We start from the raw sequence: 53,387 nt of genomic DNA on the forward strand, positions 1-53,387 counted from the left end.
CAACTGCTGTTAAGGTACGGTTAACCAGCTTCTCTAATACCATAGTAGTAGAAGTTATAAACACATTAAAATAGTATAAATAAAAAATTATATATAAAACAGCTGTTTTTTTGTTATTTACAATTGTAAATTTTAGATCTTGTTAGAACTTTTAAGTTACAGTAGAAATTTTTATTTTATTTTTGTGTAATTAATCCTGGCTTCATTTGTATTTTACAGAAATTATGTGATATAGTATGTGATTTGGTTCTAGAAGAACCAAACATTATGCCCGTATCAACACCTGTAACTGTATGTGGTGATATTCATGGACAAGTTTGTTTATTTATTTTTTTAATAAATTGCATTACTTCATTTTAAAAACCACTTTGTTTTAGTAGAAACTAAAAAATTTATTTGTTTACTTATGTCTTGTCAGTTGCAGATGTCTTCCAAATATCTATCTTGTGGCTTTTTTTAATAAAAAAAAGGGTTCTTTTCCATTATTTTCTCCTCAACCTTCTAAACTCATTTCCATGAAAAATATACACTAGCATATAAGCAAAACAATCATATAAGACATTTAAGAAACCATAATAATAATTATTAATTAACAGTTTATGTGGTATCATATAAAATAATATGCAGCGACTGATAAAATTTATATTGAGAAAACGTAACAGATCATTTAGAGCAAGATTTGCAGAACATTTTAGTTATTATAAAAACAATAAAGTTGAATTCTCTAATGTTGCTGACCATCTAATAATAAATAAACATTCCATTACTGACTTAAAAACTAATTTGAAAATGATTACAATAATAAAAAACTGAACATTTCAGAAAAATATTTACAAATACAAACGGAAATTCAGCTTGATCAATCTGCAGACAGAGTTTGATAATGATTCTCTTATCAAAGCTGCTAAAAAATAGCAGCACTTTTGTCGATGTCAGATAAAATTTATATTATATTTATGCAGTGCTGTATTTAGTGGCTGGCCATAAACATGTGTAATAAATTAAAGAAATTTTTAAAAAATTTAATTTTTGACTGTGTACAACAATATTTTAATGTGTGATTTTGATATTTTTACAAAATTTTAAAAGTAAAGAATTTTTAATTTTAACCAGCTGATGAGGAATTCCTCAAAAGTACTATTGGTGTATAAATGAAAAAATAAAAATAAATGAGGTAATAAATTTTATTTGATTCTGTACTGTTGTGGATTGTGCTGAATTTTGTTTTTCCTTTTAATCATTTGGTACAGAGGAAGATATGGACAATAAAAGAATTGATTTTACGAAAATATTACAGTACATAAACTAAATAAATAGAAGCCTGTTATTTATTTAAAAAAATTAAATTTGATCAGAATATAAAACAAGAATATTTAGTATTGTATAGCATATATAATTTAATGTTCAAATTAAGTTGGTACTGCCATGCAAGATGTCAAATTATGCAGGTTTCAACATGTCTGTATTATCAGTGTCTCTGGTCATTCACTAGTTAAAGTATGCAGTTGCCCATTAAATTGCAGAATGAAAGTTGGCTTGCCTTTTAAAATTTTTTGAGCAGCTAGTTGGAGTTTTTTGAAATCTAACCGATTCATTTTCAGAAAATTACAAAATGAACTTCCATCTTAGAGCAATCTCATTTCATTCTCATAAAATTTTATATTATATAAAATTCTTTGATTAAATTAATCCCGTAGATTTCACAGTTGCTTAAACACGTTTTTCTTTCAAATTTTTCTTAAGTCTGAACTTATAACAATATTAAATAGCAGAGACTGTACTAGCTGTGAGTGGTTCTATAGTAAGTACAGGACTGTTAGAAATATTACTGTCAGTGTAAACATGAAATATTAGTATTATGTGCAAGCAAGCAAGTTGCTTTAAATGATGTCCAAACTGTGGGATTTACATTGGTGGTGATTGTAGTGCAGTCTGTTCATAGCTTTATAAATTTACATTGTTTGCTTTTATTACCTACTTTTCAAACCTTTTTCTTTTTGATGTCATATATATATTAAGATTGAGACCTGTTATTTATAATTTTGATTTATTTTATTTTATTATTACTATAATACTTATTTTTGTTCCAGTTTTATGATTTAGAAGAATTGTTCAGGAGTGGAGGCCAAGTATCTGATACAAATTACATACTTATGGGAGATTTTGTTGATCGTGGTTATTATAGTCTCAAAACTTTTACAAGGTTATTAACTTTAAAAGCCCGATGGCCTGATAGAATTACACTACTTAGAGGAAATCATGAATCTAGACAAATTACTCAAGTTTATGGTTTTTATGGTGAGTCGATAGTATTTCCTATTTTATTTACCTGAAGGTAAATTATTTACAAATAAAAGTCATTTTCTAAATATTTGGAAATATCACCTTTTCTGAACTATGTGGTTCCTTTTTCAGTAGTGTTGCAGATGATTGTTTATAGTTTAATACAAAGTGAGCAACTTGAAACACCTGCTATAGTCTAAACAATGTCATGTCATATAACATTAAAATTATGTAACAATAAAACGTAAATTAAATTAAATTTTGTATTTACATTAGCAAAAGTTAACATATTTACCATATTTTTAGAAGAAATGTACAAAGTGAGCACCCTGTGCAGCATTGCATCTTTGTGCTCGAGTGATCATACCTAGCACTTTTTGCAAAATGCTTTCTTGTTGAATGTATGCCTTCAGTTCATTGATAATGTAGTGATTTTATTTGTAAACTTTATCCTTTAAGTAACTCCAAAAAAAAGAGAAACCTGGGGAAATGGGAAACCACCACTTTTTGCTGACAGTTCATTCTTCTGTCGGTCAGAATTGTACAGTACACTACTGTAATGACAGTCCGATCAAAAAATATTAGTCCCCCCATTATACAATTACCAAAAACAGCACATCATACACCAATTTTCTTGTCATGAGGTGGACATTCAAACAACTGTGAGAATTTTCAGTCATCCAATACCTGATGCTGTGCAAAGCTGTACATATCCAGATAAATGAAACATGCCTTGTCTGAGATAAAATACAGCTTTGGCTCTATCTGTCTCTCAACATTGTTTTTGAGAAGCCTGTCACAATAATTAAAATGTTTCAACTCCTCTGTTCTCTCATGTTGTTGCACAATACGGTTTCAAATTTAAATCATGAAAAATTTTGAAACTGGTATTCTATACCACTCTGTTGGTATAAAATTTAGCATTCAGAGATTTTTCTGCCGAATATTTGAAGTGTTTCTCGAAAGGATCCACAACGTGTATAAGCTCGTAAGCTTATACACATTGCGCTTAAGTTTATATATTGTTAAGCTTATATATCAATCTACTGCTCGATTGAATAAGGCATTTTAGAAAATGCAACTACAAAGAATGAAACTATACAGCACTGAAGGATGAACAGTTTACAATTGACAACAGCAGATGAGAGTAGTAGCATACACAACCAGTAATGACGCTAGTAGTAGCATCATTTAAGGTAAGACTCAAATAGCTGCAATTTAATCTGAATTCTTCGGTTTTAAGTTGACAAGTGCTGTACTCCTTCTGTCTTGATGATCCTACATTTGATGAAATCTGCAAAGATATAAATGGGCTTTAAAATACTTCAGTTAAAAAAAAAAACTGATAAAATAAATAAACCTAATGGATCCATCATTTCCCTGAGAAATGGATCAGTCGTGGAGGTCCACCTTTCTGGCCACCAAGAATACCTTTAGATTTTTCCAACTGGGACGCGTGAAAAATATTGTATATAAGACAAAAATACATTCTCATGAGAAATTAATTGTTTGCATTACGGATGCTGCTGAGAAACTTAAGGATAGCCCTGAAATACTATAAAGAGCTACAAAAGCAGTACAGAAGGGAAGTTATGAAACTAGTGGGCTTGGTTTTGAATATTTATTATAAACTGGTAGGTACAATTTACTGTATTGTTTCTAAACTGAATTCTAATTTTTCTAAACTTTCTTTGGTTTATTCGACTTATCTTGCACAATTATGTTCAGAATTATATTCTCTAAAAGTCTTATTTAAAGGTTTTACATGTTTATTACCCATTTAACAAAGTTATTGTAGATCAAACATAATAACGGGTTTTTTAATCTAAATTATTGATTTTCATCCCAGATTTCTTAAAAACTACTGCAGATACTGTTTTGGTAACTATTTTATTCAATTTTAAAGGTAAAAAGCCCACAGAAATCACTAATTTTGCCCCTTAATTATTATCCTATAAATTTTCAGTACCACCTCTTTCACCGGGGTTGCTGAACCCGAGCGAAATCTTTAATTAACCGTTAGTTACAAACGAAGCATTTTAGCCTTTTTTAATAAAATGTTTTTTTTTTTTCATTTCAGAAGCAGAATAGGTTATGCAAATCACGGAAAAAACTTTGATATATACAATCTATATAACGTGATCTCAATTTCTAATTTTTTTTTTCTGTAGTCTCCGTGAATCACAGAGGGTATTACTTCTGAAATAATATCAATACAAACTAATACAAATCATACTAATAGGCTCTGACAGTTGTAACTCGCGACTACGAAATCAGCTGATTTGCAGACACGTCCACCACTACCAACCCGGTTGGTATAATCTCAATTTAAAAAAAAAAATAACATAAATAGTTGTATTTAAAGTTCTGTTACTTTTTAAGTTAACTTTTTAAAAACATATAAATTTTATACACAATAGCGATTCTACTAAAATAATGAAATAAATATCATAGATAGACAAGATGGGTATAGTTTAAAACACGAAAACTGCCGTCTAAAATATATTGTTATGACCAACCGTTCTGTTTCTATTAGAGCTAAACAACATAATAATAGTATAAAGAAAGGCTGTTTCGATAAATCTAATTATGCTAAACACATTTTATAAAATAAACATAATTACAGCCCGGATAATTTCATTTAAATATTAGATTTTCCAACAATTTTTATAAAACCAGGAATCTCAAAAAAAAAAAATTTATATATATCGTGATTTTCTATTTAAATTAATCATTTTCAAGTTGTCTAACTCAATTAAATTCTGTACTGCCAAGAAGACCTGTTGTGTTAATATATAATTTCTTATTTACGTTTTAAGTTTTAGATTACAAAACAATCTCTCTACTGTGGATAGTCAAATGATCCAAAGCGTTTGGGATTTAATATAAACTGTTGGTAAGGTAGATTTTTGTAACAGATTATTTAACCTAACTTCCTACTTTATAAATAAATGGTTTTTCTGATCGGAACAGAGTATAAAATTTGTAAAACGAAATAGATGTATTTAAAGTTCATTTAATTATTTAATCAAACACATGAAATCACGTTAAGGTAAATAAATTAATTATGAATTTAGTGAAAAATTTTTAAAGCTGCAATTGTGAAAGTTTCTATCCATTTTTGTAATTATCTTTAGAAATGATTACAGCGGTATCATCTGTGAAAAGAGTTGTAATGAAGATCAAGATTTTGTGCAGATCATTAATAAACAATAAAGAAAGCAAAAAATTTTCCCCGAGGCGCACCAGCATACTCTACATCTTGAAGCGAGGACCTAAATTTACACGTGTATTCTTGGCAAATGATAAAATTTCTACTACTTGTATACAATTTGTGAAGTACGGCTTGAAAAGCAAGTTTCTTTTCAGATACTGATTGATACCACAGCTACTAAGTTGTTTTATCGGTATAACTAAATGTTTTAGAAATATTCTAGAAAATAGAAAATGAAATTTTTTATCTTAAAGAATTTAAAACATTTTCCAGAAACTGGGAAATGGCGACGTCTTGTTAGACGTGTTTGCTAATATAAAAATTAAATTACCTTATAAATATAATAGTACACTTGCTGTTAAGCTGTCCTGTCAGTACACTGCACAGTAATATCTATCCAGAATAAACTTAGTAATATAAGTATACATTTTCTTTTAATTATCATGGATTTGAGTATGATATTTTAAGTACGTTATAATACACATCTTACTCTGTTCAAGTAGCATTTGGATAGGTAATGCAGAACACTGTAAGAACAGATTCTGTGTATGAAAAACAGAGTAAAAGTCCATTTATTACCATCAACTGCTCTATCTATCAATCAATTTTTTCTCTTCTTTTTTTTGTTTTTTAAAAATTTATTTCTCATTAGTAAGTTCTGAGGTATCTTGATAATATGTGATGTACTTGTTACATTTGATGAACTAGTAGATCTATGACAAATACAGCTTCATTTTGTAGTAAATTTAAAAATAAATAAGCTCTAAAAAGAGATAGAATAAGTACAGTGAAAATTATAAAGTGTAAAATGGGATTATAGTTTGCGATAGTATTATAATTTACATATAAATTTATAGTAACAATATTTTAAAAATAACAACCACTATATCCCCATTTTTTTGGTTTTGTTCACAAAAGATATTTATAGGTATGAAAAATAATAAATTTATAAGATTAGGGATTTAATGTAGTACTAAGAACAAAGTAATGCTGTATTATAACAGAATGATCTCAAAGACAAATGTTACATTTGAAGGTGTAACAAATCATGAAAGTGTATTTTCTAAATATTGCTGAGAATAGATTGGCAGTGACATGTCGATGGTAGGCTACATCAACAGCTGCTGTAAGGAGTTTATTTTTTTTAGAAATTATGGTATAATAACAGAAACTTTCCCACCACTGTACCTCTCCTGAACAACATTACAAAATGCCAAATGTTTGGTTTAAAATTGAATTTTTCTTTACTAGTTAATAAGTAAACTGTGATGATTACGTTAATTTTCAAATCATTATTACCTCTTCATCTCATATGTTCTATTAAAATTATATTTTTGGGCTTAACTGTTAAAAATTCTCTAATGACAGAATGACATCATTTATTAAAATATAATTTTAAATTAAGGCAGGTACAGAAATTTTTAGTGGATAACAATGTAAATTATTTACTACCATAATTTACAGGTTACAAATAAAATTCATGCCTGAAAGTGAATTAATGATTTAAAGGTGTTTTCATTTGACGAGCTTTATTCTCTTAACACTTATTCAAAAAAAAAATAAGTGATTTTTTAGTTTTAGTTTGAAAATTATAATATTCCAGCAAATTTTGTAAATTCTGTTAAAGAATATCGGTGGTTATAAATATAATTTCCCAACAGTGAAAGTGTAAATGTCGCTCTTATCCCAAAAAAATTAAAAATTTTCCCTTTAAAATTAAGCAAATCGTTTGTTTCTCTCTTTGGTAGATACATTGAAACCCGCCAGGATATGCTTCATCTCTTATATGAACTAATCTAAAAGACTTGGAACTTTCGATGTTATCCAAATTAATCGCTTCATTACTAATATTGTATTGATCTTCAAGACAAATTATTTTTCATATATTGTAATTTAATTACATTCATAAGCTTCAATATAGAGCAAAACCTTTAAATATTATAATAAAATAAACAAAGATTTATAGAATCAAGAAGCGATGAGTTAATCTCAAGTTTTCGTAATCCTTTTAAATGTTTCCTCTGAACTTAAAAAACCTGTGGAATATTTGTTTTTCTTAAGAGCCCAAATCTTTTGTTACAACTGTCTTTCCAGACACTTAATGTACGTTGATGTTACCACTTTTCTACATAAACTTTTTAAAGGTTTTTACTTTTTGCATTGCACATTTTATATATTATAATAATTAAATTAAAAACTCACCGATTTGCTGTTTCTTCACCAATCTAATTTAGTGAAAATGAAGATTCTATTTCTGATTAAATTCTGGGATAAAAGTCCTCCATATCAGTACTCCTTCTGACATTGCTGAAAAAGAAAACTTACCTGTTTAGTTATTATTGAATTATTGCAAATAATTAACAAACAAATCTACAAGTTGTACTAGTATAATTATTTGTTTAATGTCATACAGTTCACGCGTAAGTCAATCCACAAATAAATTATATAAAATTTATCTTTATGCTTTCTGTTATGAAGAAATTCGGTGAATTAAATTATAAGAAATGTAAATTAATTCATCAAGATATCAAGTCTAGTATGTTGTGCTTTCAGTATAATCATTTTCCTGGGAAATAAGTTTCATAAGCAGACAGATATCACTCTGTTAAGGGGAAATTAAGAAAGTAGCTATTGCCTCAGTCTAAGAGATAAATCCAGAATTATATCAAGGACAAAGCTCAAAAATGTAATTGATATTCACGGAATCTATTTGAGGTAAAGGGATTCCAATCGACTCAAGAAGTCTAATTCACAATAATAATAATAATTAATATTTGTATGTCTCTGAAGGTATCACAACTTAACAGATAACCTGACATGACACATATCTATTCCCAAAAAAACGCTGAGCCAGTCTTAATAAAAACTCAACATCACGAGTTAGGCTTGCTGAGGAAAATGGATATTTCAATTGTTTTTCTGATGCTGTTGCCTCAAAATTATTGCATACCAGAACAATGTTGACTAAACTGTAGCTGATATTCAGCCCTGAAATTGGTCCTTTTACTCTGTTCATCACATTGAATGGTTATATTGTGTCATAATAAATGTAAAGAAATCAACTTTATATGGTATCACTTGTATCTTGTGTGACTTGTATAACACAGAAGTCACAGATCAGGAATTTATAATGTAATCACTTGTTCAACCACTTCTTCATTCTGTTTAGTGCTGGTAAAGCAGCAATTGATGAAAGACATGATGATATAGCTGTTTCCAACTTGTAATTCTGTGTTTTGTAATTCATTTTTTGTGAGCAAGCGTACAGTGAAACTAAAATCTGTAGATGATAATCTCATGTTTATACTAATATTACGAGCGACATAGTCATGATGCCAGAAAATCAGAGAGAAGTGAGCCATACAGATTCAGATGATATTATTGAACTGAAAAATGATTGTCACAACATTTTGGGAACAAAAGAATCTACTAGCAGAATTGATGGAGCTTGGGACTGCAGTCTTATTATGAACTGAAGTATGTTAGACAACTCAAACTGTGCAGGCTGCTCTCAATGGCTGTTATTCTTCTGAATGAAAATGCATAACCTTACACTTTAAGCCACTCAAAGGCTTTAGTTGTTGGTTCACGATGGAGATTTTTATTGTTACTCCTATTGTTTGGATACTGCTTGAATACCTTCTCTTTATTAAGATAGATTTGTCTGTTAATCGGTATAATGAAACTAATAAGGGGCTCAGAAATGGATGGGTGGTGGATTTTAAAAATCATTTCTACAAAAGTTGGTATTTTGGTGCAAGTGCCCGAGAGTGGAAATCGACTAGAGGAAACTCTAGTGCAGATATGTTTTTAAGATACAGCGATACAAATAACAAAATATTTAGACACTGTTTTTTTTTTCTTACCAGAATTCATGTAAAAGCCATATTTGTCTATACATTGTGGAGAATGCACTTTTCACAATAGCTTTAGATTTTTACTAATGTAAAACTTGCCAGTTTTTGTCCATTTGTCCTAACATTGCATAAGGAGATCTGAACAATTTTTTGTAATTAAGAAATTAAATCTGATTGAAGTTTAAATATTTATTTTAGAACATGATAGAGGCACCACAGCTATTACGGTAATTTTTTTTTATTTCTACTTACCTAGGAAGAAATTGTAGTTTGAAAAAAGTCAATAAAATAATTATGACATTTATATATGTCATTTGCGATAAACAAAGTATTGAATGCGACAAGATATGAGACACAAGTCCCACAAAACAGCACTGCCGTTCTCAAGAAAAAAGCATTTCATGCCGGGCTTAATAAGGAAAACGAGGGCTGAAGCAATTACCCATTGTCTTCTACCCAGAGTAGGCCAAGCCCACTAAAACACAGGAAATCTTTCACCTGTTCAAGCGACATCTTCACTCTGTTCAACACTGGGACTGGTCGCGTATGTAAATCAATATTCTTAATGAAAGCGAAAGCAATTGTTATCTCTTGCATCTGTTGTGCTTATTTGCATCTACGCATTATGATTGCGACAGATTATGTAATTAAACCACTTAAGATACAACTTCTGCTAGGTCACAGAGAATGAATCGCTAAACATTCCTCACAGATGGGAACAGTAGCATCGATTACTCTTTTACCAGCATTAAATCGAATGAAGTGAATGAACATGTAATTAGATTATGCGTAGCCGATTGGTGTTAGCACATTATATACTTTGCTTCTACTTACTAACAATGTAATTAATTCTTATGATCTACTATCACTGCAGATGTAAAATAGTTAATTAAAATTATTTGTTTTAAATAATTAAATGCTTTATAAAATTTAAATAAAACATTGTTTAAATTTAAACATATTGTCAAATGTTGAAATAACACTGTCGATGCAAAATTTGTATCTAACATGTTACACAACTTTCCTCACTGTAATCTGGTCCCACCGATGGCTGTTGTTGATTTTTATTTAGAGAAACTGATAAAACATCATACAAGCGAGAAAACATTTGTCAGCTTATTTTAAAAATTTAATTCCAATGATTTAATAGTTTAAAAACTGTATTGAATGTATTTCAATTCATCTGTATTTGAATAACGAAAACTTAGCTGATTTAAACAAATTATAAATGAATACACATAAATAATATTTTTTTTGAAATATTGGTATGACACTGATTATGCATTTATTGGTAAATAAATCGTATGTATCTAAAAATGCAATGTATTACACAAAATTTTGTAAGTTTTTAATTCAGCACCCAATATTTGTTAAAATCATCATGCCCAATTCTAGATGTGTTTTTTTATATTTTGCTGCGTTTTAAAAATTCTATTAGACATTTACAATACTTACTTTTTATTCAATCCAGATTTGAAACTACAGTTTATAGTCACTTTAACTAAAATTTTCTTTATCTTCCATAATCATTTTCCGCTTTCAATATTACATTTGAGAATCAGTAACCATTTTTTTTTTTGTCACAGCTTCCATGAATTTAAACGCACTCCCGGTACAGCACCTACAACTCAAAATCACTTGGCAAAAAGATTAGTAATGCACTTAATATGAACTGTTAATTTTTTTTTTTTTTTTTTTTTTTTTTTTTTTGTTTTGCGTAGGAGGAGGAAAAGCTCTACCAGCCACCGTCTGCGCCCGCAACAGACGGTAGTGTCGGGCTCTCACCGACTAAAAACCTCCCCCTTAGGGAGGAGAACCCTATTAGGGATTGGGATCGCGGACGCGACTTAACTAACTAATAATAAAATAATATCTACGTTGTACCTGAAAAAAAAAATACACAGCATATACAAAATTTAAATCTATTTTCATAAAACTTAATTTACACTGCTTATCTAAGTAATTTTAATGTAAAATTTACATTTAACCTGAAACAGAAACATACACTAGACATAAAAATTCCCTACAGGAAAGTTCCTATCAGGGGACCTAGTGGGACTAGGCATTGGGATCGCAGATGCGACTTAACTAATAATAATATCTACGTTGTACCTGAAAAAACATACACAGCATATACAAAATTTAAATCTATTTTCATAAAACTTAATTTACACTGCTTATCTAAGTAATTTTAATATAAAATTTATGTTGAACCTGAAACAGAAACATACACAAAAGTAGACATAAAAAATTTCCTACAGGAAAGTTCCTATCAGGGGACCCTACTGGGACTAGGGACCTACCGCGATTTTATCAGAATATTATATTATCAACTTAAAAACTACACAACTTATTTTTAACATGCAAATTTATAATATTAAACAATAATAACAAAAGTAAGTACCTTTAGTAGAAAATTATCCTACAATAAAAGGGAGTACCACAATGTAAGGAGGGCCACTTACATGGCAGCTCTCCCTTAGAATATTAAATGAACCGTTGAGTTACCTGAAACAAAAGAAAACAAGACAGATTCAATTAACGGTTGTGAAATTAATATAGTTTTGTTTTAGTTATTAAATTCATTTCATTTATGATAGCATTGAACTTTTTCTAACAAAAATATTTATTAGGAATCATTAGGTGGTCTGTAAATATTTAACCTGACGTACAACTATTTATATAGACATTTTTTACAGAAATAGAGTCCCTGGCTAGGTAGGTACATAAGAAAAGCTATACCCTCCTCCAGACTAGATAGATACCAAGAACACTGCATTTTTTACGTCCCCCACATCATTAGATATCCAGCAAGATATCATTGAAAAACACCCTTTTAGCAGATCAAGGTGGAAGAAAATAAAGGAAAAAAGTGGAGGTTAGAAAGGAGTAATCCACAGAAGATTGCTAAACAAGACAACTCGCTCAAAAAAATTCTAAGCCCCTTTTAAGGCAGCAAGGATTCCTCTCATACAAGATCAGAGTGCTTTACCAAGAATAGAAGCAAAAAATTATTTTGAAGTAAGGTTCACTGATATAGATGGTAACAGATCTATATTGCATCCAGGAATGTGTGTTATGTGAACTTACTTGGCCGAGCTAAAATTTTCAGCTAAGAATAATTGTAACAAAAATCGATACAGGATATCTGTATACCACCTGATGCTTTTACTAATTTTTATAATTCTTTTTTTTTAAATCATACTTAATATTTTTATAGAATGAAATGCATCATTTATTTTCTTATTATTTTTTACAATTTTATATAGGTTTCCACTTGCTTTGATTGCTCTGGTATTTAAAATTCTTGAAATATTTATGTACAATCTACTTTGTAAGTATATTCTACAAATTTTGACAAAGAGGTGCAAGCATGGTTTCATTAAATTTTCAAACTGTCTGGCAAGAGATTCATTGCCAAAGCAAGCAAAACAATAAAGGACCAAACAAAATTTACATGTCAAAAAAGAAAAAACTTGTGAAACCACTTCTAAATTTTCACACAGTATATCTTCTATTAAAATAATACGTTAAATGAAGATATTGCTTTGTTTCATCTATCAAAACCCATCTCTATCTGTAAACATACACAAAATTCATTTTTATTATCATTAAACGTTTGGGGGTATCAAATGAAAAGATGACTATCACTACAATAATTTGATTCTTATTTAATTTATTTTACACGATGAAATCAAACAAAATCATTTGCCTTTCATGGCTATTCTTTACATTATAAAAGAATAATTGAGTTAAATTATAAGTACATGTTGCATTGAAATATAAGCCAAGAAATGCACATAATAATATTATGAAGTTTCATTGCTGTAAGTAACAAAATTCATAAAAATTTGTATATATGAAATATAAACCACCTAAACATAGTAATTAGATTATTTATACTTACCTTATTTATTTCCAATAACCGGTTTGTGCAGTATCTTACACCTTCAGTTGCTATTAATTTTTATCTTATTCTTTATAATTTATTTTTATTATTTTTGTGTAAATTATAAATTTTTTCGCAAGTGCATTTATGTTCATTTTTTTGTCTTCGGTCATTTGACTAGTTTAATGCAGCTCTCAAAGATTCCCTATCTAGTGCTAGTCGTTTCATTTCGGTATACGTTGTACCTATTTATGTTCATATCATTTAAAATTTCACAATAGATAACATTATAATTTATCATAAAAAAAGAGATATCATTAAAAAGAATAAGTTTTAATGTAATAAAAATAGAATTTAATACATACTGGAGATGCAGGGTACTGCAAAAAACAGTCGGTGGAAATTAATATGGCAAGTTTAACTTATCTAATTTCTGTGTTTTGGTGGTTTATATTTCAAATAAAATATTTATCAGAGACAAATTAGGCATTGACCAGATACTGGCATTTCTTGATATGTAACGCAATTAAGTTTCTTTTCTTTATTATACTGTTGTTTCCTTTATTGCATTTATCCTTAATTTGCCACACAAAATTTCTTTGTTTCGCATGACATTTAATGCCAGATCTACCTAAAATTTTTAAAAAATTTAGAAATAAAAGTAACTGCAGTATCAAAAGAGAAAGTTACCTATCAATGATGTAAACTGGAGTCTAAACTAATGGCCCTGACCCTCTCTTTTTCTGTTTAGCCTCTGGAACCACCATGAGGTATTACTTCAGAGGATGGTATGTATGAATGCAAATTAAGTGTAGTTTTGTTCAGTCTCACGTCGACCATTCCTGAAGTGTGTGGTTAATCGAAACAACCCTACCATGAAAGAAAACTAATATCCACAATCTAGTATTCAAATCCATTTAAACGTCTTTAATAGGATTTGTACCTTAGAACTCTTGACTTGCAATTATGAGTTAACCACTAGACTATAGTCTTAATAAATACTAGTATATCATGAAATTATATGATGTAGTAAAGAATTAGTAGTACCTTAATATTTTACCATTTGGCAACACAGCTTTACATTTATCGCCACAGCTAATCCAAAGATCAAATCCATCGAGCAGCTGAAAGGATCGGTCGATCTGGTAGTCTGAAGAAATAGGATGCAGGATGAAGTGAAGAGTTGATGAGATGTGGAATGTAATCTGGTAATCTGTATTATTTCTAGTCTCATTTTTATATTTATAGTTTGTAAATTTGTGTAGTGAGGAAGATAATGTTAATTTCACACTTTGATCTTGATCGCACTTCAATTTCACACTTTATTTACACCAATCACTTATTTCCCCCACAATTTCAAAAATATGTAAAAGAGATAAAATAATTACACACTAAAAACCAGGGTCAGTTCCATGTCTTTTTAATATGCAAGGCAAATATATTACATATAAAAATTATTAAATTTTGAAGTAATTTGGATTTCTGTGTTATGCTAGATGGATTTTTTCACATTCTACTTAGGATTTTACCACAAAAAATGGTTAATTTTGCAAGTAAGTAAAAAATTAGCGAATAAAATGAAATAATTTATTATGGCACCTCTAAAATCAGCTGACCCTGGTTTGAAAAAATTAAACTACCATGCAAGCATGCATCTTCTTTGAAGCAGGTGGCTGAACGCTGATTGGGGAAAGCAAAGGGGTATTCAAAATATTTCAAATAAAAGAAAAAAATAAAATTTTTAAAACTGGAGATAGATATAAAAATGCTCTAACCTTCAATTAAACACCTACCAAAAAAATTTTAGAAAAAGCTTATGTAAAATAATAAATATCAAATAAAAAAAATATATTTTTAAAAATAAACATATTATATCCTACATGAAACAGATTTAAAAGCTGAATTTAATTAAGAAATTGTCTCTACATATTTACTTAATTTTTTAATTTCATGAAGTTATTTAAATGATTAATTTTGTCAATTAAATGAATAAAATTTAAATAATTTATAAGAAAGGGAATTTAAAAACTCACTCATTAATATTTCAAATAAAATTTTATAAAGCAATTTAAACTACACAAAGGAATTTTTATGTAATTAAATTTAAAATTAAAATATAAATTTAAATAATAAAATTTAATTTTTTATGAATTTAAATTGATTTATAAGGAGGACTTCAGCCACTGGTAGCGAAGTGATGAGCTGAAAAGACAAAGAAACATAATAAACATACAATAATTATAAATATTATGAAAAAAATATTTCTAACATTAATATATCTATATATCACACCCCCACAATATATAGACACATTTATATACACAGCAACCCCCAACCGGAACCCGATCAACGATATCGGGTTGATGAAATACGGTCGCGACGCGGTTGACGCGGTACGAATGCTTTATGTACCAAGCATCGCGAAAACTATTCATTGCATACAACATAGATATTTACAATTTCAATATGTAATCAAGAACTATATTAAAAATAATTGTGCATCATGTTTGGTACCTAATAAGCTAAGATGTGAATAATACACCCTGATCTGTGTAAGAGCACATCGAATTTACTATCCGTTAAGGAAAAAGTTGTAATATACCGTGAACTGTGTCACAGCAATTTGCGTTTTGTGAAGCAAAAATCTAAAATAATACACCCTGAACTGTTTCAGAGCATATCAGATTTACTATCTGTTGAGCAAAAATCTAAAATAATACACCCTGAACTGTTTCAGAGCATATCAGATTTGCTATCTGTTGAGCAAAAATCTAAAATAATACACCCTGAACTGTTTCAAAGCATATCAGATTTGCTATCTGTTGATAAAAAATCTAAAATAATACACCCTGAACTGTTTCAGAGCATATAAGATTTGCTATATGTTGAGCAAAAGTCTAAAATAATACACCCTGAACTGTTTCAGAGCATATCAGACTTGCTATGTGTTGATAAAAAATCTAAAATAATACACCCTGAACTGTTTCAGAGCATATCAGATTTGCCATCTGTTTATCAAAAGTCTAATATAATACACCCTGAACTGTTTCAGAGCATATAAGATTTGCTATATGTTGAGCAAAAGTCTAAAATAATACACCCTGAACTGTTTCAGAGCATATCAGACTTGCTATGTGTTGATAAAAAATCTAAAATAATATACCCTGAACTGTTTCAGAGCATATCAGATTTGCTGTGTTGATAAAAATCTAAAATAATACACCCTGAACTGTTTCAGAGCATATCAGATTTGCTATGTGTTGATAAAAAATCTAAAATAATACACCCTGAACTGTTTCAGAGCATATAAGATTTGCCATCTGTGGAGCAAAAATCTAAAATAATACACCCTGAACTGTTTCAGAGCATATAAGATTTGCTATATGTTGAGCAAAAGTCTAAAATAATACACCCTGAACTGTTTCAGAGCATATCAAATTTGCTGTGTTGATAAAAAATCTAAAATAATACACCCTGAACTGTTTCAGAGCATATCAGATTTGCTGTGTTGATAAAAAATCTAAAATAATATACCCTGAACTGTTTCAGAGCATATCAGATTTGCTGTGTTGATAAAAATCTAAAATAATACACCCTGAACTGTTTCAGAGCATATCAGACTTGCTATGTGTTGATAAAAAATCTAAAATAATACACCCTGAACTGTTTCAGAGCATATAAGATTTGCCATCTGTGGAGCAAAAATCTAAAATAATACACCCTGAACTGTTTCAGAGCATATAAGATTTGCTATATGTTGAGCAAAAGTCTAAAATAATACACCCTGAACTGTTTCAGAGCATATCAAATTTGCTGTGTTGATAAAAAATCTAAAATAATACACCCTGAACTGTTTCAGAGCATATCAGATTTGCTGTGTTGATAAAAAATCTAAAATGATACACCCTGAACTGTGTCAGAGAATATAAAATTTTCTGTCTGTATAATACAGTCTAATCTATGTGTTTTTACAGTTACATTATTTGAAGCTGTATTTCTAAAAATGAAACCGAATTAGAAGATTGAACTAGGGAAATATTAATCAGAAGATGTTTGTTTTAAATTTTAATAGAAAAATGGTATGGATTTGAAGAAACATAAGTTAAGGGATTTTTCTATTTTTTCAATATTAAAAATAGAAGATTTTTCAAAGAAATCAGTTACTCAGAGAGTATTTAATAATAATGAATTTACTTGTATTTTACATATTTCTTTTTTTCCCTTTTGTACTTGGCAGGTGTATGCATTACTATCCAGACCTCTTAATTACCCCTTTTAAGATTCTCTTAAGATTGCATTTTCACAGCATAATATGGCCAATCCTGGCTGGAATTAAAAAAAGTCTATAATTTATATTATTGAAAAAAAGGTAAGTTGCTAATGATAGCAAATGGAATCAAGTTGTGATTGATGACAATGCAAGTGAAAAGGGGGTATCATATAATGCAAATACTAAATGTAATATTGAAGCTACCTTTATCTGTCGGATGAAAGAAAAAAATTAAATTTTATTATTCAGTAATCCATAAGGAGGTCTTTTTTCATCAAAAATATGAAATATAATTACAAAGAAATTCTATATGTGAACAGTGGGAGGTGCAGAATGATTAATAGCAGGCGACAGGTACCGATTAAATTACAAATTCTAATCTCGTATAAGAAAGAGGATGTGCTCAATTTCAGTGTTACATGGTTTTGGAAAATGGTTTATAAAAAATATACATTTATAGAAATAAACTAATAATTTCAGTGGATAACCACCAGGCAGCATATGGCATATACTACTCTAGAAGACTAAAACCAGGGGGTTTATATATATATAGTTTGCTCATACGAAAGGTTTAATGTAGTGTATTTTTTGGTTGTAAAAATGATCAAAGGTAATACTGACGGATTCCTGATGGATATACTGTAATAGTTCCTAGATGGTTCTCTGCAGAAGTCCAGTATACTTTCAAATACTGTTTGATGGTGTCAAAAATAGATTTATGTAATGTTAGATGGTTAGGGTGAAAAGTTTTTTTTTAATGAATGCCAAAAAACTGATGATGTGTTGTATTCCTAAATTTGTTTATATGTAGATAATCAATGGGGCATTTTAGAATTAATTTTGTTGTTAAATATGGTTATTTATTTAAGAAATTACTTAGGATAATTATAAAATAAAAGCAAATCCACAAAGAAAATAAGACGAGAGGCTATTTTACACAAACAGATCAAATACGATTGAAAAAAGCCAATACTATGAATTAGTAAATCACAAATTTCTCCTTATTTAAAAATAATAAATTTAAACAAAACTGGAGAAATTGTATAAACAGCCTTTAAGTGGTTTATGTACCCTATTCCTTAAAATCAATTATATTATAATTTAACCTCTTTGAAGACACAGTTATAATTTAATAATTGATATCAATTTATATTACATTTAAATTTAGATATTCAACTCAAATGCAGCAGAATGAATGATATACATAAAATACCCATAAACTAAACTTAAATTAGTGTGATTAATGTTAGTAAGTTATTCAATGTTAGTAAAACAATTTTTTATGATAAAACAGTTATATTTCTAAGCTACATAAAAAGAACCTGCAATTACAAGCCACATGAAATTACTAGCTACATAACAAGTACATGCAATTACAAGCTACCTAATTATTTTATGTATATTATTAAAATTACTGTATTTGAGCCAACAAAACCGTGTAAACATAATTTGTATACAAAATATACATAGTAAAAACATTTATCTCTCTCCAAAGAGGTTAAATTTAAATATTTAATTAAAAGGTTAGGAAACTAATGCTTATTAATATTTTTGAAAAAATTGTATTGTTTGCATTACATTAAAAAACAGAGAATTCACATAAAGAACAAGATTATAGTGTACTACTTGTTATGAAAATAAATGGAACCTTTACAGTACATGGTCATTTCACTATTTTCTTAAAGGTATGAATATAAACTGGGATTGTATTTTTCTTCCTGTATGAAGTTTTACAAACGGCTATATATAATTAAATAAATTTAGCTTAAACAGGTTTGGTTGATTACGCAATAAAACAGCTTTACAAAAGATTTCTTTTTCAGGTTACAATCGAGAGACCCAGGAATGAATGCAGTTAACTACATCTGACGTCCAGGAAAAATTTAGAAATATGGGAAACAAAAATAAATTTTAAATTATCTTTAATCAAGATAAAAGATAATTTCTTATTATTATAAACTCTTGATAAATAAAGGAAGAATACCTCTACAATAATGGGAAATATTTGTACAAGTGATAATTGACTTTTATTTCTAGAATTTTCTAGAGAATTACAGAAAAAAGAAATTGAACAACATAGATGTGAAAATGTGAGGATGTCCAATAAGATTTGGTTCAATGATTTTGTATGAAAGAAAATTAAGATTGTTCAAGTGGGGAAATAACACAATTATTATGATCTGAAAAAAACTAAAAAAGAATAAGAGTATTTTAAATATGATACATAACTGCACATTATTGTTTTTTAATTCAAACTACAATCTTATCTTAATACAGTTTCTAAAAAATATTTCCTAATAATTAAAGTGTTCGATACATCAAACAATAAAATTTGATAGTTCCTGCAAGATATTCATCATACTAAGGTATTGTACTTCTTTTCAGTAGACATTAAAGGTAGCCAAGCGCAAGAAAAAACATGCCTATTCAGTACATATAAATTACACTTAATTATTTATACAAGTAATGTATCCAGATGTAATATAGAAATTAGGCAATTTCTATAAAATTATTGAAAATATTCATACATTTTATAGCATTTTCTTGAATAAAATTCATTTTAGTTCCTACACAAAATTCATCGGTAATTAATTTTATAAAAATTTTGCCATGTTGATGAATCCATTTCAAAAAAAGATTACATCACCCCTCTTTTTTTTTGAATAAAACAAATTTTGTAAAATGGAAGATTATTATTTATCTAGAATAGATTTTAAATTTTTTAAAAAAATTTCATAAAAAAAGAAAATCTTTTTTCGTAAAAAAGATCATCATTTAAACTGTAGCAACGTGCTTTAAAAAATCTAGGTTAAATTTTAATTTTCATTAAACTGTAATTAAGAAAAAAAAGTTTAATTTAAAACCGATATATTAAAAAAAAATAAAACTATGTTGTATGCAATAAAATAAATGTCCCTCACTTTAAAATAATGTCCTAAATTATGTGGTTATCCAGTCTAGAAGATTGTTCAAGTTACCACAAGTAGATGTTCCCAGTCCAACGAATTCGGCGACACTGTCTTATACTTCGTATGAGGTTACAAGATATTGAAAAACAAGTTAATTACCGTACTGCGTTTCTGATTGGTCAATCATATCGGAGAGTTTCGTTACAGACCCGAGCGACTCCCTCGTGACATATCTTATCCGTCCAACGTTAACATTTTGACAAACAACTTTGTTTGTTATAAGAATTGAAAAACAAGTTAATTACTTTTCTGTGTCTCTGATTGGTCAATTGTATTACAGTTGTTTAATTGTTCTAATGAATCCCTCCTGACGTAACTTAGTAATCTTCAATATATATATAATCGCTTTAAAATATATATTTGAATTTAAAATAAAAGAAGGAAGCAATTTCAAAACGTTTTTTTTTTTTACTTTTACCTGTATTAAAATATTACTTAATAAAAACAAATTACGTCATCACAATTGCCGATGTAGTCGAAAATTAACAGACATTTTTTTTCAATAGTAATTTACAGAACTGAACTTTTGTTTTTTGCACCGATATATTTTTTCAGTTAAGAAAAAAAATTGGTAATATTATGTTCTCTAAGACAGAATAAGCTATTAATTTGTTAATTACTATCAGCGAAAATTGCTAAATATAAAATGAATTTTGTTATAATTTCCAGACATAATATTTTTTATTAAATGGGATATATTTGGTCCCGCCTTTGCTAACAGCAAAGGTTTCACACAAAAATTATTCCTATACCTAACTTCAATTAGACGATGCACTCAAATCATTTTTGATTGTCTTTAAACGCCAAAAATACTATCCTCATGCCAACAAAACAAGTGTTGCCTGCAACAACCTCGGTTTTGTCCTACAGTTTAATTTACTCAGAGTCCTCCGCACATGTTTGAGCGTATTTAGCGAAACATCGGATCAGTACGTTTTACGTCGGGTGAGTGCAATCAAAACATAGGGCTATACGAATTAATTTCCGGATAACCAAGATCCGGTCGATCAAGAGTGTACCCGATGAGTTAAACAGTTAGCGCTCGATCTACTGATATTTACGCCGTTTGAATCATAAAAATCGGACTAGCGGTTGCCGAGATATTACGATGGCACCCCATGCACCCCCTCCCCAATTTCCGAACGGCGCCCCAGGGGCACTTGAAAATATTATCGTCTGTCGGGAACCACTGGGAGCCGATGGGGTTATCGTCCAGGGGGGTTGAGAAAATTTTTCAGAGCGCTAGGACCGACCGTTTTTGAGATATTTGCGATTTTCGTCCGAAAATTCGGATCCGGTTAAAAAGTACTAAATTTTTCCAAAACGTCGATATACCGCATATATCGACATATATATAATATAGCAAGTATACACCTGACCACCACGAGACAAGTACTAACGAATCGGGGTTTTCCGCTAGTGATCGGTATTTTCGGTCAGATAAGCGGGACACATAAACCCACATACAAATGCTCTTTACTACGAGAGCATAGAGTAAACAATAAATGTTACTGCTCGATCTTTAATCGATTAAAGAGACTCGGTTTCGAAATTGAATACATATAATAACGATTTAAAAAAACTTTCATTTATCTAAAACATCGACCTAGATAAGCTCGATTATAGATTGTTTGAACAGAGATCACAATACTTGATAATGGTTAAAGCCGTCAACATAACCAAAAAATTCCCTTTCGGCAATCCCGAAGTAGATTTTACCGGTGCTAAGTAGGAGATAATAAGATTTCCCCCTTAAACTTAAGAAAAACTTCAAATTTGCTCAATACGGCAATGGTTGCATGTGAAAAAAGTTTCACGTGTTGAGCATACGACAAGCCCCATCTTCTTACAATTTCAGCAATGTTTTGGTCATCCCTTGCCGTCAGGGTTGGTCATATCAAAACGTTTTACGTAATGTTTGGAGAACTAACGACCACTTTAAACCGATTCGATACTGTGCCTATTACGGAAGGAATGATTTTTGTCTTCGAACTTCATTCCTTCCATCCCCTGGGTCAGTGGTTGGTGATATCAAAAAACTTTACTTAAATAAATTTTAGGTACATACAACGTCAATTTTATATCACTATGTGCACTGTAATGATAGGTCTGTAATACAAACAATTTAAGCAAAGGGCAATCAACAAAGGAATATTTTAATAAAAATACCAATAACGAAAGAAAAAATTAAAGACGTGAATTTAAGGTTCAACTTTTCATTTAATGAATTTATTTCACTGTAAAATTTCTTGTATATTTCGAATCGGTTAGAAAATTTATAAAAGCCTTTATTTTAATTTTTACCCTCAATTATACGAATATATACAAAATAAATTGAGGGGGGTCGAATCATATTATTATTATTTCTACGGCAATAGGGTATACTTTTGATTTACTACAGTTTGTTTTGTTATTATTTTTGTACAGCGAAAAGTAAATGCCTTGTGATACGATAAAATAATTTTAACTTCTAAAAAGAGGTTTTATTTCAATTTTCCCAACAATTATGCATTCTTGACCCAATTATATTGAATTACGTTAAAAATGAAGTAAATTTTCGTCGTTAATTTATTTCGATGTTACAAGTTCTTTTCATCTAGGTCTTATTCAGTTAGCTTATAGAGTTCAAGCAAAAAAACTGCGAATATGAGTGTTCAGGTGACCGATTCACAAACATCTCTTGTAAATCCTGATGGATATAAATGAAAACTACGCGACCAAAATATTCATTAACAACGCGCTCAGTGGCGGCTCGCGTATAAGCATTGTGGAACTGCAGCACCTCGTATTTCCACTTGATAACATATAATATAATGAGTCTTTTTTTAAATTCTTTTTTTATACTTGTACAGTATACAATCCTCAAGTTTAATGACAGTAGCCATCCCCCAGCTTATGAAAAAGATATGAAATCTTTGTATGGAACTGTGCAATTCACAGTTCCAGCGGCGTGGTGTTTGGCTGTTGTGCGCATGCGCACTTACGAATGTGAGGCTACGAGAATGAGATAGCACTGTTGTTCCCGCAGTGACGATTCCGGCGTACTAGGAGAAGGTTTTTTTTTTTTTTACTTTGCGTGCGTGTGGAACGTTCCTATTTCTATTTTTAGTGGAAGGAATATGAAAGCGGTTTAACTGTTTTTTCAGTAGCGATCAGAAGATGGCGAAAAGCAAGGGCTCTTTGATCTCCAAATCTGTCCGAAAACGCGCTGGAAGGGCGAAATAGAAGGTTATTAGAAAAAACTAATTAATTATGTATTTGTTTCTGTGTACATAGAAATTTAAATTAAGCACCGTTGGACTGTGGTGTTTTTAAGAGGACATTTTATTATTTATTCGGTTAATCCGAATACGGGTTTTAAGGACAATACGCTTGAAAACCGTGTACTATATTCTTGAATGCGATAAAGTGTAGAATTAGATTATTTTCCTGCTTCCAGCTATTCTATTTGATTCATTTTTTCGGTTCTTTTATTTTACAGAAAACTTAAAAAGCCCTGAAAAAATTTCTGGAACGGAATCCCCACTAATTTTAGTTACGAGCCCCACTGAACTAAAGAGCCTCAAACACGACCCGATTTAAAGAAATAGAAACAGATCTAAAAATATTAAACATTTCTAACGATTTATGTAAAGACAGAGATAAATTTCGAAAACCGATATGAAAATCTAAGTTTCCAATGAAAAAGAAAAAGAAGGTTATAAGCCTGAATAGATGGACCAAAGAAGTTGGCGACCCAAATAGATGGACGGCGATCCCCCAACTCCCCCAGTTTAGAGATTTAATTAAATATTTTTTTAACTTCAAAGTAGTTTTCTTGTATTCCTCTAAGTTACGATACTCTTTCCATTGTCTTTCATGAAACCTCCTTGATGTACTTGCCTCAATACTGAAAAAATCTGATATGGACACCACATGATTTCTTGAGGAATTGAATATTTTTTCTAGTCAAATTGTGGTCTGGTTTTCTTGATTTATTTGCTTAAATGTTAAAATAATTTGGCATAAAAAAATCGTTTTTTTTTGGGTTTTTTTTGCAAAATAGTTGATGAAATAATGTACGCCCCTTGCATATTTTGGCGTTTCCTTTAGAGGTACTGACTTTGTCTTGTTCACTGTCAATTCGATCTTTTATAATATTTTTTTTTTTTGTTTTCATCTCACTTGGGTCTCCGCTGCGGTATTTGACATTAAAGCTTATTCGATCGCAATTAAACTTGGCAGCTCCTGTGCAAAAGGTTTTTCCTTTTCCTGCAGACCTACGAAAAATAGCCTAACTTACCTTTTATTGGGGTGACTGTTTTCGCTTTCAAAAAATATAACTGTTGTCACGTCGCTGGAACTGTGAAGCGCACACTTCAATACAAATATTTCTATATCTTTTTCATAAACTGGGGGATGGCTACTGACATTAAACTTAAGGATTATGTTGTTCAAGTACAAAAAACAATTAAAGAAACAAGGACGCATTATATCAAATGTAATTGATAATATCAAGTGGAAATGGGAGTGCTGCAGTTACACAGTGCCTATACACCAGCCGCCAGTGATCAAAAACGATTACCCGTAGAATGTTGAAATTTTGGATTTAGGACTGCTGTAACATCTAGTTGTGCACCTTTCTCTTTGGTTGCGATCGACTCGATCAAAAATGTTCAAAAAAGCCCAAAATCCAAAACATTTAGACTTTCTCTTAACTGCAGAAATAAGCCCTCATCGAGAGCTTTTTAACGATATATCATAAGTGGTACTTATTTTCATCGGTTCCACAGTTATAGGCAATGAAATTTTTGATCAATGAAATATTTGTATCTTACAGGAAGAAGGCACATCGGTTCGAATCCGATTTCATTTTCTTCCTTTTTTTTATTGAAATATATTGATTTATTAATAATAATTATTAACCTCCGATTGTAAAAAAAATGTATACGATAAATAATAATTTAATAATCTTAAAATACTTAATTTTAAGCTTATATTTTAAATCATTTGTTCTTCGTACGAGTGTTTTGTAGGCCTACTGAGGTGAGATTTCACTCTAAAAAAAATCTCAACGCGCCGTTCCGGTTGCTACCTCTTGGGTGGTATGGAAATGCAACAACAGTCTAAACCCCATACAGTAGTGTAAGACTATTTTTTTAGAAATAAAATTTTGTCGATCGGCATTACTGGATGAAGGTTCCAAGGACTGCGGTGTAATCCGACGTCAGATTCACCATCTGTTATCAAATTACACTCGTGAACGGTGAGGAGAGTGTTTAACACATATATGCATTTATTTGGGTGCGGTAGTTTTTGCGCGTAAAATTTAACGGTTTTCTTTCTTTTACAGAATGGATGAGGGTGCGCGCGCAATCACACGCAGTCATCGCGCACTCTGGTTGACAAAATGGTGGAATCTTTAAAAAAAAATTTCGCAATCGTCGCCTCCCGGTGCAAACGCCACGACGACCAGGGTCATCCTCGAGGTACCTCCGCGACGGTCGGTCGATCTTCAGATCTTCTTCGAACGCTAAACATCTCCGTGCCACTCCGTCAACGCACGCACGCCAACATATGCGCATACGCCGCCTCCTGGTGCACGACCCAAGTCGGGATACTGGAGTGGCGGGTAGCGCCTCCCGGTGTATACGTCACGATGACCAGGAACATTCTCGACGTACGTCTAAATTTTTAGATTGTAGAAGATTTACAAAAAATGACATTTCAGTAGTAGCAATAAAATGAAAAAATCAGAAGTTATTAGTGAAATAAAATTTTGTATACTTTCTGGTTTTAATTCAAACATTTTTGTGGAGATTAATAATTAATTATTAATAAATCAATACAAGGCTATATTTTAAATGAAATTTTTATATAATAAAGAGATAATTCAGTTTTCATTGTTTAGATTTCAAATTCTAAATCTAGAAAGATTGTAGTCGCAAACATGAATAAAACTAGAATTAATAATAAAAATGGGTTTAATTCAAAAGAAATAATGAATAAGTTTTTGTTTTTATAAAAATATTATAAAATTATCTCAAAACGATTAAAATTTCAAAACTGATTTTTTTTTTTTGTTGACACACCCCTTTCTTCATACCAGATCAAATTTTGGATTATTGTGAAATTAAAATATTATAGCGACAGTGCTTGGAAAAATTTGATTTTGGCTTCAAACATTTTTTTTTGTCTTCAGTCATTTTACTGGTTTGATGTAGCTCTCCAAGATTCCCTATCTAGTGTTTAGTCGTTTCATTTCGTTATACCCTCTACATCCTACATTCCGAACAATTTGTTTTACATATTCCAAATTGCCTAGACAATTTTTTCCTTCTACCTGTCCCTCCAATATTAAAGCGACTATTCCAGGATGCCTTAATATGTGGCCTATATTCAGTCTCTTCTTTTAGCTATATTTTTCCAAATGCTTCTTTCTTCATCAATTTGCCGCAACACCTCATCATTTGTCACTTTATCCATCCATTTGATTTTTAACATTCTCCTAAGCACCGCATTTCAAAAGTTTCTAATAATATCTTCTCAGATACTCCGATCGTCCAAGTTTCACTTCCATGTAAAGCTACGCTTCAAACATATACTTTCAAAAATCTTTTCCTGATGTTTAAATTAATTTTTGATGTAAACGTATTATATTTCTGACTGAAGGCTCGTTTCGCTTGTGATGTACTGCATTTTATATCACTCCTTCGTCCGTTTTTAGTAATTCTACTTCCCAAATAACAAAATTCTTCTACCTCCATAATCTTTTCTATTCCTACTTTCACATACAGTGGTCTATCTTCGTTACTTTTTTTTTTCTTCGTATTTCTTCGTTATTTTTTCATCTTCGTTACATTTTGTTACTTTCGTTTTGTTCTTGTTTATTTTCATGCGGTAGTTCTTGCTAGGACTTCATCCATGCCGTTCATTGTTTCTTCTAAATCCTTTTTACTCTCGGCTAGAATTACTATATCATCAGCAAATCGTATCATCTTTATCTTTTCACCTTGTACTGTTACTCCAAATCTAAATTGCCCTTTCATTAACAGCTAGTTCCATATAAAGATTAAAAAGTAACTAGGATAGGTAACAGGATGTTACCTATCCTAATAAAAAAGGGAGTCCGACAAGGATTGTCGGACTCCCTTTTTTATTACGGCTTCTTTCTTGTGTTCTTCAATTATTACTGTTGCTGTTTGGTTCCTGTAAAGGTTAGCAATCGTTCTTCTATCTCTGTATTTGAACCCTAATTTTTTTTAAAATGATGAACATTTTATTTCAGTCTACGTTATCGAAAGCCTTTTCTAGGTCTATAAATGCCAAGTATGTTGGTTTGTTTTTCTTTAAACAAACAGTTTTTGGTTCAAATATATATTTTGAATATGAATCGTACAAAATTATTTCGCGCTACGTATTGCTCACAGAAATCTAATTCTGGCTTTCTATATAACAAGTTACCTTTCAAATTACTACGTGAAAACCTTGAAAATCTTTGAAAACGTATCCAAAAACCAATTTTGTTTCCTCTAACTCCGGTTTCTGATAACCGATTCATTTGAAATTCATTAGGGATGTATTTTCAACAGGTTTACATCTTCCCCATCAATTTCTTTCAAAATCGGTTAAAATTTGCGTCCGGTAGAGCGGGTGAAAATATCTTTTAAATGTATATATATGTATATAAACGTTGCAGAATCGTTTTCAGGAGACACCAAATCGTACAGAAAAGTTTCTCCCAGCGACATGCTCTTAGAAAATCTGACAAGTAGCAATAGCGATTTCTATAAATTCTTGGTAAATCCGCTACTTTCAAGTTCTCCATATTAGGGTTTGTAATAGTAGATGCAGGATGCGTTTTTCCATTATTATACAATCGTTAGTGGTAAAGCAAAAATTAATAAATGTACTAATTAGTACAAAAACACATAACCGAAAACATTAAATTGTAATTAAAAAAAAAAAAATTAATTCCAAGATACTTTTTTGATATGTGTAGATTAATAAATGCACGTATTAAATTAATAATATATTCAAGGATACGTATATACGCTACAATTTGTTTCCAGGCGAACAGTTTTTTAATAAAAATACGGTAGCATTTTTTTTTCTCTCTCTCTCTCTCTCTCTCTGTGTGTGTGTGTGTGTTTGTTTGTTTGTGTGTGTGTGTGTGTGTGTGTGTGTGTGTGTGTGTGTGTGTGTGTGTGTGTGTGTGTGTGTGTGTGTGTGTGAGTGAGGGATAAAAACAAAAAAAGAAAGGCAGCTGCAGTATAGTCGTTAATGTTATTTTTATAAGTACAGAAAAAAAACATGTCTTATCCTATGGTCAAGAGTACAAAATAAAATCTGTGTTGTTTTGATGGTAATATGTAAAACAAAAAATGCCGTTTAGTTAATGTTCAAGGACAAAAATGAGTACGTGCTATAACAAATAAGATATACACACTACCCCTTACAATAAAAAACATAATGAAAGTGCGGTGGGGGTAAAATGAGAAACGAATAAGTGGGAGGTAGACAGACGTGACTCGTTAGACATGCGTTTTATCTTTTTAACTGTTTTACAGTAGCAATTAATTGTTCAGCTTTGTAAGGAAGAAATAAATCAATCCTCGTTTTATATTATTTTAAAAGTTAGCGTACACGAGTACACGGATTATTATTATTCACATACACGTATTATTAAATAAATTAAAAACAGTACCATTACAATAAAAAAAAGGTTGTTTGATAACTGAAGAATTTTCTAGAAAGGAAAACCACACAGTTTAGGATATTATTTTAAAGTAAGTACATTTGATTTATTTTATTGTATACATCATAGGCCTTTTTTTAATATATCGGTTTAAAATTAAATATTTATTTTTTCATTTATTGTTTGATGAAAACTAAATTAAAATCCCAACATGGTTTTTAATAGCACGTTGCTAGAATTTATATGATCAACTTTTTTAAATGAAATCTCGTTTGTAATGATGTTTTTAAATTTAAAATCTATTCTAGTTAAATAATAAACTTCCAGTTGACAAAATTTATTCTATTCAACAAAAGAAGGGTGATTTGATTTTTTTTTTGTTTTGATGTGATACATCAATAAGGAGAAATTTTTTATAAAACTAATTGATCAATTTTATGTATGAACTAAAATGAGTTTTATAAAGGAAAGGAATATAAAATGTCTTTCATGTTTTCTATAATTTTATAGGCATTGCCTAATCTTTATATTACATCTAAGATACATTATTTGTATAAATAGTAAATATAATTTATGTGTATTGAATAGATGTGTTTTTTCTTTTGGCTACCATTAATGGCCTACTGAAAATAAGTACAAATATCTTTATACAATGAATATCTCACAGGAACTATCTTATATTTACTGTTTTATGGATTGAATACTTAAATTATTATTCCTGAAATAGGAAATATTTTTTAGAAACTGTATTAAAAGAGAAAAATGTATTTTAATTCCATTTGAATTAGGAAAACAACAATAATGTGCAGTTCTATATCATATTTAAAGTACACTTATTCTTTTTTAGTTAGTATACTTTATTTACATTTTATTTTATGCCGTAAAAATGATAAATAAGTTTATGCTAGTAACTGATCATGAACATTTGATACAGTGGAATGTTGCCTAATGTAACCCTTGAGAATGTCTTGCTCATTAGGTTAATGAATTATTTGGAATTATTGCTACATAAAATTAATCATAGTTGAAGTTTTAATTTTGTATAATTTGTTATTTTATCTTTCTTTTAAGATTATAATAATTGTGTTTCCCTGCTAGAAAAATTAGAATCTTTTTTTTTAAACAAAATTGTTGAACCAAATCTTACTGGACATCCACACATTTTCAGATCTACATCATTCAATTTCTTTCTTCTATGATTCTCTAGAAAATTCTAGAAATAAAATCCAATTATCTTTTGTACTAATATTTTTCATTATTGCAGATATATTCATATATTTCACAAGATTTTATAATGATAAGAAATTATCTTGGGTATCATGGGTTATATGACCAACACTATAAATATCTGTCCATGTTCAGTTATGAAATAACCAAATAAATATACATATTTATTTATTATAAGACCCACCAAACTTAGCCTACACTTGTTATGCTCGCTAAACTTGACTAGCAAGTGAAGCGAGTGTAGGTTAAGTTAGGATAGATTATATTTCTACTTAACCCATGACACCTATTATCTTTTATTTTAATTAATTTTAATAAATTTATTAATTAATTTTAATTAAAGATAATTTAAAATTAATTTTTGTTTCTTATGTTACTAATTTTTCCTGTATGTCAGTTTTAGTTAACCATATTTATTTCTGGGTCTCTCAATTGTAATCTGATACGAAATCTTTTGTAAAGGTGTTTTATTGCATAATTAACGGATCCTGTGTTAAATATTTTGCCTAAATTTATTTTAGAATACTGTATCAAAAAAGTTTAATTATATTTTTTAATTATTTTCAAGCAAGTGCACATTTTATATTTATTTGTGATTTTATGGGTGACTAGGTTGAAAGAAGAAATAAGCACATATTTTTTTTAATTACTAATTTTTCATTTTTCTAGTGTTGTTTCCTAAATGAATTTTAGTTTATGTTTTAATATATTTTTTAGGTAATTATTAACTTTGATAGATAAGGTTTTTAGTGGTTAAAGTACTGATGTTCTTCTATACCTCCCTTGTCATTAGATGCATATCGTATAGTTAGCTAATTATTTTAAATAAAATTGTCATTGAAATCATTTATAATTTTTCACTCTATTTTTTCTTTTCCATTATTTTATTGAATTTATTTCATTATGTAGCCAATTGTGAAATCTCTTTAAAATTCATAGAGGAAGAGACATACAACTCCAGTTTATACTCTGCTTTAAGCAAGTAGTCAAAATGAACATATATTGTAAGAGATCCATTTATTTTCATATCATTAAATTTTTTATTATCAACAACATGAATACATTCTACATACTTTTAAAAAAGTTTTATTTCTAATGACATTATCAAATAGTGTGATAAAATATGAAAATTCTTCAAAATTATTCAGAATTTAAAAAACTGGCTTTGAAAATATTGAAACATTTTCATTCAAAGGATGTTTCCCAATAAACTAATCATGAATAGTACACTTACATTTTGTTCTTTATATGAATTCTCAGTTTTTTAATGCATTATAGATAATAGGATTTAAAAAAAAAATTAATAAGTACTATTTTCCTAACCTTTTAATTAAATATTTAACTCTAACCTCTTTGGAAAGACATAAATGTTTTTACTTGATATTTCATATAAATATTATATTTACATGCTTTTGTTTGCTCATATGTAGTAATTTTAATATTATACATACAATTGCATGTACATTTTATGTAGCTTAGAAATATATTAACTGCTTTCTCATAAAAAAATTGTTTTACTAATATTAAATTAATTAACCTACTAAATAGTTCATTCATCAAATTGATGGGAATTTTATGTATATCATTCATTCTGCTGTTTTAAAATATTTATGTTTAAGTGTAGTATAAATTTTTGAGTGTACTTGGGTGGATAAGTTATGTCTTGTGGCCATCATGTCTTCTTGATTGTGGTACGCTTGTCTTGTGTTGGCTTGATTGTATGAATGTATAAATGTGTGTGGTACGTCTTAGTACCTGTTAGGTGTTCTATTTTTTCTGAATGTTTTTCTCTTTAGGTATTTGTGGTGTGCAGCAGTGTGTGTGTGTGTGTGTAGTGGTCTGGTATGGATGATTTTTGCTTGTGGAGATCAAATGTGTGTGTCGACGCTTACCACCCTCTGAAGTAATGCTTTGTTAGCGGTTTCCCAGGAGGTGGGATCGCCAAGGGTGGAGGTATAGTCGATAGTGCGCAGGAATACATATGCATTTTCTTTAACAGCTTGCGGAATCTGTTAGCGAGTCTGACACTGCTTCGACGCCTGTAAATGGGGTTCTTCCACCTCAAAAAGTGAATTTAAATGGATTATTGAGTATTAACTTAGAAATGCATCTTCAAAGAGGTTAAATTAAAATATAATTGATTTTAAGGAAAATGACAATAATTATTTATTATTAAATGTTTTACTACTAAACAGGCTGTTTAAATTAAATCCAAGATTAATTATAAACAAATTTAAGGATACAACATTTCATCAAATTCTTTTAGCTTGCATTTAAAAAGAGCTACTTTCTTACCCTAAATATTTAAAAAATACATGGCATTAAAGAAATTATTTTTCTTTAAATCAAATGTAATTCTAAATAAACAGTATTTGAAAGTATACTGGTCTCCTGCATAGAAACATCAAAGAACTATACGGTATATTGGTGAGGAACCATTTTAGTTTTATCTCTAAGGCACTTTACCATTATCATTGATAAATTTTACAGGAATATTAAAACTAAAAATATGTTACATTAAATCTTTTGTATGTACAAACTGCAGATAAAACCCCAATCCTGTTTTAGTCTTCTAGGGCACATGCCCCATCTTGTCTGTTGGTGCCTAATCATTTTCCCAATTCATGTAAAATTAAAATTGAGCTCCTTCTCTTTTATTATGCGAGATTAAAATTTTTCATTTAATCATCCTGTCGCCTGATATTAATCATTCTTCCTTTTTCCTGTTTAGCCTCTGGGAATCACTGTCAGGTATTAGTTCAGAGGATGATATGTGTGAGTGTTCAGTGAATTGTAGTCTTGTACAGTCTCAGGTCGACGAATCCTGAGATGTGTGGTTAAATGAAACCCAACCACCAAAGACCACTGGTATCCACAATCTAGTATTCAAATCCATATAAAAATAACTGATTTTACTAGGATTTTAACACTGGAACTCTCGACTTCGAAATCAGCTGATTTGTGAAGACGCGTTCACCTCTAGACCAACCGGTGGGTTAAATTAATCATTCTACACCTACCCCATTCTACACCTACCACTGACCACGCATACAATTTCTTTGTAATTATATTTCATGTCTTTGTTGAAAAAGTATCTTTTCATGTATAACTGAATATAAATAAGATTTAATATTTTTCTATAATTCTGCAGATAAAGGTACTTTTCTTATCAATATTATATTTAGTATTTGTATTATCTAATACCGCATTTTAACTTGGATTGTCATCAATCACCAGTTGAGTCTATTTGCTGTTCATCATCGGTAACTTGTTTTATTTGTAACTTAAAATTTTCCAGTTAAAAATTTAAAATCATTTTCATCAAAGATATTTTTCTTTGTTTGTTTCAGTAATATAATTTATAAATCTCTTTTTTTAATTCCTGAGTGGACTGGCCATATTATGGTGTGAAAATGCATTCTTAAGAGAATCATAAAAGGCGTAAACTAAAAAGCTTGAATAGTAATGCATACCACTGCACAAGTACAAAAGGAAAAAATTAAACATTTAAAATAGAAGTAAATTCATTATGATAAATCTCTCTTGAGTATTTATTCCGTTGAAAAATCTTTTTATTTTAATATTCTTCAATACCGGAATAATAGAAAAATCTTTTGGAAGTAATATCTCTTAAAATTCGTTAACATTTTTCTGTTAACATTTTAAAATAATAGAATCTTTCAAATTAATAAATACATTCCGCTGGATCAATGTTCTAATTAGTTTAATTTTTAAGATAATAGTTTAAAATTATATATTGTAAAAACAACACAGCTTAACGTGCTACACATAGTAAATTTTATATGCTCTGTCACAGTTCAGGGTGTCATTTGTATTCTTGCTTATTGATAGCAAATTTGATAAGCTCTGACACAGTTCAGTATATTATTTTAGATTCTTAGTTAACAGGTAGAATATTTGATATGCTCTTGCACATTTCAGGTTCTGTTATCTAGATTCTTGATTAACAGGTAGAAAATTTGATAAGCACTGACCCAGTTCAGAGTGTATTCAGAATCTCGCTTTATATGTTGCAAATTTTAACAGGTACCAAATTTTATATGCTGCGGTACAGTTCTGGGTATTTTATTCATATATTTACTTACCAGGAACCAAATGTTATATGCCATTTTTTAAACACAATTTGTAATTTGATGATATTTTAAATGTATATATTATTTAGACCACTTAAAGATGTATTTTTTAGTTTAAATTGGTTTTATAAAATTTTATTTAGAATATTAATGATTAGATTTTTACAGTTACCTCTGTACAAATTATTTAAATTTTATTTATTTCATTAAAGTTTTTTGACATCAGTCGTTTGATGCAGCTCCCCAAGATTCCCTATCTAGTGTTAGTCGTTTCATTTCGGTATACCGCCTACCACTTACATCCCTAACAATTTGTTTTACACATATCAAACGTAGCCTGTCTGCACAATTTTTTCCTTCTATCTGTCCCTCCAATTTTAAAGCAACTATTCCAGGATTCCTTAATATGTGGCCTATAAGTCTGTCTCTTCTTTTAACCATATTTTTCCAAATGCTTCTTTCTTCAATGATTTGCCACAACACCTCTTCATTTGTCACTTTATCCACCCATCTGATTTTTAACATTCTCCTATAGCACCACATTTCAAAAGCTTCTAATTTTTTCTTCTCAGGTACTCCGATCGTCCAAGTTTTATTTCTATGTAAAGCGACGCTCCAAACATATACTTTCAAAAATCTTTTCGTGACATTTAAATTAATTTTTGATGTAAACAAATTATATTTATGACTGAAGGCTCGTTTCGCCTGTGCTATTCAGCATTTTTATCACTACTGCTTCATTCATCTTTAGTAATTCTACTTCCCAAATAACAAAATTCTTCTACTTCCATAATCTTTTCTCCTCCTATTTTCACATTCAGTGGTCTATCTTCGTTATTTCTACTACATTTCACTACTTTCGTTTTGTTCTTGTTTATTTTCACGCGGTAGTTCTTGCGTAGGACTTCATCCATGCCATCCATTGTTTCTTCTAAATCCTTTCTACTCTCGGCTAGAATTACTATATCATCAGCAAATCGTAGCATCTTTATATTTTCACCTTGTACTGTTACTCCGAATCTAAATTGTTCTTTAACATCATTAACTACTAGTTCCATGTAAAGATTAAAAAGTAACGTGGGTAGGGAACATCCATGTCGGACTTCCTTTCTTACTACAGCTTCTTTCTTATGTTCTTCAATATTACTGTTGCTGTTTGGTTCCTGTAAATGTTAGCAATTGTTCTTCTATCTCTGTGTTTGAACCCTAATTTTTTTAAAATACTGAACATTTTATTCCAGTCTACATTATCAAATACCTTTTCTAGATCTATAAATGCCATGTATGTTGGTTTGTTTTTCTTTAATCTAGCTTCTACTATTTTCATTATATAAATTAGTCATTTAATTAAATATAACTACAAGAAATTTAAATAATAAGAAAAGATATAGTTTCAATTTCCTAGTAAATTTAATAGAAAAGTAAAATCCAGGCTTTTAAATCTCTTTCGGATAGATTATAATATACATTTATTTTTACCGTTTTTGTATTTAATTTCTTTCGTTTTTTTTTTTACTTTGATATTTATTATTTTACATAAAATTTTTCGTAAATTGTTTTGGTAGGTAGTTAACCAAATTATAGTTACAGTATATCTATATTTATCTAATTACAATATTAATTTTTTTTTATTTTATCTTTTACAAAATATTTAAAATTTTGAATGACTCCTTTGCTTTCCCTAGTAATCGTTCAGACATCTGCCATCTGCTTCAGAGAAAATGCATGTTTCCTAGTTAGTTAATATTTTTTTCAAAACCAGGGTCAGCTGATTCTAGAGGTGCCAAAATAAATTATCCCATTTCACACATTTTTTTTTAATTGAGAAAAAAGAGTAACTTGTAAACTAAGTTTTGTTGCCATCATTTTATTGACAAAACATGAAGTAGAATGATAATTTGAAAAACTGCATCAAGAATAACGGAAATCTAAATCTCTTCAAAATTTAATTGTTTTCATATGTTATATGTTTGCCTTGTATAGTAAAAAGGGATGAACCAATCCTGGTTTTTATAATGTAATTATTCTATCTTAAATATTTTTTTTGAAATTGGGGAGAAATAAAGTGTGAAATTGATATGTAAACATGATCAAAATGTGAAATTAACATTATGTACTCGCTATAAAAATATACAAACTATAAATAAAAATGTGACATGTAAAATTGTGCTGTTTACTTATTTATATTCAACGACAACTTTTCACTTTATGGTATCTTTCAGCTTCAGAGTGCCAGAGTGACCAATTCATTCAACTGCTCAATGGATTAGCTGCGGTGGTGATAAGTTAAAGTTGCACAGCCAAATCATAAAATTAAGGTACTACTAATGCTTTACTACATTTTATATATGTATATGTAAAACGATAATACTAGTATTCATTAAAAGACTTCATCCATTTATGTAATGTCTCATGATTTGCATAAACAGTTCAATGCTCATTAACATGCCCCCACAACATTCTTTTTTATACGCTTGCTCAACTTAAATAAAAAAATGTTGGTGCTACCTTGAGAACAACTGATATTTTGGAGAGTAGATCTAATCTGGGGCTCCTAATGAAAAAGGAGCACATATGCTGAATATGCTTTTCACATATGCTGAATATGTGAAACTTTTTTCACATGCAACCATTGTCGTATTAATTAAATTTGAAGTTTTCCTTAATTTTATGTTTGAAATATTTTTTATCCCCTACTTAGCACTGGTGAAATCTATCTCTGCCTTCCGACGTGCTGAAATGGATTTTTTTAATTATTAATATTTATCTTTGTAAAATAAATATACAACATTAAGTACTTAAATCACTAGAAAAGGAATCTTTTTCAGCCATTTTTATTATTTCATTTTCATCACAACTTTTAAACAATAAATGTGCGATACATTCTCCAACAAAAATTGAGAAAATAGATACTATAGCTAAAAATTGGTTTAGAATATATTAATTTTAGGAAATTAATGTTTAGTAATGTCATTAGAGAAGGTGTAGTGAAAATAGTAGTGTGGGAGAGAGACAGAGAGAGATCAAATTAAACTCTTCTTTAAAATAATGTGTAATACATCTTTATCATTCTAGAAAACAGAATTAGTTTTATACAAATCATATAATACTTTAGAACCTAATTATCTTTCATTACCATTTTTAATCAATTACTGATTCTTTATCATCAGGGTTTCTGGTCAAACAGTATGTAATTTATTTATTTTTCTTTTTTAAGTAAACGATAAACAAGTAAAATTTTCTTTATGATTTTTTTCAAATATAAAAATTTGTTTATAACATTTTTTACTTTCCTAGCCAGTATAGAGATATATTGTAAAGTTGTACAGTTAACTATAAAAGGAAAATTTACGCTAATCAACCCAAATTTTGCCCATGTGAGTTTTGCAGATCTTAGTGTTTTATGACTAACCAAATAACACAATTTTAGCATTGAAAAATTCCAGAAGCTGGATGTTTCCTAATCGGATGTATCAGTTTGGATGAAATCTGGCACAATAATATCATATATGCAACTGCAATTAATTCTAGTCATGATGGATGCAGGAGGCAGGGACATATGGACCTTATGGGTCTGTAACGCCTCCACCAAAATATGTCACAAATAACAATACAAAAACTGTGCCTCCACCAAAATATGTCACGAAGTCTCCAAACCACGTGACAGTGTCTGAAATTAAATGTACAAAAATACTGGACCAGAACTCCAAAATACCAATGTCTGACACCAACTTTATGTCATGACAATCGCCTCCCCCAATTTATGTTACGAAGTACCCATCGGGTTTCTGCTATGCAATTGGAAAATAAATTTTGCTCATAGAGCAACATATAAAAATTTGACTTCTCTCTCTGGTAATGCCAGGGGGCGGCGTAAATTCTTGCTTCTTCTTCGCAGAGGTTTGTGCACTGATTGTGCGTTCTCCTGGGATAGGGTCCTTTCCTCCTATTACTGCTTCCTAATACTTGGGGTACCTGAAAATGGGAATGTAAAAGTTTTGGGAATCAATTTTAAGGGGGTTTATAACATATACTCAAATCAGGCCGTCTGAAATTGATGGTGGGGTTAAGTGGTTGTCTACTATCCGGTGAATGGTGGCAATCCATTCTTACTTCTAATTGGTCAAACCGGTTGGGTGAAGAGGTTTAGCTGAAGAGGCAAGTCATTTCCATTATTTTTGACTTCTCACGTGAAACATGATGTTAGTCGAAAGGTTGTATTGAAGGGGTAAAAATCTTTTCATATTAATTAATATCCACTTGATAGCTAACATATTTTCTGGTTTTATTCAAACCTCTAGAATGGGAGGGGGATAAAAATATCCTTTTTTCAGTTTCTCAGGGGGGAAGGAAGGATTTCTAGTCTACATAACCCTTTTCTGTCAAGAAATGTTAATTGCTGAAATTACTTAATCTTACGTATTTATTTATCATTCTAACATTTATCTGCGTTGTTTTGCATTATATTTAGCCAGTAAGGTTATACACATTGCATATTCATTAACGCTCGTCAAATAATTACATTATTGCAGTTGTATGGTTACGTAGTCTTCTCAAATTGTGTTTGGTAGTTCAGTCAACATGAATTTTATATGTCTTGTTGAACAAATTACAGAAGTAATTCTGTTGCATTATTACAGAAGTATGGCATTCTCTGTAATCCGCGTAGATGTTAACGTGGTCATGACATGATTTTACTAATGGGTTCATAAGATTGGTGCATGTACTCAAGGGATGGCTACAGGGAGTTCAAACAGCTGCAACTAGAAACATTTATCATTAGTTCAAAATTGCCTTTCTACAAAATTGTTTTTTTCATTTATTGTTGGGCTTTGGTTAAATTTTGAGAGGAAGATTTAAAAATAAATCACAATACAATAGTCAACTGGTGAAAATATATATGAGAGGTGTGCGCTTGTTACTTAATGAACAATCATCAAATATCAGATAAAAAATACAAACCAGCAAACCTGGCATAACTGTTGAAATTGACAAAAGCATATTTTCAAAACTAAAGAATTATGTTACGATATAGACTGGAGTGGATGTACATGTTTAACTGAATCATTTAAATTATTTAATTTTTTCTGAACAATAATAATTATGTAGAGGGTAAAAAGAAACTGTTAGCAAAATAAACATATAATGAGCCCTTATTGAGAGCTTTTCAACGATATATCATAAGGGATGGCTACAGGGAGTTCAAACAGCTGCAACTAGAAACATTCATCATTAGTTCATTGGTTCCAGAGCTATAGCCAAATGAAATTTTAATTAATGAAATATTTGGATTTACAAGGGGAAGGCACATCGGTTCAAATCTGACTTCATTTCCATTCTTTTTTAACTATTTTTTTTTTTTTTTAATTTTTAACCTATGATTGTAAAAAAATGTAAATGTATATCTGTATATTGAATACTAAAAAGGCTACCTATATGATAAACTGAAGTCAGTAGTGCACTGGTTTTCAATAAAATTTCTAGTGAAATTGGTTATCAGTGGGGTGAGTAAAACTATTGATGAATAATGTTTTACCCTTCTTTATCATAATTATAAAGTGATTAAAGTAAAAATGTTATACGTGCAGATATATATACTTTTATATTTTGATATATAACAACGATTTGCAATTAATTCTTATATTTAATGCATATCTAATTAGAATTGATAGCATTTTGTTCTACTAAGGAAACAGAAAATGTAAGAAAACTACATAATGTAAATTGGAGCATAAAATTGGTAAATAAGTACAAACATTCATATAAACAAACATTAAATAAAAACAGTTTTATTTTTATGTGACTGTCCTTGAACTGATATTTTCAACAAAACAATTAAATCTTAAGTTTTTCATTTTACAAATAACAAATGATGATGATAATATCAATTTTTGAAAACATAAAATACTGCTTGTCTGTGTTTAAAACAAGTTATCATATAAATATACATTCCATTTAAAATTTTTGAGCCGACTCAGCTTCACACCCACCTGAAAGCTGAACACTTTAAATTTGAGCTTACTGCTTCTCTTATCAAAGAAGATTTCTAAAGAGATAATCAGGATACCTCATACAACAAGAAAAATAAACAAAGCATACAAACATAGTTCTAGCTATCTGAAATTAACACATTGTTGTTTTTTGGATTGGGTAATTAGAATTAAGTTTTAATTGCATCATTTCTCTCATCTCACTGAGAAGTTTAAAATGATTTGTTAAATAACCATTGGTCCCATTTGGAATTAAAATATATAAGAAAATAGAAAAAAAAAAATATATATTTTTTGTCTTCAGTCATTTGATTGGTTTGATGAAGCTCTACAAGATTCCCTGTCCAGTGCCAGTTATTTCATTTCGGTATACTTCCCACATCCTACATCCTGAACAATTTGTTTTACATATTCCAAACGTTTCCTGCCTGCACAATTTTTTCCTTCTACCTGTCCCTCCAATATTAAAGCAACTATTCCAAAATGTCTTAATAAGTGACCAATAAGTCTGTTTCTTCTTTTAACTATATTTTTCCAAATGCTTCTTTCTTCATCTATTTGCTGCAACACCTCTTCATTTGTCACTTTATCCACTCACCTGATTTTTAACTTTCTCCTGTAGCACCGCATTCCAAAAGCTTCTAATCTTTTCTTCTTAGGTACTCTAAGCGTAGCTTTTTATGTAAGTTTTACTTCCATATTAAGCTACGCTCCAAACATATTCTTTCAAAAATGTTTTCCTGATGTTTAAGTTAATTTTTGATGTAAACGAATTATATTTCTGACTGAAGGCTCGTTTCGCCTGTGCTATTCTGCATTTTATATCGCTCCTGCTTCGTCCGTTTTTAGTAATTCTATTTCCCAAATAACAAAATTCTTCTACTTTCATAATCTTTTCTCTTCCTATTTTCACATTCAGTGGTCTATCTTCATTATTTCTACTACATTTCGTTACTTTTCTTTTGTACTTGTTTATTTTCATGCGGTAGTTATTGTGTAGGACTTCATCCATGCCATTCATTGTTCTTTCTAAATCCTTTTTACTCTCGGCTAGAATTACTATATCATCAGCAAATCGTAGCATCTTTATTTTTTCACCTTGTACTGTTACTCCGGATCTAAATTGTACTCTAACATTGTTAACTGCTAGTTCTATGTAAAGATTAAAAATTAATGGGGATAGGGAACATCGTTGTCGAACTCCGTTTCTTATTACGGCTTCTTTCTTATGTTCTTTAATTATTAATGTTGCTGTTTGTTTCCTGTAAATGTTAGTAATCCCTAATTTTTTTTAAATGCTGAAAATTTTATTCCAGTCTATGTTATTGATTGCCTTTTCTAGGTCTATAAATGCCAAGTATGTTGGTTTGTTTTTCTTTAATTTTCCTCCTACTATTAATCTGAGCGCTAAAATTGCTTCCCTTGTCCCTATACTTTTCCTGAAACCAAATTGATCTTCTCCTAACACTTCTTCCATTCTCTCAATTCTTCTGTACAGAATTCTAGTTAAGATTTTTGCATGGCTATCTATATATATATATATATATATATATATATATATATACATATAAGATATAACAATTTGTTTAATTATTTTTCTTATTAAAATTAAATATCTAATATTTGTTCCATTGAATGGTTTTACAGTTAACTTGGAGAAGCAAAAACCTCAGTAGCAATGAACTCTTTTATATTTCCTTTATTCTGGCTGGCGTTGTGTATCATCTGCCGCTGAATGATAATGACAAATGGGCTTTTATGTAGACTGTGAAAAATTGCCATGTTTGAATGGGATTCGAACCTGGAACCTCCAGATGAAAGGGAGAGATGCTACCGGTCCACAACAAAGATCAGCCCTCTCATATAAATAAAAAAAATTATAGGAGTAAAGTACTTCAAGGTTTGGTAGCAGAATATATTTTTATAATTGTAAGAAGTGTTCAAGATTTCTATTATTAATTAAAAAACAATATTATTTTTTATAGAGAGAAGAAATAAATCCGACGACTAGCTTTATCAAATTTAGTCTGCATTTATCCTTCTTTTGAAATTTATTCTATAACGTTTGTAATAGTATAAGTGAAGTGTAATTTTGTTTAACATAACTATGCTTTATAAGATTTGACATCAAAAAACATAATTTTATTAAATATTTATTAGCTATTGAGAAATTATTAATGACTGAAAAATTAAAAAGTCTGTCGTTTTGAAAACAAAATTTACTTATGTTGTCGAAAGTGCTGTAATAAACATAAATACATATTTTTTTTTGTAAAATACTTCATCATATTCATAAAATATATATGTTTAAAAATCATTAAGTGCTGAATATAACACGTTCTGGATTTTTCTTTATATGTGTGTTTCTTATTTCAATTCCTTTTCAATCATTTTATAAATGTGACATTTATTTATGTTTTAGTTTTTTTTTATATTTAATACTTATTTTTGTAAGTAACATTTCTATTTCTTTTCGTCGAGAAAAACTGAAGCTGACATTTTGTAACTCCATATGGAAGAACTGGTATATATCTACCCCGTTTAGATTAATTATGTAGTCTTTTAAACGATATACTCCATGTGATAAAATTAAAAAACATAACCATTAAAATGTAATAAAAAAAAAAAATAATTCTTAATGTAAACTAATATACACCAGTTTGATGTAGTAATAAAACCTCCATCACAAATAAGATGATTTTAGAAGTCAAAGATTCTGATTTTTAAATTCTAGTAAAGATAAGTTATTATTATCTGGATTTAAATACCAGACAGTATACTTTGGGGTTCAGTTAAACAAATATCTTAGGAATGTTGGTCAAAGTCGCATATGGATATACCCCATTTACATATCATTCTCATCTCTTTGGGCCATGAGGGTGATTTATTATTCACAAAATGAACAGATCACCATACATACATACAAGGAAAAAAGAAGTAGACAGTCACCTACATTCAATTTGTTATTGACATAAGACAAACTATTATTAAAGACAAAAATTATTTTAAAACAAGAGGGCATTAACTTATAATTTATTTATTTGAAGATAATTATCACATAAGCTGAAATCTGATACCATAAGAATATGAAATGTAAATTAAGTATTGTATGAAAAATCTCATGCCTAAACAGGAAGCAAATGCAAGACATCAAGATGAAAGGCCAAGAGTTGCTACCATTCTGCCATGGAGATCGGCAGAGTAACAAACATTTTTATTAAAATGTTAGTTGAGAAAAAAATTGGATTTTAGAATTATTCGTAATAACATTTCTTTTTGTAGAATTACAAGCAAAATTAAAAGGTCAAATGTTTAATTGTCAGAAAATATGAATTTATTTGTTTAAATATATACAATGGTAATTACCATTATGTCCAGATACATTACTATCTTTACAGTGGTCCATATCATTACCAGTAAGTAATATATCTATGTGAGAAAATGCAATTTTTTTTTATTGCTTTTTGTTTGTTGTGATAAATCAAACTCATCAGGAGATACAAACAATACTCATGACCATTTTTATCTTTGGGTAGATGTGTTTTATTGTATCTAACAGTACATTCTCTATTCTACAGTATTTAATTTTTTTTTTATTCCAACATCACTACTTTTTTTATTAGATCATGTATCAATCAAAGAAATTTTTTCATCACTCAATGCCAATCTGATATCTGAATCATTCAAATTAAAGCTTTCTTTTAAAATACCACAATCTAAAATATCACATTGAACTAGTAGGGAAAAAAACCTTTGCCGATGGATCAGTTCGTGACTTGAAATGATTTTGGATGTCTTTCCAGTCGATTGCATCATCATTCCAGTCTTATGTTGATGAAAAATCCTATTTATGAACTCCTCTTAAATCGACAAGAAAAAGGTCTTAAGAGCTAACATTTCCTGTACAAAACATAAGGAATAATATAAAAAATCTCTTTGTTTAAACCCTTTAAACCTACTCTTATTAATGAGCTTTTTGAGTAGGATTTGGCTTTAAGAAAAACCTATTTGTAAAACTCTTTTAAGACATTTTCCTAATGTTCAATTACAGAAACCAGTTTTTTTTTACGAGTCTGCCATTAACCTGAGTAATAAATTTACACGTAGTTATGGTTTAAAGAAAATCATCAATTTTATGAGGAAATTGCAGACCACTGACCACGTACAATAATGTGGAGAGCAAAATTTGAAAAGCATCTGATAGGACCATTCTGAAGGAACTCTTCATAATATACTTTAAAACTGTTTTATTCTTGAACTTCAATCAGTTAGTATGGAAACAAACTGTTACATCTTTCTCTAAACTGGCTGAGCTTCAGCTTGTTATGCTCAGTCGACAAAGGATTTCTAAATGATCATTTTGAAGGGTGATGGATCATCTCCAAAATTTGGTGACTTCCTTGATGGTCAGACTGAATAATTTATCATAGATAAACTAAAAATCAAAGAAAAAATTTTTTTATGTAGAGAATATAATAAGCGGAAGAGACTCAAAGAAGGTGTTAACATACAGGGCAATGGGAAAGAGGAATATTGGTAGACCAATGAAGAGATAGTAATGGAGCTATTACTAAATTTATTGAATTTTTCATTAAAGGGAAATTTTTTATTAGTAACTTATAGAATCATCTTTTGTAGCCGGAACAACTGTTACCACCTAATCCTGGAATTAACAAGAAGAAAACCTTCCATTTTCAACTAAACAATGTTAGTGAGCTAGCATTTGTCATCAAATATTGTTTTTCCACCTTTTGTTAAAAATAAAAATTCATTTAATTCAGTCAGCTGTGATGGAGTGAAGTGAGATTTAGTGGTAATGAACTGTATTGTTGTGTGGCTGGTTAATTGATGGACAGTGACTCTGTGAGGTTAAAACGACAAGAAATTCAAAACGTTCATGAGCCTATTCATTATTATTACTATTTAAGTATTAATTTGTCGTAATGTGTATTACACATCATAATAAATACATTCGTTATATTAATATCAGGTGCAATAGTTATTTGTTAAAATTGTGAATATCTATAGCCAGCCTGAACACCTTTGATTCTTCAACATGGAATATCTTCCATGTTGAAGAATCAAAGGTGTTATCATGTATAAACGTGCTTCAGACTAAGTAACAGATAAAACTGTATACAGAGAATATAACACAGATGTAATTTAAAGTAAATTTTTTGTGTTAAAATATCAAATAAACTAACAACAAACAATTTGTGTTTATTACTTTTATGAAAAAGGTCTGCTTCATGGTTGTTTTATACATATACACTCAAAATAATTTCATGAAACAATTTTACCAAATTCAGGTCGATGATATAAAATGATAAACTGAGAACTACATAAAAGTAACAAAATAAAATCTGTAAGCTTTATTAAAAAAAAATATAAAGCAAAATTAATGTGATGTAACTAACTTACACTACATAATTTTTTGGAAATTTTTTTGATTTCAAAATCTGTTTCAGTTATCAAACTTATTTATCCAATGGATTATCAACCGATGGATCTATTTTCACCCTTTAAATTTTCTTTTGTTTATGAAATCCAGAAGAAATTAACAATGATTTTGAATAATTTTTTTCTAAGATTTACAATGTGTAACAATAACCGATTTCTGTTTGAATTTTACAGCAACAAAACATAATCCTCCTGACTGAATTAATTTCTATGTTTAACACGCAATGAAAGCACAGGAAGTCATTTACTTACCAGAACTATTAAATTCATCTAACACCAATCGTTATTCACATGCACTATATACTAAATTTTATTATTTACTTTCAATATTTTACACACTGGTAAAAAAGTATACTTTGATGTAGTATGGTTTTTTTTTCTTTCTTTCCGTAGGGGGAGGAAAAAGCTCTGCCAGCCACTGTCAGGCCTGCACTGATGGCAGTGCGGGGCTCTCACCTGCTAAAAAACCTCCCCACCTATCATGCAGGGGCCAGATCTAAGCCATATGGTATGTACAGCCCCTGCATGATCACCCAGGCACTCTACTATCCAAATCTGTATGGCCGGAAGGCGTCTCCAGGGGCTGATCGACAAGCGATGACTCCGAGGAGCTCCCACCGCCCACCCCCAGAAGCTAGCCTCCCTTGATCAACCGTCATCCAAGTCTCTATAGATTTGCATCTGCTCAGCTTGTCGCCTCTCTTCAATTGGCCTTCTCTCCTACCATTGATGTGATCGTAGTCGAGACACACTCCCATTTGTTGCTATTGCTGAGCATCACCTCGATTATATTGTTGGCCCCTTCCACATCCTGATCCTGGAGCACTACTCTTAAGTTGTGCCATCTGGGACAAGATGTAGTACGTACAATTCAAAACAGTTTTCTATAAGAAGGGCAACCTTACATATTTTACACCACCGTACTGTCTCGGATCTTTTTTTGTTTGTTGTATAAACTTTGTATAAACCTTGTAGCATTTCTTGCTTTAGAAGTTGGAATTTTTTCAATAAATGACCCCAGTTTTTTGCTCGAAGGCGTGTTGGTGTGTCCTCAGAGGTAGAAGTTCTACCTATTACATTATAGTTATCAGGAATTATCAAATTTTCTATTATTTATTCAGCTAGATTGACTCTGAAATCAGAAATAGTTTTCAATTTGTGAATAACACTGGAATTATATAAAGTTAAATCTAACAAATGAAATAATTTTTTGTATCCCTTACTATATCGTCTCGTAACTGGAAAGCTATTCAATTTTTCATACTTATCAACCCCACATGTAAGTTGTTTGTAATCATTAACTACATTAGGATTTAAAACTTTTAATCCTCTTTGAGTGGTTACTTCAACAGAGTCAGGAAAATAGTGCAGGTTGAAATAATAAATACTGGCTTCCCATCTTGCCACTTCAAGCTTAGTGTATTGTTACAAGATCTGAATGTCGATTTTCCTTTACCTAACCTTGTAGAACATAATTCTCTTGAAAAAAAAAATTTCTATTTTTCCTAACTATCCCTACAGCACAGGTGTTATGATCTGAGAAGGTTTTGTAAGAAGATTTTATAGAATGCAATAACCGGTGAGAATGGGGCTTAATATGCAAATTCATATAATCCGGTCTCTATTTATTACTATTGATTTTTACTATTTCTGTTATTAAAATATTAATCTATCTACAATAAACTTTATTTTTTATATGTAACTTTAAATCATATATTATTAATTAAAATTAAATTAATTATAAAACATTGAATCTTTGTAATATATATCTATATATTTAATAATCATCACTCACTTTTAGGATAGGACATATATATTTAAATCCAGCATTAGCAAGCATTTCCGTTATGATTTTTTTTACATATCTCTCGATTACATCACAACCTTTCATATTTACAGAGATAATACTATTCCATTTGTCTGATCCTTTACGTTTATATTGAATAATTACACGGATCTAAAGTAAAGGAAAAAAATAAGTTTCAAGTAGTATAAAGAAAAACTTTACATATGAAATTCAATATATTTAAATTAAAACATGTTTTTCAAGTAGTAATACAACAGTCATCCATAAATACCTTCTAAATTCTATTAATTTATAATTTCTATTTTCTTCAAAATCTGTACTTTCCCTCTATACATTTACTTCCAATATTTTGATAAATTCTTGAAAATTAAACACAGTTCAAAATTATACCTTGGTATTATCTTTCAGACATTTGTGGGAAGGGTAGTTCAACCCATTTATTATGAATATACAGAGTGATTCAAGAGGATAAGGCAATACTTTGAAAATTTATTCTAGAGGCTAAAAATAAGAAAAAAATTCATATAAACATAGGTTCGAAAACGCTTTGTTAGCGAGTTATACAGGATGAAAGATTTCGCCCAAGTTTCAGTTCCTCCAGGTAAATTAAGGCTTTCTGAAATTCTGGAAAGGTCAATTAACAGACAAATTCAATTGTTTCTTATGGTTTTTGAAAATAATAGGTCCCAGAGCTATATCTCTCTTAGTTTCTAAGATATCACATGTAAAATGCCAAAAATAGGGTCAAAAACACATTTTTTACGTTTGGCGTACAATAACATTGTTAAATTGGCAATAAATCATACATTTTTTAAACACAAATTGTAGAGAATTTAATTATAAGAAGATTGATGTAAATACTGTCAACAAAAAAGAAATAAAATTTTAAACATCTCGACTTTTATTAACAAAACCGACTGGTTTGATTAGAGTTGTCCAATCGTTTATCTACATAAAAATTATTGGTTTTCAATGCACTTTAAAATGATAAATCACAATGGTATTCTTTATATTTAAAATTTTTGAGTTTAACACGATGGGGGGGATCTGATTGAAAAAAATAAATAATTGTTTAAAAAGTAGAGAATTATAAAAAGTAGCATTTATTGGTTGAAAGTTATTTAATGGATTACCAATTCTTATGAATACATATATGAAAAATATGAAGAGAAGACGAATGAAAATCTTGAGTAAATACACCCGCTTTATAAAAATCTAGTTTCGCCCCTAATTTGTCGATGCTTAAGAAATTTTTTTCTTGCGTACTAAAATAGGTAATTATTTAATGATAAAGAGGAAACGTATAAGCCTGAAGCTTGTGCATAAAAATATGAAATTGACAGTTTATATTAAAAATGTCAAGGCTGAACGGTATTCAAACATGTACTTTACCGGATGAAAAGCAAAGAGCCAAAACACTACCGCTATGGAAGTATATGTTTAACGTATATTATTAAACGAGAATGACACCCCTCGTTGTATATTATCTTATATTTTGTAAAGATGAAGACAAACAAAAAATTCAAATTGTCTATTCAATCGCATAATTTTTCATTCAAAAATTATTCAGATGTCTTACCTATAAACAAACTTACCAAGCAAGATTACTAGAAATATTTCCTCTAAAACATCATTAAAATCGGCTCATAATGTGGTAAAAAATAAAATTAAAAAGAATTCATATAAAAAATTAAAGGTCTCCTTTCTTTTAATTAAAAAGTAATTGTATCCGCAACAAATTTTTATTAAATTAAATTATTTTAAATTTTTTGGGTCTATAATTTTTAAAAAAATGTTAAATTTCTTAAAATCTGTATTTATGAAGTTCAAAGATGTTTGAAAAATATTTAAATTGAAGGGAAATAGAGTAAAAGAACAAAAAAATATATTTCAATTTTAATAGTATGTTAATTTTTATCTAACATATGTTATGTAAATATTTACGTAATATTCATAATAATGGAATAATTACGTAATATATGTATTTACGTAATATATGGAATAATTATGTAATATTCTATTCCACCTTCTCCTTAGTTAAGGTAATAGTAGTTCAGTTTTTCTGATATATGCCAGAAGCTATCTTCAAAAACTGTAGCTCAGGTCTTAAGAAATCTAAATAGTATTTTACTTTCCCATCTAGTGCTACAGCTATAGAAGGGAAATTATGGTAATTGGTCCAGTTTGAGCATAAGCGGTTTTCACTGGATCTTTAGGTTTTGACACCTAAGGAACCCAAAAACCAGATGGAAATTTTCTAGATGTTCGTATGTACATTATTTATACAATATTCTGTGTTTGGTGCACTCTAAATCACCTTATATCTCTAGAACTACTTGATCGATTTTGACCAAACTTGGTCAGATTACTTCTATGCATGTGGCATTGATGATATTAAACTTTCAACTTAAAAGGTCCCACCAATATGTGTCGTTAGTACCCCCCTCTCACCACAAGTAGCACTTACATGTAGCTGCTGTAGTCATCTACTATGTTATAACATCACAGGTGAGTGGTAGAATTAAATAAATGAATAATATTTAAAGTGTAAAAAAGTATTTAATGTGGTCGATAGTACCACCACATCTGCACGAATGAAATATGGTATGCACACATGCTTTGGTAGCATTATTAAATAAACAAAAAATATTACATTTAAATAAAATTATAAATATTTTAAATTAAGTTGTGTGTGTAAGCCGTGTGGCAGGAGAGTCCTACAACTGTGTTGTCAGCTTTTTTTTCTAAGTTAACCAGTCAGAAAAAAAATAATTTTACACAAAATAATAATTTAATGTAACCATTTTTCAGCATTTTTTGTTAAATTTTAAATTGCATCAGCTTCTGCTAGCAACTAATATATTTTCAAAAATTGAAAGAAAAAAATCACCTAGTGTTGGCTTTTTCCAGCAGTTTATGAAATTGATTTATTAAATATTTTATTGGCTGTTCTATTTTATTGTTTTTTTTTGCACCCTTAATTCTCATGATTTTACGACATGAGATCAGCTTCTAAACAACCATCTAATTGTAAGAGGATGCAGTTTATTATTCTATCCAGGATTTCTTTTTATCATTGCCTTCTCTTTATCTTCATCTGCCATATCATTTTGATGATTTTACAATATAAACTATTGAACTGAATTTCATGAGTAATCAGTGATCATTTCATTCATTCTTTATACATATTTAATGGAAAATTTTCAGACATTTTTGTGTTTTTTGAATTAAGTGAATGCTTAAAAATCTTCTCAAACAAAATTAACATTTGTCTTATTTTTAATTGCTTATTCCTTTTAAATATTTTTAATATCATTCAGGTACTTCAAAAATATTAGTAAACATTTTAATCTATCTAAAGCAGCTGGTTGAGCTTTCACAAAAAAACGTAAGGTGTATTTAATCAAAAAACAATGACTAATGTTTGATTCTACCTTAAAAATTTAAATTTTGATGAATTCAGTAAGGTGATATGCAATATAATTTTTTAGTAGTTAGTAGAAAAGCAATAAAAATTATTTTACCCTTGACTGCATCCAGTAATTTTGAAATCTTATTCATATAAATATATATATATATTTTTTTAGGTGTTAAAGATATGTGTAAAATAGATAATAATGGTTGTTCAGATCAATGCCATTTTGATTACATTAATTTAATCTTCATGTGTTCCTGTCCTGATAGATATCACCTTTCTGCTGACAATAAAACTTGTATTATTGAAGATATTGTTTATTAATTTTTATTTATGTATATATATTATAATTAGTGTATTATAGCTACAGTAATATTAACATCTTAATCATTTAAAATAATTCATTTTTTAGTTTTGCTAGATGAATTTGCCCTGAAAATTTTTAAACGAAAACATGAAGAAACATAAACATTTCTGTATATGTGTAATTTGTAATTATAATTATTGTAATTTATCTCTAAAACTGCTATTGTAGATCTCAGCATTAAATTAAAAAAATAATATGTTTATTGATATAGATTACAACTGTATGCTTAATGGTTTATTCTCATCCACTGCATTTATAATGTACAAAAATGATCAAATTTATGTATCTTTGTTGATAGTCAAATAAAGTTAAATTTGTAGGAATTTACAAAGGAAAAAGAATTATATGTTTACAAAAAAAAAAATGCTCTCATGAATTTATTGTATGTTAGATTGATATCACTATTGCTGCTATAATTCTTAAATAATCATAAACTTAGTATATTATTTATCAGTAACTGGAGTAATAATTTAAACTCAAGTTACATAGAGTGATTCAAAAAGGACTTCACAATTTTAAAAGCATATAAAAATTTATTTAGATAATTTACAGATTCGGTTGAGGTCTCATTTCATAGAAAAACAGACCAAGTTTTTACTCACATAGTTCATTAGCACCAAATTTGGCTGCCAGGCTGTCACCAGTGGTGTTAAAAATGGATAATTTAATTAATTTTTGGTGTGGAAAGTACTAGTTATATGTTTTGGTTTCACGATTTGCAGTCAGCAACTGCAGTTCAACAAGGCAAGGTGAACACCCATAACTGCTAAATATGGGTTAGCAAAAACCCTCATGAAACTTAGCAGCACATTCGTGATAGCCGGTCAATGGTTTTCGTGCCCTAAGCAAACAAAGACTATATGGCCCATTCTTCTTCCAGGAGGCAACCGTAAATGGTATCATTGATGTGAACATGCTTCAAAATTTTCTAATTCCTCAGTTAGATTATGTTGATGATCAAAATGGATGCCAGTACTATCAGCAAGATGGGACACCACCTCACTACCACCTAGAAATTCAAGGTTTTCTTTATATTTGATTCCCAGGTCGGTGGTTTGGTTTTGAAGGTCCATCAGCATGGCCACCTTTGTTCCTGCTAGATTTTTTCTTGAGGGGTTTCATTAAAGATAGGGTTTATGTACCACCTTTGCCTGCTGATCTTGTTCAGCTAAGACTTTGGATTAACACCACAGTTGTAGAGGTAACTCCCAACTTGCTGGCTACAAGTCTTGTACAAAATCAACTTCAGATGGGATGTATGTCACATTACAAACGGAAGCCATATCGAACCACAGTGTACGTTGGGGGATAAACTTGATGTGTTTTTCTTTGTGCTTTTAAAGTTATGAAGTCCTTTTTGAATCACCCAGTAGAATGCATCAGTTATCCATTGTACAAACAATGGATCTTACAAAATTATTGAATGCAAATCATTCCATTAGATAAAACAATCCCATGAAATAATTAAACTGTGAGCCTTTTAATATAATTAGATTTAAAATTTTATTTTTTATTCCATACTTTCTTTTTAGAGTTATATGTCGATATTTTTTAACAGTGAGTATGGTAAAAGATAAAAAATGCAATTTCTTGCTTAAAGTAAAAGATTTTTTAAAAATATTCTATTAATAATGAAGTGGAACCAAAATATTGTATTTATAAAAATTGAATCATTATTGGGATGAAATTGAAGGCATTATGAAGCACGATTCATTTGTAACATAGTCAATGCTCTAAATTTTATAAAATATACAGCAAAATAAAGTATATCAAAATTGAATGAGTTGCTCCATTATTACAAGCTGTGCAATTGAATTGAACACGATGGAATAATGAGTAGGAGATAACTTCAAAATTAAAAACTTCTT

The 53,387-nt window shown here is 29.5% G+C and overlaps 1 protein-coding gene across 1 annotated transcript; it reads left to right on the top strand.

Annotated features, from left to right (window-relative positions):
* The first annotated feature begins 267 nt into the window (after positions 1 to 267).
* Positions 268 to 42,825, top strand: LOC142330930 (serine/threonine-protein phosphatase 6 catalytic subunit-like). Its single transcript, XM_075376396.1, has 6 exons — positions 268 to 315; positions 2,091 to 2,298; positions 19,337 to 19,879; positions 25,815 to 26,141; positions 36,703 to 36,798; positions 42,118 to 42,825. The coding sequence occupies exons 1-3, from the start codon at positions 268 to 270 to the stop codon at positions 19,360 to 19,362; spliced, it is 282 nt and encodes a 93-aa protein (XP_075232511.1). The 3' UTR covers positions 19,363 to 19,879; positions 25,815 to 26,141; positions 36,703 to 36,798; positions 42,118 to 42,825.
* The last annotated feature ends 10,562 nt before the right edge of the window (positions 42,826 to 53,387 follow it).

Source organism: Lycorma delicatula, chromosome 10, assembly GCF_047948215.1.
Source record: "Lycorma delicatula isolate Av1 chromosome 10, ASM4794821v1, whole genome shotgun sequence".
Classification (NCBI taxonomy): Eukaryota; Metazoa; Arthropoda; class Insecta; order Hemiptera; family Fulgoridae; genus Lycorma; species Lycorma delicatula.

What these genes read in the sequence shown, in the direction of transcription:
- LOC142330930 (XM_075376396.1), top strand. Translation starts at nt 268, where the DNA reads ATGCCCGTATCAACACCTGTAACTGTATGTGGTGATATTCATGGACAA. An exon ending in GTGGTGATATTCATGGACAA is followed by an intron (nt 316 to 2,090) that starts GTTTGTTTATTT and finishes TTTTTGTTCCAG; the next exon opens with TTTTATGATTTAGAAGAATT. An exon ending in TCAAGTTTATGGTTTTTATG is followed by an intron (nt 2,299 to 19,336) that starts GTGAGTCGATAG and finishes TTTCTTTTTCAG; the next exon opens with GTTACAATCGAGAGACCCAG.